This window comes from Halichoerus grypus, chromosome X (assembly GCF_964656455.1).
Source record: "Halichoerus grypus chromosome X, mHalGry1.hap1.1, whole genome shotgun sequence".
NCBI classification, from domain to species: Eukaryota; Metazoa; Chordata; class Mammalia; order Carnivora; family Phocidae; genus Halichoerus; species Halichoerus grypus.
The window spans coordinates 17,284,609-17,349,973 of NC_135727.1; the positions used below are offsets into that span (position 1 = coordinate 17,284,609).

At 45.4% G+C, this 65,365-nt stretch overlaps 1 protein-coding gene across 1 annotated transcript; it reads left to right on the forward strand.

The window, feature by feature from the left end:
- The first annotated feature begins 19,020 nt into the window (after nucleotides 1–19,020).
- Nucleotides 19,021–60,379, forward strand: PLAC1 (placenta enriched 1). The gene is made up of 2 exons (XM_078064248.1): nucleotides 19,021–19,097; nucleotides 59,597–60,379. Exon 2 carries the CDS (start codon nucleotides 59,655–59,657, stop codon nucleotides 60,291–60,293), a length of 639 nt encoding a protein of 212 aa, XP_077920374.1. The 5' UTR covers nucleotides 19,021–19,097; nucleotides 59,597–59,654; the 3' UTR covers nucleotides 60,294–60,379.
- The last annotated feature ends 4,986 nt before the right edge of the window (nucleotides 60,380–65,365 follow it).

Consider the following 65,365-nt stretch of genomic DNA (forward strand, 5'->3'; position numbering starts at 1 on the left):
TCTGTCCTCCCCCAGCAGCTTCCAGCGCTCATCGTTCTATGTTATCATTAGCCGTCTGCTTGTCTCTCTTCCCTATTAGACTGTAAATTCCTTGAGGGCAAGGACCGTGTCTAGTTCATAATTGTACCTCTAAGGGCTGAACAGAGTACTTGGCATCCCCAGTGGGAATTCAAATGGAAATTTTATTGGAGGTAACAACCCAGGAGCTGGCAGGCAGATCTAACAAAGGGGCTCCCACTAGTCTGTTGCCTGAGGTTTGGGGTCTTAAAAAAAAGAAGAAAAGAAAAACAATGATCTTTGGAAGAATTTCTTTCCTTGATTTTTAAAAGAATCAAACCCCTTCAAATGTGTAATTCCAATGGTCGTCCCTTGGGGGAGGAGTCCTTCCCCACTCCCCTTTCAGCCCTGCACTCCAGCAAGGATCTAGAAGGTTTGACTCCAGAAGGAGCCCAGGCCGACAGTTAGCCATAAAGGAGCTGAGACTAACTGGAGTTAAAAGGTCTATAGATTGCCCCGAGGACGTTTCCATTTAAAAGCAGCTTTCCTACACAGGGGTGCTTTCCTTTTCTACAGTGGGGGTGGGGGAGCCTCATCCCATACTTCTGCTTCTCTGGCTTCCAATCTAATCTGAGACACCTTCCCTCTCTATTCATCTTCCCCCTCAATCCCCCCTACTTTTACTCACCATTGACCCCAGGAGTTTTTTATTACTTGTGTCCAGGAGGTGTTTCAAGAATATGAACTGAAGTTGTAGTTTGTGAAATTGGCAACATCTATGCGTCGCGGCCCTACGTTTTCTTCTGGAAACTTCTGTGGTTAGCAATCAGGTCCAAGGAAAGCAAAACACAGGCCGAACTGAAAGAGAAGTATACCAAAATCATGGAACACCACGAGCATTAGGGCCGGCTCCTGTCCACTTCCCAGCGCCTACCTCCACCCTATCGGCCATGGTCTGATAGAAGACTCTTTCTAGAGACAAAAATCAAACTGGTGACAGAGAACATTTCTGTTCACCGTGCATTTACTCCCTGGGAAAGATGGTCTCACTTCCTCATACAGTCTAGGTTCCTCTTTGAAGAAGGGATCATGAGACTAAAACTATAAAAACACTTTCAAAAGAGAACTCATCCTGAAATTGAAGGGAGGTCAGAGGAAGCAGGATCCCAAGAAGGCCCATGCTGTGACACCTGCCTAAGACAGAACTAAGGAAAGGGAGATGGCCCACCCAGAACCGTGTGGGCCCCAGGGCTGCTGGGACGGGGCAACAGGCTAAAGGGTGGCCTACTTCAGACCTTTCTGAGGTTGCTTTGCAGATGACAGATGTGTTTCAGGCACTGCGCCAAGCTCTGGGGATATAACAAAGAATGGGACACGGTTATTGCCCTCAAGGAGCTTAGAGTGTGGGGTCTGTGTGGGACATGATGTCCACATTTGGAACTCTCCTGGCTCCTCTGATATCTGGCACCTTGACTTGAACGTGCATCATCTCCTCAGCATTTGCAATGTCCTCAAAGACAGGAACTGCCTCTCGTTCATCTTTGGACCCCCAGTAACTAGCACCCTACTTAAAATATGGTAAGCACTCAATGAATATGTGTTACATGAATGAAGGAAGGAAAGAAGAGGAGAGGGAAGGATGGTAGGAAAGAGAATTAGACGTGACCACTACTGCCAATACCCCAGAATCCTGAGGCAGCCCCCAGAGTCATGGGACAAAAACCCAGGGATACCTAGGTCAGCGTCATGGAAGCTGGTGGCTTTACATCGGTCACTTTTGGTATTGTGTTTACTAATCCTTGAAGGCATTAAAATAATAGGGTAGGAAAAACAGTTGGTGGCTCTTCAAAAAGTTAAACATAGAATTACCCTGTGATTCCACAATTCTACTCCGAGGTATGTACCCCAAAAGAACTGAAAACAAGTACATGTACACATACGTTCATAGCAGCCCTACTCACAATAGCTAAAGGGTGGAAACAGCCCAAAGTCCATCCATGGATGAGTGAACTTAAAAAGTGTGATATATCCACACAATGGGATGTTATTCAGCCATAAAAAGGAACAAAGGACTGATACATGCTACGACTTGGATGAACCTTGAAAACATCATGCTCGGTGAAAGAAGCCAGGCACAAAGGCCACATATTCTATGATTCCATTTATTGGATACATCCAGAATAGGTAAATCTATAGAGACAGGACATAGATTGGTAGTTGCCGGGAGCTGGACAAAAGGAGGAAATTGGGAGAATCTGCTAAATCGTAAGGGGTTTTACTCTGGAGTGAGGGAAATGTTTTGGAACTAGATAGACATGGTGGTTGTACAACCTGTGAATGTACTAAATGCCACTGAATTGTTCAATGTAAAAATGGTTGGTTTTATGTGAATTTCACTTGCATAAATTATTTTTTCAGTAACAATATTAGAGTAGCCGTAGGAAGAGCCAGGCTAGAGAAGCCCCAGTTCTGATTCGGGGCAGACTGGGTTGTTGTGGGAAGTGGTGGGCTAGGTGGGTACAGAGTGGGAGCTATAATCTTCCCCATCCCCTACTCCACCACGTTCCAGTGCTTGTTCCTTTCCTACTCAGTGAGGTCAACTGTTTATTCCTATCTCCATTCCTGTCCATATCCAAGGATTGTCCAGAATTATTTTTAAGAATATTCCACTTCTCTAAGGACTGTTCATCATGAAAAAGCAGTTATTTGTTAGGAGCTCTTCCAAGAAATCCCAGATATCAAAGATGTTAGGAATACAGAAAGCGGGCATGAAATCTTCTTAAAGGTCACTTTAAGAAGATGGCCTTTTGAAGAAAGTGTTCAGAAAATGTTGATGTAGCCAAGGTGATGGGTGAGCACAAAGTGTTGGGTACCTGGGGGATGTTAGGAGATGCTTGTTAAATGACTGATTCCTTGATTGAATAAAGACATTTACATGAAGGATCCCACTTCAGTGGTGACCCTATCTTGTTTATGGTCTTCGGGCCACGTTTTATGTAAGAGCTTTCATTCATCCATTCCTTCTTTCATTCAGCAAATATTTATTGAGCATCTCCTATGTTCTAGGAAGTACAGTGCTAGGTATTTATCATCATAGACATGGATAAAAGAAATTCACATACATGAATTAGTCCCAGGGATGAAAGGCACAACATAGGGAATATAGTCAATGATACTGTAACAGGGCTGTATGGGGACAGATGGTGGCTACGCTTGTGGGGAGCACAGCATAAGGTATGGACTTATCCAATCACTATGTCGTACACCTGAAACTAATGTAACATTGTGTGTCAACTAGACTTCAATTTTTTAGAAAAGGAAATTCACATCCAGTTGCAAAAATAGTTTTATTATTTATTTATTTTTTTTTTAAAGATTTTATTTATTTATTTGCCAGAGAGAGAGAGCATAGGCGAGAGAGAGTGAGCGAGAGTACAAGCAGGGGGAGCTGCAGGCAGAGGGAGAAGCAGGCTCCCTGCTGAGCAAGGAGCCCGATGCGGGACTTGATCCCAGGAGCCTGGGATCATGACCTGAGCTGAAGGCAGCCGCTTAACTGACTGAGCCACCCAGGCGTCCCGCAAAAAATATCTTTAGACATGAATTCAACCTTTTACCATCTCCAAAGCTTGAGCTTGACTAAACCGATGGGCAAAACAGGGCAAGTTCTGGAGATGATGTTTCCATAAACTAGAATATGTGGTCCGATAAGTATGGTTCAGGGGCAACAGAGCAGAATACTTGAAAAGAAGGCCATCTAAGGGAATGGCCCTGGCACCAGGGAGGTGGAACAGCTTGGGAGAAAACCTAAGCAATGCCTTCTTCCCATCTCTCCTGTCCTCTCTGTCCCTTCACCCCAAGCACGGACCACCAGGAGACGATGGATTGGAGCAGCGTTCCCCTAGACCGCTGGGTCTCCACACACTCTGCGTGCAGCAGATGCTTTCTCCCACCCCCAGCACAGCTCATGAGGGGCTCGGTGTGAGCGCTGGGTTGCCTGAAATTGGGGGGAGGCAATCTGGTCAGAACTAAGGAGGGTCTGCTTCTTGCCGTCTATGCTACAGTTAATCCATTGCCATCTGTCTTTATTTTGCTGACTCACTGCTTTCATTTGGGTTGGCAGTTCTTTTGCTGTTGGCTGCAGTCTTTAACTGTTTACAGAGGGCTGAGATGGATGGAGAATTAGGGGCTTTGCATTCATTCCCTGGATGAAATCCTACCCAGGTACTGTGGGCCTCTTGTTGAGGGGCTGGGGCCAAGGCCCCTGGATTTTGATGGATGGTGGAGATTAAGTGTAGGGTAACACATCATTTAGTCTGATTGCAAGGCCAGATTTCTCCCAAGTGCTGCCAAATGAGCTGGGAGGTCATGTGAATTGTCTGCCCAAGCACAAGGGAGTATGGTGCCTTTTAATTAGAACAAGGATGAGGGATATTCGGGACCTTGGTCTGTCAAGGAACTTGGAGTGCCCAAATCCTGTACTTCATTCAAGGTTCTCTTTAGACCTCACCTCATCCATGGAAGCCTTCCCTGAATAAACTTCCATCCAAACCTTCCTGCAAAGTATACTTTCCTACGCTTTGAATCTCATCAGCATTTGGTTTCTATTGTATATGACCCTGGCTCTGTCATTTGGGAGCCAACCTTCGGCAAGTTTGAGAGATCCTTTCTTTATTCCAGTGAGATATAAATTAATTAAGATGTGAAAGTCTGTAGCCTTCAAGCTCTAAGTGGGATGCATTACATCTTTGCAGCTTAAAGTTGAGGAGACCATACAGTTTATCAAACTGGGACACTTTTGAGAGTGAAGGGCAGTGCTATTAATAATAATGCTGGAATATCAGCGTTAAACTGGGACCATCCTGGGCCAACCAATACATACATTTACCCTACCTAAAGCACTTAGGTTCCTTTTTGACTTCTTTTGTTCCTACCCTGATTCCCAGGCAGGACTGGTGGACACAAGACTGAGTAGGCGGATATACCTGAAACCTCTCTACCTCAGAAATGATCTAATGCTGACAGAAAGTACCTTAAAAGGGCTAAAACTGACATGGGTTCCACTACAAACCCACAACATCTTATTATAAGCCATTCTGCCGGATCGCATGGAAGTATTTCCACTGAATTCTTGTAGATTTCAAAGGCCAGTGGTGGCTTCCCTCAAGTCACCTTCTCCTAGGATCTAACCGCCATATAACAAAATGAAGGGGACTTGTTTATAAAAATTATCCCCTTGAAAAGTTAACATTTCAGGGTCCAAACTATCTCAGGGAGATGGCATCTCCAAGCCATCAACCCTGGAAAATATTCCCTACCAATGGGACACGATTAAAATGTAACCTCCAGAAATTGGAGCCCTCATATACTGCTGGGGGGACTATAAAATGGTACAGCCACTTTGCAAAACAGTCTGAAATTTCTCAATTAAACACAGTTACCATATGACTCGGCAACTCTACTCCTAAGTGTATACCCAAAAGAATCGAAAACAAATGTCCACACGAAATCTTGTACATGAATGTTCAATAGCTTTATTCATAATGGGTAAAACAGAAACCCCTCAATGTCCATCAACGGATGAATGGATAAACAAAATGTGGTATATCTATGCAATGAAATGTTATTCAGCCATAAAAGAAATGAAGGACTGATCCATGCTACAACATGGATGAACCTTAAAAACTTTATGCTGAGTGCAGGGCGCCTGGGTGGCTCAGTCAGTTAAGCGTCTGCCTTCAGCTCAGGTCGTGATCCCAGGGTCCTGGGATTGAACCCCGCATCTGGCTCCCTGCTCAGCGGGGAGTCTGCTTATCCCTCTTCCTCTGCCTCTCCCCCTGCTCATGCTCTCTCTCTCTCAAATAAATAAATAAAATCTTTAAAAAAGCCCCCCCAAAACACACCCCATTATGCTGCGTGAAAGAAGCCAGTCACAAAAGACAACATCATATGATTCCATTTCTACAAAATGTCTACAAGAGGCAATTCCATAGAAACAGAAATATTAGTGGCTGCCTAGCACTGCACAGCGCGAGGAGTTTGGGAGCAGGGGCATGACAGCTAAAGGGTACAGGGTTTCTTTTGGGGTGATGGGAACGTTCTCAAATTGATAGTGATGATGGAGGCACAATTCTGAGAATATACTAAAACCCACTGAATTATACATTTTAAATGGGTGAATTGTAGGGTATATGAATCGTATCTCAACAAAGCTATTAAAAAAGTAGCCTCCAGGCCTAAGCAAGACTCAAAACCAGCTATCTAGGCTAGACTTGCATTCCTTTAATGACATGGGCACTCTCTTCCAGGGCATTCTTCTCAGGCTTCAGGATAACCAAGCACCGGCTTGGGCAAAGGCCTCCTAAGGGCAGACCAGAGGGGAGAAGCCTTGTCGGTATTGACAAGGCTTTGGCATTTGCTTGATTAACCTTTACAGAAACACCCAACACAAAGTGACAGGGTCCAACAATATTTGACAGGAAAGGGAGGGCCTGAGAGCATATGCACTCTCATGCTCCCTGTAGAGATGCTCAGAAAGAAAAAGGGACTTGCCCAAGTCACACATTGAGTCAGTGGCAGGGCAGGGACCAACCCCCAATGCTCCTCTCCCCCTAGTGCTCTTTCTCCTGCCCTGACTTCTCCACTGCGTCCCCTTTCCCTCCCCCACCCAAAGCAGCCCCCTTGGCCCTTCCTGCTGAAGTCCAGGAGAAGGCAAGTCTGAGCATCCAAGCTCAAAATCAGGGTGAATTTACAATTTTGGAAATATGGTACAACTATGGGAATATGGTTGACTAAATAGCAGGTCAGGAAATCAGCATTATAGGTCTCCCAACATCAGGATGTGGACAGAGTACAGGATTTGACCCCTGGTACAACTAAATCTGTGGAATAATCACATGCTTCTCTTTATACTGTATTTGGCAATATTAGAAGAGAAAAATAATATTCATCTTAGGAAAACCTTGGTAACTGCAAATTTGCTGGCAACCTTATTTCCTCTCGCTTTCTTGGAAGAAACCAAACGAAAAAGCAGCTGTACAAATTAGCCCTGACCAACAGGCTCAGGACCAAAACAAAACAAAACAAAACAAAACAAAGCCAAAAACAAATCAGGCTAAATATTTAAATCAGAATGGAAAATATATCCAACTATACGCCTACTGGAGCTCTTGAAACTGCTAATCTCCGCTTGATTATTGACAGCATCCTCTTTCCAAGAGGTCAGGACAAATCTAGGGACAGTGTGACCGAAACTTATCAGCAGTTTTCCAAGCCCCTTCATCTGCACTCACAGATTTTTCTGATAGCCCTAATAGAAGCAAAACTATTTTTCCTGCTTGCGAGAGGCAGATTAGTCCCACAGTGAAAAGAAACTGTACTTCGTAGGTCATCAGTCAACAGATGCCAGGTGCCAGGCACTGCGTTGGTGCTGGAGGAAGACATAAGAGGAGAGCAGGAGGACGTGATGCCTGGCCAACAGCTCCAAAATAAGACAGGTCATGGCCAAGGGCAAGGACAAAGGGCAGTAGTAGCAAAGCCGAGGAGGTAGGAGAGTTTATATACGTTGAATAACAGTCAGGGGACCAGTCTTTCTGGAATAGAGTTTTCTTTGAAGGGGGTTAGGGGATATTTGGTTGAAAAAGAAGGTTGGAGACAGATTGTGGTGGCAACGTAGGGTTGGAGATGAGTGGCCAGATGAAAATGACATCAGGGGAGTCTTCTCTTAACTCTCTCCTCAGCTCTAGGTTAGGGGCTCTCCTCTGGCCTCCCATAGTCCCCGGGCCCTGGCCTAGCACTTTTCATACTTTCCTGTCATTCCCTGCCTCCTTGTCCCTCTTCCCCTTGAACTGTTTTTCTTGTGGAAAGAGCTTGTGTCTCATTGACATGCGTATCCCTGGTGCCTAACAAAGGGCTTACCCTATGGTCAGCACTCGGGAAATATTTACTAATGAGATGAGGCGGGATGGGATGGGATGGGATATAAGGTTACATCTCTGGAAGAGCCATCTGGAAGAGTGAGCAGGGAGAGGAGACCAGTTAGAAAGATGGTGCCCTAGTGCAGACATGAGGAAATATGGCCCTGACTCCAAGCAGTAGCAATGGTGACAGAGAAGAAGGGAGGATGTCAGATGCATTTTGAGGGCCGAATGGACAGGACTTGGGAACCGTTATTGAACACCAACCTGAGGAAATGAAACAAAATGGCTGCCGACCTGGAGTAGGTTGCCCACGAAGTAGTGTGGTAGGGCCTGGACACCCCGTAGGATTAACCAGCCCCTGCTTCCACTTGGTGAGCAACAGGTCACAGACCCAGCTGTCTACGGGGACCCTGGCCCTTCTGTTCTCTTCACATGTGCGGGGTCCCCTGGGAGCTTGCGCTGACCAGTAGGATGAGGCGCCAGAGTGATGAACCAGCGTTTGGCCGCCTTAATCCTATGGTCTCAGCTCAGCTCCCGCCACCTGGAGGTGTCACACAAAGCAGTGCCAAACGAAGACGTGAGAGCCTCCCTCTCCTAGCCGTGCCTGTTTCGTCCCACCTCGGTCTCTCTGCCGCTCAGGAAGGGGAGGGGCGAGAGCAGACCACGGAACTTTTCAAAATCCCGTTTTCCAAAAGCTCAATCAGATCCGTTCTCTGCACAGACTGCATGAGTCTGGGTAATGTAAACACTGTGAGGCCACAGCCGCCTGCCGGCTGCGATGCTGAAGCCCATTTCGGGGGGCATGAAAAAAACCTGTGTGTAACGGTCACAGACGAGAAGTGTTAGCTAATGAATGGTCCCTGCTGAGCCCAGAGCCCAGCTGAGTTATTTCAGTCTTGGGCCTTAGCGGAGATTTTTATTGGGTAACAAATCTCAAATGCTTCAGTCACCCTCTAGACCCCAGATGGGAGCCGGTCCCTCAATCCCCCCCAAAACTAATTCACTCCAGGGACATTCCTGGTTGCAGCTCAAGAATCTGAGCCTTTGGAGTGTTGGGTGATTGCTCAAGGAGGGTATGGCGGGGGCTTAATAATCCCGTGAGCCGTTCTGAGGCTCCCTGAGGCAGCGTGGACAGTGGTGTTTTCCAAGAGCAGGGCTGTCAGTGGCCTCCACCAGGGCCAGTCAGCTCTGAGTGGCCTGACTGAAGAACCGTTGGCTTGGAGTCGGACACGACTGTTCCTGCTGGGCCTCGGCCTCTCCTCTGGTTCTTGCTGGCGCCCTTCCTACTGTTCTTACTCCTCCAGCGTGGGCTCAGGTCAGGGGTAAGGCCACAGGGCCAACGTAACCCCAGCTCGAAGGAGATGAGGGCTAGGGCCCAGCCATTCTGTGGGCTGTTGGCCTAGAGTGTGAGCACCTCATAGCTGTACCCTGTAGCCTGTCTGGGGTAGAAGCAGGCACGTGATTATCAGCCCCGTACGTGCGCACCGTCTCAGAGCTCTCTGTGAAGTAGAGCCACACAAAAGAGAAGAAAATGCTAAACCCGAGCCAATGAATTTTGGGGCCTTAATGTGGTAAAATACGAATAGCACAAAACTTACCATTGTAACCATTTTAAAGTGCACATTTCGGTGGCATTTTGTGTATTCACAATGTTGTACAGTCATCACTTCTGTCTAGTTCTGGAACATTTCCATCACCCCCAAAGGAGACCCCACAGCCGTTAAGAAGTCATTCACCGTCTCCCTCACCCCCTAGCTCCTGGCACCCACCAATCTGCTTTGTGCCTCTATGGATTTAACTGTTCTGGATATTTTATTTAAATGGACTCACACGGGGTGCCTGGGTGGCTCAGTCTGTTGAGCATCCGACACTTGACTTTGGCTTGGGTCATGATCTCAGGGTCGTGGGATCGAGCCCTGTGTCCGGCTCCGCGCTCAGCGGGGAGTCTGCTTGGGATTCTTTCTCTCCCTCTGCCCTTCCCCCCCGCCGCCCGTCTCTCAAATAAATAAAACAATCTCAAGTGGACTCATACAATATGTGGTCTTTTGTGTCAAGCCAGCGTTGTTTTGAGTACCTACAGCGTGCTAGTCACACTTAGCTCACCCAAGACACATGCTGGGTGATTTTTTTGCACCATCCTGCTGAAGCCACACAACATCTCTCGGAAGTAGGTAAGAGTAATGTCTCCATTTTAAAGGCAAATAGTCTGAGGCTCTGAGAAATTGAGTAACTTGGCCAAGGATGAACTAGTAGTTAAGATCCCAGCTTAAGTCCTTCTGTTATTTATCATGTATTTAGCCCGACTCAGAGCCCATCTGCTTACTTAGAGCCAACATATTGCCTTCGTGGTATGTGCTGCCTGCCCTGTCTTGCCCGCCCTTAAATCCCCACTGTGACAGACCCCGTCGGCAGGGGAATAATCTCATGAGGCCCTTGTTAAAATACCCACGTGCTGCCAGGGATGGGAGCCCAGTATGAGCGCCCGTGGTGTTCACATGCTCTTGGGCACACCCAGAGTTCTCCTTCGTTCCCAGAGCACTGAATAGAACCCCACCCCTTTCTCTCCCACTCCTGAGAGCATATGGGAATGTTAGTGAGAGTTATTTATAGAGAAATCCTGGAATCTGCTTGCGTTTATTTGTTTAAGTAAATCATACCCAAGCTTTGGTATTTGATTATCAAAAACAAATAGCAACTGATTGTCAGACACCAGTGTCCTGACATCAAAGATGAGAGCCTCTGGTCCAGAGACATCCTCCTTCATGACCCACCCAGAGGCCCCAGAGAGAGCTAACTCAGCTCAGCGGGTTCACGTTTGCAGGTGAATTCCCGGAGCAGTCATGTTCCCCCGGGAACTCGCTCATTTCAAACAAAGGTCTGGAATGGCCTCCTGAGGCAGCCTCAAAGTCTGTGCACCTGATTCCTGGACTTTTGAATGGTGATTCTGGCCGCGTTTGACAGGGACACTCATGTCCCAACCACGTGGGCAAGCAACAGCCAGGGCCTGACCCGAGGTCTGCAGCAAAAGTCGGAGAAACTGAAAAAGAAAATGGGAGCTGTTCCACTGTTTTACCGACTCCAGGATGTATGTTTAAAAGATCCACACAACTGGGAGTGGCACCCCGGAAAGTTCAATGGAACTGAAAGAGACAAATATTGATACTCAACAGTCAGCTTCTACAATAATAATGGCACTGCCTAAATTCAAATAAGCGGAACAGATGTTCCTCATGTGTTATGATTTGAAAATCATTCCTTCATGTGGGATCAGTTAAAATCAAGCTTGAGACTTAGTGTATGTTTAATATAAAAACTCTCAATAAAGAGACGTTGGAGGCAAACCCAAAAGCGAGGGCATGCTCCAATCATCTGTGCAAATAATCAACTAGTCAGCATTTGCCTGGAAGACATCCAGGATGGAAATGTGTGATGATGGCCATCACCGGGAATGGAGGTGGTAATGAGAGAAATGTTCTTCCCCATCAAATCTGACCAGAGCTCAGCATGTATGGTTTTTCTCAGCGTAAGTGGGGCTTGGAGCTTGGCGCTAAGGTGAGCCCTGGAGAAAAAAAAAAAAAAAAGGAAATAACAATTCTTCTGACATTTCATATACATCAGAAAAATGTTCAAGAGCTGGGCTCTTAGAAATAGATGAAACTGTCCCACAGAATAGCTAATTTCAACTTGAACCAGCCCCGCCCAGACACTGGGGTGGGGGTGATGAGAGAACGTTGCCATAGTCTCTCTGCCTTCAGGACCCACAGAAGAACCGAACATCAGAGCTGGAAGACACAACACTCTCATTTCACTGATGAGACAGATGCAGGAATCTCTTCGATGTGCCCTTGGGGTCACACAGCGAATCCGGCCACAGGCAAAACTGAGATGGGGGCCTTGCCTTTCGTGACTCCACTCTGGGAGCCCACTCAATGAAATAGGCAGAAATCAAAACAGAACGTAAAAATATCATTCCCCTTTCACAATAATGGCATAAAATGAGGATCTTACAAGGAAAAAAACCCAAAAAACAAAAACCAGAACTGGCATGCCCTTTCATTCCACAGCATGGGCTAACAGCCCTTTTTGTTTTAAAGAATTAGTGGAGTAAAATCGTCACCTGATCCCAAAGAAAAGAAACACAAGAACAGGCAGCCACAAAGAAACTCTTAATGAAGCCAGGAAAGGACTGAAGACATTGGGGTGCTACCCTACAAGGCCAGGCAGGAAAGATTAGAGCAAAATAGTGGGGGAAGATGAAGACACAGAAGGGATGTCGTATGATTAAAGTCTGTAGAGAAACTCCTGGAGGCCATGGATCCAAGGGACTTAGACATGCCCTCTAGATTTGGGGGTATGAGAGAGGGGAAACCTTTGCAGCACGTAGCAGGGAAAATAGACAGAAGGTGGCCTCACTGTATGAAGTGGGTACTAGATGTCCAGGAAGCATGAAGGAAACGTGTAGACCTTCTTCTTTCACACGGTGTTATGAAGTTACAAAGCATTTCTCAAAGAATTTCAAATAAACCAATTTCTGGTTTAATAATAAAAATAACAATAGTAATAATAAGTCCCATTTATTGAGCCCTTACTATGTGCCCGCCACCATGCTGAACTCTTTTCATGGTTTCCTCATTTCATTCTCACAACCACCCTATGACCATTTTTCAGATGGAGAAACTGAGGCTCAGAGGGTTTAAGTCAAACAGCTGGTCAGGGGTGGAACCCACCCTCCAGTCAGATCTCCCAGAACATGGAAACACGCCTTCCGTCCTTGTGATGGCCCAGATGCTTGAGACTCTGCCTCTGGCAGTAAGGAGATCTGGAAAAAGTGATGTTTTTGAACGTTCATTCCACTTGACGGGAAAGACGAACTGGAAAGAGAGACTTTGGGACCAGGGGACCAGTTAGGGGTCTGAACCAGTGAGAGGAAATGAAAGGGCAGGATTTTGTGAAATTGCTGGAAGAACTGACAGGCTCTGAAGACATACGGGATCCAATTGTGTCAGACTTCGCTTTTTTCATTTAGGACATCATGGAGATCGTTCCATGACAGGACATACAGACCCATCTTACTGGTTTTTGTGACTGCTTAGGGTTCCGTTCTGCCGGAGCACCGCAATTATAAATGCTATTTCGGGGAACACTCTGGAGGTCCATACATCTTTGCATCCTGATATATATATACACAGGATCTAGTCGAAGCAGTGGGACTTCCAGGCTGAAAGAAACATATTTTAAATATTGATCGACTTTTTGGGGAAGATTTTCAGAGTTGAGATGATTCATATTTTAAAATAGGGATGGGGGAAAACCTTCCTTGGTGGTGTTAGGGAATGATAGAGCAGAAAGACATGGGTTGGTTGCCACTCAAAAGTGTAATCAGAAAGCCCGGGGCCTTCCATACCTTTCTAGACCCGACAAACATCAATGTTGTTGCAGCTAACGACAGGAGGAAAGGGAGCAGAAGGCATGGGAACCCGATGGAAACCCTTTTTGAATGTTGGCGATCTGGTAACTCATTCTTTCCTTACTTAAAGGAAGGGGCACTGAGCAGCTGGGTGACTGTGGCTGTCCTTGACAACTGAATGGAAGGCCATTTTCAGACATAACAGCAACATGACTTCATTTGTAGTTTTGAGAAGGCTGGCTACTGTTTTTATTTTTTTTTATAATGTAAGAGACTTTTTTTTTTTTAAAGATTTTGTTCATTTATTTGACACAGAGAGAGAGACACAGCTAGAGAGGGAACACAAGCAGGGGGAGTGGGAGAGGGAGAAGCAGACTCCCCGCCGAGCAGGGAGCCCGATGTGGGGCTTGATCCCAGGACCCTGAGATCACGACCTGAGCTGAAGGCAGACGCTTAATGACTGAGACACCCAGGCGCCCCTGGCTACTGTTTTTAGACAGGGAATCTAAATAACTTCTTAAAAATAGCTCCCAAAGGGAAGAGAAGGTAAACTCAAGTATTATTATTAAATATAATAGTCTGCTCCCCCCAATGACATTTCAATCTGCTGCTGGTAGAGTCAGTTCTGAGTGGCAAAGTCTCAGCCCTCACTGCCTCTGGCCAAAAAGCTGCCTGGGCCTGGTGCCCAGATCCTGGGCATCGTGAAGCAAGTAAGAAGTAGGAAGTGGACAGGGGAAGGATGTGGCTGAGGGCTAGCTCTCTCTCCCAGATAGACAAGTGGCAACAAATGCGGGAAGTTTTTAGGGAGAGACCTATGTGTGGAGACAATAAGCCTACTTTTTGAATTTTCACAGACTGGCCTAGTAACCAGCATGCCACCAGTTTGTTCATTCGCTCAACAGATATTTGTTGAGCATCTACTATGTGCCAGGCACTATGAGAGGCGTCCGGAGTACAGTGTTGAACAAAAGTGGCCCCTGACTCCATGGAGCTTTACCGTATCACAGGAGAGATGAGTCATAGGCAGACACACAGATAAATACAAATGGTAATGAGGGCTTAAAGCAGAAAAAAAAAAATAGGTTGAGTGAGAGAGAAAAATCAGGTAGGGCCCAGGCTAAGGAGTCAGTTTGGCCTCACCAAGGTAGCCGGACATTTAAAGTGAGTCCAGCATGAAGAGAGGGGGCCAGTTGCTTAAAAAGCCCGGAGGAGAGCCTTTAAGGCTGAGGGAAAGGTGTGTGAAAGAACTTTGGGGACTCAGACTCTTAGGGCTCCTGGTCGGGCAGGAGGCTCCCTGGGAGGTGCTCCGCTTTTGCTTCCCAGTGGGCAAACCAGAGTACTCTAGGCCTTGTGGTTGTCCAGAGGCCCAGAGACCCAGGTGGGTTCCAAAGACCAACCTGGACAAGTTGCCTCATGAGGGTCCATGGTAACAGCCTGCGTGTTAAGTTCAGCTAGTTCGATAAGGTGAGCTTTTCAAGTATTCCCAGACCCCAGCGCCTCAGAGAATCATGTCCCAGTGATTTCCATTTCTGCTCATGGCTTTCCACCAGCAGGGCATGCCCGCCTGCTGAAGACCTGGGCCTCACCTCGGTTAGGGTTAATGACTGAGGCAGCTCTGGCCTTCAGGAAAAGAACAAGCAGCAACAAAGAGTGAGAGCAGTAACCAGAGCCAAGGAAACAGCCCCTGCCAACAACTTCCGTTCCTTCTCTTTCCGGCAGCATGGCCGCCCAAGGAGCCCCTGGTGACTGTTTATGGTGATCTGTTTGTTTCGCAATTGACAAAGAAGGAGGGAGCCCTTTCTGACATTTTTGCCCAGAGGCCCCGGATTTTTCAGTATGAAACTGCCAAATACGCAACTTTGGGTGGATATTTGGCTGAATCACTTTGAAGGGCCTGTCAGTGCCTAAAATGGAAATTGTTAGAAAGCAGAGGCGGTTGGTTGCCAACAACCATGAAATGGTAATGACCAAATCATTTATTTTTGCAACGAAATGTCATCCCCTAACACTACAAAGGCAGGGTTTTTTTTTTCTCGTTTGCAAGTCCTGACTACCTAAGGAAAAAAACCTTCCAGAGTGGTTCTGTGGGCCACGCACGTGTGCACGCATGCCCTGTCGCTCTCCCACCCTCTGCCTTCCCGCCCAGCCAAGCCTCCTCCATGTTCCTGGAGGCCAGCTGCAAGCTGGGATGAATTAAGAGGTTGGCTGATTGTGAAAGGTAATCAGGCTTTAGCCACCCTATAAAATGAGGGGGAGTTCATTCGGTTATTTATAAGATGGTGTGTGGCCGACTTTACCACATGGCAAAGCCAAGTAGGCAGTAATAGACTCTACCCAACAACACAATGCGGGTCTTTTAACAGCCTGTTCGAGTCTAGCTAGAGGAGACATGACACTTCATAAGGTTTCTATCTGCAAGAGCTCTAATTCTGTACCTTTTATTTTTAAACTCCGGTACTTTCTTCTGAGTTTAGGAGGAAGAGGCTGGAAAATACATTGTGGGCTCACACTGGGGAATGAAAGAGGATCTGCTATTTCTTTGAAAACAGCCATTAAGACACTGTTCCCTAGGGCCAATTCCTGGCGGCTTTAACCACAGACAAAGCTCCAGGTCCTTCTTTACGTTTTTCCATATTGACTCTTGTGTTAGGATCCATGAAAACTTATACTACCATAAGATTTATTTTAAAAGAAGACTTTACACGCCTTTTGGCTTGAAAATATTTCAATAATGTCCGCACATTCAAAACTGAGAAGTAAGGTGGTTCCACTTGGCTTTCAGTAGAGTCAGCTTTGAGAGGGATCTTTGGATCACAGTCATTAGTCCACAAGTTTTTGACCAGCTTCTCTTTCAACAGAAGTGGTTTTCCCCGAAGCCCTTTGTGATTGTTGGTGTGAGATCCACTTTGTCAGTAGGTCTGGTGTGAAGTTATGGGGACATTACCATTTAGCCGTGGCCCTTGGTCATCTGAATGTGGCGGTCCCTTCGTATCTCACTGCGTTAGAAGCCCACACTTATGGAATCCCTGTTATGCGAGGGGTTATGGCTCTGGTATGTGGGTGAATCCCTCCTTCCAGTTCCCTCATAGGGTGGGCTCAAGGGAATTATAAAGTAGGTCAACTCTGTCATTTCTGTCCCTTTCCCAAACTTTTAAGAGCCAGCTATCCCTCAGTCCACAGGCATCTGATCCCACTCTCTCAACTTCAGTCTCTTCATCTGTAACAGGAAGGACTTTGACGATGCTCTAAGTTCTCCCCAAACTCTGACATTTGACAAGTCTAATGGATTTGCCAGCTCAGAGGAATGGGGTCATTTTCCAACACTTTCTTTAGTTTGGGGAAACCCATCTTATAGAATGATCTTTCCCTATGTTGCCCTCGTAAGAGGAAAACATGACTCATTTCTGGTGTCGTAGAGTCAACACTTGGCAGCTCTGCAGGAGGAAGCCTTTTTTCCCTGTAGAAGGGGACACAGAGCGCCATGGAAACCAGGCCAGGCACTTACACCTGACCAGGGATGCAGGCACATGAGGCAGGTGGGGCAGGCAGTCCCTACAGGGGCCAGAATCATCCATACCATCTCGGTCCTCCCATGAAGCTGGCCCCTCTCAGAAGCATGATGGTTCAGAGCTGAGCCCTGGGTCAGAAGAACAGCTCCCCTGCTTACTAGCGGTTTAACCTTGAGCAAGTTAATAAACCTCTGATGTACCTCAGTTTCCTAATCTGTAAAATATGAAAAAGAATTGTACTGTTGTGAGGATTAAATCAGATCAAACAAGCGTGTAAATTGCTTAGAACAATGTCCAGCACATACAGAATAAATGTTCAGTAAATGGTAACCATCTTCATCATTGGGTGCACATGTCCAGATGTGGATCCAGGAGTGGAGAGGGTCACATTGTATGAGGCTTTTCTCTCTCGTGTGCCTGAGACTCTCTGTGCTCTAGGGCAACTTCTGTGAGGTGTCTGATCTGGAATAAGTGACTTCCTCCTTTCTGCAGAGCTAACTGTCCAATGGATAGTCAGTCTATCCCAACCTTAGTCCCCCTAGGGTCACAAGTCAGTGATAACAACCAGATCTGAGGAGAGGGAAGTGTGGTCACTGAAACCTAAGCAATGGCCTCCCTTGCCTGCAGAGGATTTACCAGAACTCAGACCTGAAGGCTCTTGGAGTTGACCAAGGATCTTCTAGAAAAGAATGTTCCCTGGGGGTTCTCCATGTCTGCAGAGGGCCAAACAAGAGAAATCAGACTGTGGTTAGACCCAGGGAAGACACTTGGATGTGGACATTTATCCCCAGATGGATAAAATGCCAGGCTCCCAAAACAGGTCATGTAGTGTCTTCTCTGGGTAATTTCGGAAAAGAATGGCTGGTCATCTGTCCTAGGTTGTCTCATAGACCGTCAGAGCAGGGAGAAACCTTACAGGTCTCTTATCCAAGCCTTGATTTTAAGCCTGAGAATGCTAAGAGCCAGAGAGAGGGGACAGTCGCCCTGTCATCACATATAGCCAATTATTGGCAGGACCAGGACTTTAAGTCATAGGCCAACATATCATGCCACTGCACCGTACTGGTCTCTTTAGGTACTCAGACTGTTGTCCCTGCTAGTTCTGGAATGCTCTGTAGTACCAACATACTAAAAAGTAATTGAGGCCCACCCAGGAGGACTCGAAGGTCCTGAGCAGCGCCTAACTTGCAGCTCCTCCAATGTATCCAACCCGATTTCAGAGCTATGGCTGTCAGAGCATTTCGGCCAAGCCTCCTCACTCAACGAACTGGTCCTCTAAGCTTACCATTTGAAAGCAGCTGTGGTTAAAGCAGAGCTTGCTGACTCAGCCCATGGAGTAAGGATGACTAAACACAAGAATTTCCTGTTGGGGGGGGGGGATGGAAAATATCTTTCAAATGCATTTGTTTCAGGGAACCATTCTGATCAGTCAGGACCTGGCCCACCGTGGGCCCATGAGGAAAAGCAGCAGGCTATCCCTGCTCAGCACCAACGCAGGATTTGCAGATGTTTCCTTTCTTTTTGCTAAACAACACTGTGGCTGTCTCGGCACCATTTTGGTCTGGCCTGCATTCACACGGAGCTTTATCTGCCAACTGGTACAGCCCAAAGCCAAGGGGAGCGGATGTCTCCCCTGACCGGAGGGGCCTTTCACATTCCCCTGCTCGGAGGCCTTCCCCCCAGGGGTGAATGGGGCTGATCTGCTTTATCTCAAGACAGCTTCAATTCTGAGCCCACCTTGAACTCGAAAGAGAGGTTCATTTATGCTGACTGATCAGAAAACAGTGTGGGCTGGCTTCCATCTCCAGGGTGCACTCTGGGGAGTTTGCAATCTGGAGTAAAGTCATCATTTTCAGGTCTAAATACCACACAGACATTGGACAACTTTAGGAAACGAACATTGACCTTCAGTTGGATTGCTCACCAGCTTAAGGCATTAATTCAGTGAAGCTAAAATTTGGATAAATATTTCAAGGCTCTTGGCTGGGAAGGAGTCTGCCTTGCTCAATTAGAAAGTTGGAGACACCTGGTGCATTTGGGGGGCGACACATTTTTACAACTTGCAAATTAGAAAGGGGGGCGGGGAAAGAGGGAGAGTGAAGTCGTCGGCCATCTTCTCCAACAGTTCTGACATAGAGGGGTTGAGTCCGAGGGGCTGCTTCATCCTCTCTCTCTCCTCTCTACATCCCCAGCCGCACATTCACAAGGAGGAAACAGAAGCGACTGCCTTGGAGGTCTCAAGGAGGGTCAAGCATATATTTTTCATAAGTGAGTAACAATTTCTTATTCCAATGGGGGAATGTTCTGGGACAGGGCAACGTGGAGTAATAATGGAAAGCCATCTGGTCTTGGGGGAGGGGGAAAGGAGGAGCAAGAGAGAGAGTGCCCCAGTTCCTTGCCACCTGGCACTATGGGCTTGGAAGCCTTATTTTCCTTTTTCCAAGCCTGTTTCAGATCCTGTGTGCACTTAAGGTACATAAAGTGCCTGGGAATAATATGGCCTCGATAAATGTTTTCTAAATTTCTGAATTGCTAATGGTTATGAATTCTTCTGTTTGTCGAGCACTTTACAGTGAATACAATATTTCTGTACTCACTCTCTTATTCGAATCTGGCAAGACGCATGTGACGTAAGCAGGGTAAGGATTGTTACCTGTCTGAGAGAGGGAAGTGAGGCTCAGGGAGGTGAGAAGCTATACACGCAGGAACGAGGGCTCCAGGTCCACCGTTCCTTCGAACATACTACGCAACATCTCGTTTTCAAGTGCAAAGGTTTTTAAAAGGATAAAGTGCTGTAGGATCCATGTATCAGATCTATGCCTTGCAACTAAGCACCGTTTGTATGAGGGTTCAAACACTCGCGGGGGCCTCAGACGAAGCGGTATTGGGCTGTGACTAACAATAGTATTAAAGATTACAGTAAGACCTTGTCTACTCAAAACACAAGAGGCCAGGGGGAAGTGGCCTTGGAATGACTTGGGTTGGGATTATCTACTATTTTTGTAAAAGAACAATAAGACCTCTGGTTGGCAGGGAACGAACACTTGCTATTTGGAATAACACGGGCCAGAGTTAAGGAGGTTGATTGTAGACTCAGGTGAGGGAGCCAATATAGACTTATTCCACCCCCATTGGGTACCTGGCCTCTCGTGGAGCCATCAGCTGCTTAACAGGAGTGGACTTGCGGTCTGAATGTTCTTCGGGTTTCCATAGGTCTTAGAACCCTTGACTCATGGTGCTGAGTGGGGCCGTTATAGGTCATATAGTCCAATCGCCATGTAGCGAGGCCGGCCACTCCTGTCTGCTGAGTGGCTACCCACCCTCCGGTGACCAAAAAAAAAAACCAAAAAACTTCCTACCAGCTCTATGTGTCATTTCTAGCTCAATGCCCTGGCCAGTCCTGAGGATGGTCATCCGCACCATCGTCATCTCTGACTGCATGGCGCTCCAGGGGAGCACAGAGATGCTTATTGCAAATGCATCTCACAGAGGCAACTAGGCATGCTCCTGAAAGTTACATGAAAACACAATTTCCATAAAGCAAACCCTGGCTTGTGTGACCTAGGTTGTTGCCTAATTTATCACTTTTTAAAACATAGAATTAGGTTGGCTTAAAGCAGGGACTTTTTAACGTAGGGTCTGTAGTTCTTGGATGAAATACAGGAAGCTCCATGAATTTTTCTGAAACTACACAAAATCGTGTGTTTGCATTTATATACAGTTTTCTAAGAAGAGAGCCTATAGCTTTCCTCAGATTCTCAAAGGGGTCTACCCCCAAAAAGGTTAAGAACTTTTGGCCAGGAGGAAGGTGGAACTGTGATCGTGTTCATGAATGTCACAATTTGCAGCCCCAACCGCAGGTTCGTGGGGCGGTAGCTTTGTCTTTGTTCTCGTCCCTCCCGCTGCCTCGGGAGGATGGGTACCCACAGGGCACGCTGCCAAGCTCTGGTCATCCCCCTGCCCGATTTGTAAGGTGATGGCCACACTAAGAGGATTTGAGTGGGGATTGTTTGCCGTACGGCTTGAACTTTAGAGGCAGACAGCTCTGTGATTTGGGGCAAGTCACTTCATCTCCCTGATCCAGTTTCCTCGTCTAATAGATAGGGGGAAATAACAGGGATGTCATGGGGATTCTAAGCGAGGTGATGGCTATAATGTCCTTGATGCATACTAAATGCTCAGTAAATAAAAACATCAACAGTGTCTGTACCAGGTGGGCAAGTCCTTAAGAAGACCTGAAGCTTTTTTCTGGCTACATGGCGAGCTCTTTCTGGGGCCACCTTGCTGCCCAGGGCCATGCTCAGTGGCCCATTGGTGGGCACGGGAACAAAACTGATTGGACCTTTGCTATTTTGTCAAAACACAGGCTTTGGCCTGTTTAACACTTGTCCTCTGCTAAAAGCTGTGGAGGGGCCCTGAAACCGTGTTTGGCTATTGAAAAATTCTAGGTAGGGGTTCAGGCTGTGTCTATAGGAGACTAGAACGACTGGTGTGGTCAGATGAACATAGCACGGAGCTAGGCCCACGGGAAAGGCTTCTATGGTCAGGTCGGGGAGTGGAGAATTCCAACAGTCCAAGAAGTCACCGCACCCGATGGTCTGGTACCGTTAGGGGCTGTGAGGCTACAGAGAAGAGAGACTTAAGTCAGTGGCTGGACACTCGAAAGGCTTCTGAAAGGCGGGCCTTGGGTTTTGGGAGATGGAGGGAAGAGGGAAAGTGTGGTGGGCAGAACAGCGAGAGCAGAGAGGCTGGAAGGAGTGCATGCTGGGGGCTGGAGGTGCTTCCACGGTGACTACCCAGGGGGCTGCTTCGGAAAGTAGCGGAAATTTTGGCTGAAGAGGTTACCGAAGTCCTCAAGTGCCCAAACCAAAAGGGAAAGGGTGTGGACTTGATGTGGTAGGCAGTGAGGAGCAGCTTAAGTGTGGCAGCAGAGGGGCAAGAAAAGGGGACGGAGTCAGAGAGTCCGGCTGGGAGCCGCAAATAAAAATCCAGACTGAAATGGGCAGAACGGTTGGGGCTAGCATGAGGCCGTGGGAATGATGAGTGAGAGCTTGCTGGTCTCTGGAGCCTTCGCCTCCAGTAAAACCAAGAGTTTTCTCTCTGCAAGGAGCAAATTGATTTTGCATCTTTATTTTTGTGTCTTTTTAGTTTAATTCCAGTATAGTGAACATACAGTGTAATATGAGTTTCAGGTGTACAATATAGTGATTCAACACTTCCATACATCACCTGGTGCTCATCACAAGTGTGCTCCTTAATCCCCCCCACACACACACACACCCACCTCCCCTCTGGTAACCATCAGTTCTCTATAGTTAAGAGTCTGTTTCTTGCTTTGTCTCTCTGTTTTTTTCCCTTTGCTCGTTTGTTTTGTTTCTTAAATTCCACATATGAGCGCAATCCTATGCTATTTGTCTTTCTCTGACTGATTTATTTCGCTTAGCATAATACTCTCTAGCTCCATCCATGTTGTTACAAATGGCAAGATTTCATTCTTTTTGATGGCTGAATAATATTCCGTTGTATGTATAGATATCACCTCTTCTTTATCCAGTCATCAGCTAATGGACACTTGGGCTGCTTCCATAGTTTGGCTATTGTAAATAATGCTGCCAGAAACATAGGGGTGCACGGATCCCTTTGAATGAGTGTTTTCGTATTCTTTGGGTAAACACCCACTAGCACAAGCAATGCATCTTTCATACAGGAGCACATGACCTGCTTCAAGCCAACCAGGCAAAATCACTTGCAAAGGAGAAAAACCAAGAGGTGACCCTCCATGTTACCAAATGGGTCTTTACCAAAGGATGCACAGAAGGTTCTTTGACTTAAAAGCTCCCCTAAGTTTAGAATGCTTTCAGATTAGAACAGTAGGCTTTTTTTGAATTTAAGAACAGTCAAAAATTATATGGGAAAGATTTGTTTAAATAGCTAAAAAGGAGGGGGGGAGACCAGTCACATGTTTCCAGTTGTCCTTTCTTGTGATACATGGGAATTATATAAAACTTACAATTTCTGAAAATAATACTAAGCTGTAGTAATTTTAAAAATAATTTATAGGGGCACCTGGGTGGGTCAGTCGGTTAAGCATCTGCCTTTGGCTCAGGTCATGATCCTGGGATTCCTGAGATCAAGCCCCATGGACTCCCTGCTTAGCAGGGAGTCAGCTGGTCCCTCTCCTGCTTCTCCCCCTGCTCATGCTCTCTCTCTCTCTCTGTCTCAAATAAAATCTTTTTAAAATTAAAAATAATTTGGGACACTTGGGTGGCCCAGTCATTAAGCATCTGCCTTCGGCTCAGGTCATGGTCCCAGGGTCCTGGGATTGAGCCCCACATCGGGCTCCCTGCTCAGCGGGAAGCCTGCTTTTCCCTCTCCCACTCCCCCTGCTTGTGCTCTCTCTCTCTCTCTGTGTCTCTCTCTGTCAAATAAATAAAATCTTTTTAAAAAATTGTTAAAAAAATAAAAAATAAAAATAATTTATATATGAGGATTAACCAGTAGTAATAATAATAGTCAGCATGTATCAAGGACTTGCATATTACTAAACAATTTAAAGACATTACCCTGTTTAATCTTCACAACAGTCTCTTGAGATATATTTTGCTATTTCTCCCCATTTCACAGATGAGGAAAATGATGCTTTCAGAGTAGTTAACTAATGTGCACAATATCCCTAAAAAAAAAACCAAGAAAGAAAGAAACCCCCCTAAGTTATGTGCAGGTTAGTGCCCTGCCTCCCAGGGAGGCTTTGGGGGTGCGGTGTGACAAAACGCCTCCACAGTCCCCCTCCTCAGCCTCTGCCCGGGGCTCTACTTGATGCAACAGGTCTTGAGAAGCTTTTCAGGTGGAAAAACACCTCTCTCGGCCTTCACAGACTGGTCATGGACCTGGTCCAGCGGTGAACTGATGTTGTTGACATTTCAGCATAAAATGTACAGAGAGAGAGGTCTGCAAAGGAGGGGGGCGGAGCTCAGGAGTCAGTTCCCTGGGTTGTCCTGAGAATTTCTTTCCTAGATTTGAACACTTTCCTTTGGGCGAGAAAACCCAGTGCTGTGAAGTAGTTCTTCACTCCCGGGGCGGTGAGCGTGGAGATGCCTCTGAGCGATCACGTTAGCCGGGACTCTCTGAAGCACCATTTATTTCTACCTATTATGTGTCTGAGTGGCCCAGGCCTGGTTCAATCTCCTCATACCCCAGGCTGGGTCTCCCTCCTCTATGGGAAGGGGCCATGCACTCGATCGAGGTTGCCGACAGAGGCTGGATTCAGCACCGGCTCAGCTGAGTGAAGGTTGCATACGTTCGCACTTGCTAGAAGAAGATCTTGTTTTCACATTTAAGGGAATATAAAAATGACTTTGTTGTGTTTAAATTGCCTTTGCTGGATGAATAGAGCCCTGTGGCTTCAGGGCTTAGAAAGGATTGTGTCGCGATCACGTATTTCCTTATATACGTTTCCATATGGCTCTATTTGCTAATATACGTATGTCTCAGGACTGCTCCCTGGTTCTCACTGAGACTGGTTGTTTCCTGTATGTGACTTCTTTCTGTCCATCTAGGTGGTAAGTCCATAGCTTATATCTGAGCCTGTGCACTCTGAGGAGTCCTGTGCGGTTGTGTTTGGGGTTCCCAGGGTAAAACTAAGATCCCGATATTATTGAAGCTCTCTTGGACAAAAGCTAGAGGTGGGGAAATCTGTTTAGTTGCTGTAAGCAGTCCGTAGCGTACAGGAGATGGAACTTCTGTTATCTGTTTAGGAAAAACTACAGTTAACTCTTGAACATGTTCACACCCCTGCACAGTCAAAAATTCGCGTGTACCTTTTGATTCCCCCAAAACTTAACTACTAATAGCCTGCTGTTGACCTTACTGATGACAAAAACAGTCTATTAACAGACATTTTGTATGTTATAGGTATTACATACTGTATTCTTATAATAAGGTATGCTCCGAGAAAAGAAAATGTTATTAAGGAAATCATAAGGAAAATACATTTACAATACTGTACTGTATTTATAAAAAAAAAAAAATCTGCATATAGGTGGACCCGTGCAGTTCAAACCCATGTTGTTCAAGGCTCCACTATGTTCCTGTTTTAAGGAAGACAGCAGCTCCTGCACATTGAGAGCTTCCTGTGTGCTTGGAACCGTGCTAAACCCTTTATGTACCTAATCCCACGTAAGCTTCACAAATCCCTAAAAGCCAGGTGCCAGTGTTAGCCCCCAGACAACGGAAGAGGAAAGTGATGGAAAGAGAGGTTAGGAGACTTGACCAACGCAAGGCAGCTAGCAAGTGGAGAGCTGGGATCTGAGCCCATAATGTTCATGACCATGAAAACCTTTCCCCCGGAAACTGCTCAAGATACATCTCCCTGCACATTTCAAGCAAGGACTCTCACAAAACTAATGTGTGGTTCAAGACGCGAAAGTGGGGGCACCTGGGTGGCTCAGTCGGTTAAGCGTCTGCCTTCGGCTCAGGTCATGATCCCAGGGTCCTGGGATCGAGCCCCTCGTCAGGCTCCGCGCTCAGCGGGGAGTCTGCTTCTCCCTCCACTTCTCCCTCTGCTCCTCCCCCCCTTCATGCTCTCTCTCGCTCTCTCTCAAATAAATAAAGTCTTTAAGAAGTGAAAGTGGCCTTGTGAGGAGGACGATCTATAAAGTTGTGTACGTGGGAGGCAGGGGATCGGGTCTGCAGACTAGTTTGCTGTGGGAGCAATTGTATCTCAACTGGGGAGAGAACAAGGAAGCTGAGGGGATGGCATAGAGTCCGACAGGCAGTCCCTTCAGCTGGGCTTGAGCCCCGACGGGAGAGGGCCGAAGCCAGAGCCTTGCTTGTAGGCCTGGGAATCCGTAGTACCAGTGAGATGGCTGCTAAGCTCGGCTTAGCTGGGCGCAGGGGACACTCCGCTCTTCGCACTAAACCTATGCTGCTCTTGTGACTGGTGTTTTTGTTCATATTTTCTGCTTCTTGCTGGCATCTAAGAAAGTTTTTGATTTCTGTGTGTTCGCTGTGTATCTAACTACCGTACTGAAATCTTGTTAATTCTGATGTAAAATTATAATCCACTCACATCTCTTGGGCTGTGTAGCTATGCAAGCGTATCATTAATGTGTATCTACACACATACACACACACACACATACCTTCTCCATTTTACAGATTAAAGAAACTGAGGTTCAGAGAGGTTTAGTAACTCCCTCTAGGTCACACAGCTAATAAGTGACAGTGCACAGATTAAACAATAGACCTGCCTTCAGATCCTGAGCCCTAAATTACTATACAATAATATCTCTCTTATACCTAGAACTTTTTTGTAAAGATGGGATGATGCTGTACACGTTCTTTGTAATCTCCTTCTTTCACTTAATAATACATCATAACAACTTACCTATATGCCTAAATATTCAATACCATTTTAATGGAGGCATAAATACCTTTATGATAAGGATAATAATGAACATTTATTGAGTGCTTACAATGTGTCAGGCACCTTAACATGGACTATTATAAATCATTGTGTTTATATGACACTGGGATGACTGGTTGCTGCGATCACATCGGTTCAGAAGCTCCAGCCTGCTGCTCTCCTTCCTGGTGGCACCCACCCTAACCTGTCACCGGCAACCAGCTTTGGGGCTGTGGGGTCTGCATGGACCGCTATGCCGTGTAATGCAAAATGCCCGTGTCTTACTGGGTAAAAAGCAAGCAGCAAGCATCGGGTCTGGGCAGAGGGCAGGGCAAGGGTGGAAAGAGTGACCCTTGATGTTGGCAGAGCTCCCTGGGGTGGGGGGGGCCCTAATGTTACTAGTATAAATAAGGGAGCGAGAGAAACTGCTCCCCTCTAGATTCTTGGGAGCTTGGAGATGATACTACAACCCAAGGAAAGCCGTGTCAGAGAAGAGATTTTAGGGGCTGCAGGAGCCAAAGATGAGCAGGCCCCATTGGTGGGTCGGAGGGAGAAGATACAGTGAAGACATCAACATCTGTATCTTGAGCACAAATATGATCCTTTCCATTGACGGCCTGTGACTACTTCATGCATCCTGGCTGCTAGGGACTAAATTATGTCCCCTTCCCAAATTCCCGTGTTGAAGCCCAAACCCCCCGATGTGATGGTCCTTGGAGGTGGGGCCTTCGGGAGGTCATTAGGTTGAGATGAGGTCATGCAGGTGGGGCCCTCATGATGAGATTAGTGCCCTCATAAGAAGAGACACCAGAGAGCTCGCTCTCCCTCTCTCCCCACTGGCCTTATACTTCAACTGATTCCCTACATTCTGGAAATGTTAGAGAAAAATGGCTCATGCTTCTCAGATGCTCTCAGAAGAGTGTTCGAAAAATACGTTTTATTCATTCTTTTAAAGAACCCCACGAATAATTATCGAGTGCCTCTTACATGCTAGGAACACCTCTCGACAGTGACCAAGGCAGTCGCTCCCCATTCTTCCTTCCCCCCAGCCCGATGTATAACTAATCTACTTTCTGTCTCTGTGGATTTGCATATTCTGGATAGTTCATGTAGCGGGGATCATATCACATGTGTCCTTTTGTGTCTGGCTTCTTTCACTTAGCCCCGTGTTTTCGAGCTTCATCTCCGTTCTAGCATGGGTCACTACTTCATTCCTTTTATGGATGAATCATATTCCATGGTATGAATAGACCACGTTTCACTTATCCATTCATCAGTTGATGACATTTGGGTCGTTTCCACCTTTTGGCTATTGTGAATGGTGCTGCTGTGAACATTGATGGACAAGTTTTTGTCTGGACATAGATTTCCATTCCCTGGGATATATATCCAGGAGTAGAGTTATGGGTCATATGGCAATGCTGTGCTTAACTTATTGAGGAATCAGAGACTGGCACCACTTTTATTCCTGAAGAGAAAAACCCAACAACCAAAATAATCATTGGAGGCTATGTTTTTAAGCATTATGGGTAGTCTGACCAGATTCGTGACAAAACGGATCCTTCTCTTAAGGAGGAGAATCCCAGTGAGTCATTCAGGACACACCCATCTCTACAGTTAGAAAAACCACACCAACACCATTTTCTATTGGCCCACTGAAGGATGAGCATGAACCTCCTCGGGTCTGAAGCGAGACTGTTTGTCATAGCCCCCAGTCCCCACGGAGACTGGTGACACCCTCGTCCATCTGTGAACACCTTGAGGACAAAGGCTGATCTGAGTCATCTGTATTATCCCAGCGCCTGGCACAGTCAACACTTGTTGGTGGAAGGAAGACAGGAATGCCACCCAGCCCCCTGGAGAGGTGATCTGGGGCACAGTCTCTTTTTGCCGGGTCTCTGCAGGGTAAATAAGGCACACCTACTCTCACACCGGCCTCCTTCCCATTAGCCACCACTTTGGGTGGCCCCCACCGCTGTCAGTCACTCCATGAGCAAGCCACGTTTAGAGCATTTTTCACATCAACAAAGTGGCCAATCTCAGAAACGGATGTTTGTCAGACCTAGGTATTCTGATTCTTGTTTGGAACAATACGATCATCATTTCCTTGGGCAATCTCCTAGCGTCCGGTCGTTTGCCTTTCTCCACTGTCAACCGGGGATCCTGGTACTGGTTTCCAGTCCCCTCACGGCGTGGTGGGGAGACTCAAAGCAGACATGGAAGCTGGCTGTCTGAACATCCCTGGGCTCGTGGAGTTCTCCCCAAGTGGGCAGTGATGGGGCATGATCCCCTTTGGAGCCTGTCATTGCTGTTGACATTGAGAATGCTGGTGTGGAAACAAATGCTGTCTTTGTCACAAGCTCGGCTACAGGGGCCTCTCCTTCCCGAAGCTGGCAGCTGAGGCTAAGCACTTGAAATCCCTGGGCCAGCTGTTGTGAAGTAAATGCCAGGCAGTAGGTAAGGCAGGATTCAGAGCTGGGCAGACAGCCAGGCTGGAGTGGGAGCACAGATGGGGGGGCACAAAAGTTGGCAAACAAGTGTTTTCCAAGGGGGGGTTAAAAATACAATTTTACTTCTTAAATAGACAAAGCGCCAATGGGAGGGTGCCTAAAAATTTCTGTTTTAACTCACTATCAGCTGAAGAAGATCCTAGTACCAGAAAGGCGCTGTGAGCAGTGTTTCCCTGAGGAGGCTTCCCCGGGAGCACAGAAAGATAGCCACACCCTTTGAAGTTTGCTGGGAGCTTACAAAGGGCAGTGTTGTTTCCACTGAGGAAGAATGATAGCCCCGCATAATGGTGTCCTTATTCTCTAAACCTCAGACCTTATGTGATGAGGGGCAAGTGAGCCTGCAGGCCCAGGCAAAGGGGGAGGGGGGAGTGCTCGGCAAATCACACATGCTCTTAGCTTCCTTGCTAGTCAACATGGAAGGTCTTCCTAGGAAGATGGTGCCATCAAAGTCAGGGGTCTGTTTCAACCCTCTTCCCATGGGGAAGGCTAAACCATCCCAAGATACCTTGTTTGTTTGATGATGCCTGATAAAAATTTCCAACTGAACATACCTTCCATCGTCCTTGATGGATTTCAGTGAAACATGGCCTGAGCTTAAAGCTCATGGAGATAAAAGACTGATGGGAAAAAAATGGTCAAACCATTGTTTTCAATCCGACTGAGAATGGTGGTATTTCTGAGTGCTGGGATTCCTACCACACAAAACGGCGAGTCAGTAGGCTGGCAGTCGCTGTCAAAGGCAGCTTGTCTGCCAGTTATTAGGAAATGGAGCCCCCAAATTGGGCTTGAGCGTAGCCATGACCAACTTCGGGATTTCTATGGTATTGCACCATGCATGCTTATGTCGGGACCACTTCCAAAATTCTGACTCATTTCCCAGGCCAGTGAAACCATGTCAGGCATCTGAGTTTCACTCCTGGTGTCATCCCAGGGAGCAGCTGCATGTGCCATGGCAAGAGCCATGCGGAGCCCGAAGCCCCAGCCCTAGCTCCGTTGTCAATTAACTGTCATTTCCAAGGGAGTCTTTGAACCAATCTGTGTCTTAGTTAGAAAGAGACTGTTTAATGAGACAATTTCATCCCTTCTGGCTTTAAACATAAAAATGTCTGTCTCTCAGGGTTGGATTTGACAAAGACTCGTCGTGGATATGCAAAGCATCTAATTTGATACATTTTTTTTTTTTTTTAGGTCTGTAAGGGGTCTCAAAGATCATCAAGTCCAACAACCCCGTTGTCATACAGATGTAGAAACTGAGAGCCAGAGAGAAGGGAGTTGCTCAATTAGTGCAGAATCAGGGTTTAGAGATCAGGTTTCTCGATTCCCAGTCCAGTGCATTTTCCACTACATTTATTTTTAAATCAGAGCAATGCATGAGCATGGTTCAAAAATACCAAATAATACAGGAGAGCTTGGAACAAAACACAACAGTGCTCGGCCCCACCCCTACTCCCACTCCTCAGAGGCAACCGTTTTCACAGATTCTGTTTTCAATTCAGCTGGTGGTTACTCTGGTATCACTAAATAATATGCCTCCACTCCTATTTCTTGGTTTATCCATTTGGGACCGTATCTATTGACTCCCTGCTATTAAAAAAAATGAGCTCCCTTAACATGACTCCAACCTCCCCTCTGTCTCCCACCTCCCCACGTTTAATAGTGTTATCTTTGTGAGATTTTTTTCATTCACTTTTTTTGTAAAGATTTTATTTATTTATTTGAGAGAGAGAGAGAGAGAGCAAGCATGAGCACGGGGTGGAGGGGCAGAGGAAGAGGGAGAAGCAGACTCCCCTCTGAGTGGGGAGTACGATGGGCTCCATCCCAGGAGCCTGGGATCATGACCTGAGTTGAAGACAGATGCTTAACTGACTGAGCCACCCAGGCACCCACATTCACTTTTTAATATAGCACACAGGGGCGCCTGGGTGGCTCAGTCGGTTAAACATCTGACTCCTGGTTTCGGCTCAGGTCATGATCTCAGGGTCGTGAGAGTGAGCCCCGCGTTGGGCTCTGGGCTCAGCAGGGAGTCTGCTCGAGATTCTCTCTCCCTCTCCGTCTGCCCCCTCGCCTCTAATAAATAAATAAATCTTTTAAAAAAATAATATAGCATACAGAAAAATTCACTATTTTTGGTGTACAGTTCTATGAGTTAAGACAAATATATAAAGTCATGTAACTACCACCACAATCAAGATATAGAACAGTTCATTACCTCCCCAAATTTTCTCATGCTGCCTTTTATAATCAACCCATCCCTCTACCCCCAACCCCAGATAACTACTGCTCTGTTTTGTGTTGCTATAATTTTGCTTTTTCCAGAATGTTACAGAAATGGAACAATAGAATATGTAATCTTTTGAGACTGCATCTTTCACTCAGGATAATTATTTTGAGATTCGTGTATCAATAGTTTATTCTTTGGTATTACTGAGTAGTATTCCATTGCATGGATGTGCCACAGTTTATGCATTCACCAGTTGAAGGACATGTAGGTTGTTTCCAGTTTGGTGGTATTACTTTTAGTGATTCCATTGGTTCCCTTTTAAATTGCAATCATATTCTTAAACCTCTATTTCTTGAGCCATCATCCCCTGTCTCTTAAGTAGATCTTCTTCAGCATAGTAAATGCTTTTGATTGGATTTTAGACATGATACTTTCCTTCATTTAGTCAAAAACGAACACATTTAGTTTTAAATCAATTTCATTTGAGGGTGTAACTTTCCATGGGGGTGGGAGGGGTTGTTTAAATGCTCTTCAGCAGCCCTATTCAGGGCTACCGCTATTCTAAATGATCCCTGTAGCGTAGAGGGCCTCCTCTAGGACCAGACGTGGCTGTTGCTGGGAAGATACACATGTACTTTCTTTTCTGACCGTTGCTAACTCGGGCAGCAATTTTTGGGAAAAAGACCTTTCTTCATGTGGATTTCAGCTTTTGTCTGTCATGCTTTTTCTGTCCCAGCTGCCTTCACTAGCGAGCACAAAGCCACATTTCAAAGGAGACTGACAAATTATCCCCAGCTGCCAGAAGGAGGTTAGCTTTCTGTGTGTTCTGTGTCCCCCTTCTCTGATAACCAACAGGTTAACTTTCTAAAAGGACCTGACAAAAGCAGAAATTGTCTTTTTTACCCAATTGGGGGTTGTTGTTTTTTTTTCTCTTTTAAAAGATGTGGATTTGTAATATTCCTCTCCATTCATACCCAAATGTATGCCAGGAAATACAGCATAAATGATCACAACTGAACCTTTAGTATTTGCAAGATTCATACTGATGCATTTTTAAAGTGTTTACCAGAGCTAAATTATTTCTTTAACTTGGCTAGTGCGGTGTCTTTCCTCCAACAGTAGCCATTTAAAGACTGAATGATATCAGCCTTGGCCGTAGAGATGTGTATGTTGTTATATTTCACTTGTGTTTTTAACCATCTTTGTGTATGTTATCTACCTAGCACTTACACTGCATGACAGGAGTGAGCCCAATGGCTGCACAGTACCCAACACATACTAGGTGCTCAGCAAATGCTGTTCGAATTAAAATGGTCCCAAATAGGGCCAGGTGTACATGAGGGTGAAGTATTCTGGATTAACGCAATGAGGCAGGCATTCCAAACACTACTGGGAATGCCAACTGGAGCAACTCTCCCACTGGGCACTTTGACACGTGCCAAACCCTGAACAGTGTTCTTCTTCTTTCACCCAGTAATTCTCTTTCTAAGGACTTATCCTAAAAAAAACAGTAGAGATGCCCGAAAAAATATAAATATGAGGAAATTCATTGTAACATGTTTTAAAATGGAGAAAAAGTGGAAACAACTTAAAAGTTGTCCTTCTTATGAAATCCTATGCAGTAACATTTATACTATGGAATGCTATGTAGTTATTTAAAATCATGTTTAGGAGATTATATAATGACATGAGGAAATGCTCACAACCTAAATTAAGTGGGGGAAGGGAGATACAGGACGATCCCGTGTGTGTGTGTGTGTGTGTGTGTGTGTGTAGAAAAAAGAAGACTGGAAAGAAAGAAAGAAATAGAAATATTAATACTTGGGGTGCCACGTCAGTTAAGCAACCAGCTCTTCATGATCTCAGGGTCCTGGGATCGAGCACCATGTTGGGCTCCACACTGGGTGTGGAGCCTGCTTAAGAGTTTCTCTCTCTCCCACTCTCCCTCCCCCACTCCGTTCATGCTCTCTCAAAAAGAAAAAAAGAAATATTAATACTGGTTACCTCTAGGTTGTAGGATTATGAGTGATTTTCATTTTCTAATTTCTGTGATTTCTAAATTCCTTACAATGTGCTTATATTGCTTTACAATCTGAAAAATATCTTTTTCATCTGAAAGCAATAAATACTATTTCTGATAGATGGAGGATGGATTTATAAAATCCTAGTAATAAGATATGGAACCATTTCTCAAACCAAAGTCAACTCTTCAGATGCCATGTGAAAAGCCACAGCACTGTTTAGTTTTCAGAAAGACAAGACGAAGCCTAGAAGTCTCATGTTTAAGCCTTATGAGCCCCAGTCTGATAGCAAAAGGCAAATGTTGTTCATCCTTTTCTCTAGGCCTAGTTAGGTTTCATCCTCTTCTCATCCCCACCCATTTTTAAACTGTACAGATCTGTGGAACAAATGTTGAGCAAACTGGAAATAAATAAAATCCAATGGCCTTAAGATACCACAAAGCCCTCCCTTCCTGTGTACTAATGGCTACCCGCCCATTGTACTCCCCAGAGTGGAGGGCTGGAGTCAGCCAAAATGGAGGCCTTGCTGATTCAAGCGTGAACACTGCAAATGCTCAAAAGAGAGAAAAACTTCTGTCTGTAAAGATTGAGACACAACATGTACAACATTCTCTCTCCCCTACATTCTTACCTTCACATAATATAAACTGGAGAGCTCTGCTGGGGAAAAAAAACTACTAAGTAAAAAATCATAGAAGGCATTACAGTAAGGACTGTTCAAAGAAATCTTAGAATCCTAGAACCTTAGAGCTGGAAGGAAAACATTCCAACAAGTATGTGGCTCCTTCCAAATACCAGATACTATGCCAGGTGCTGATCAAATGTTATCTCATAAAAACCATCTAGCAGGGTGCTTGGGTGGCATAGTCAGTTAAGCATCTGACTCTTGGTTTTTGGCTCAGGTCATGATCTGGGGGTCCTGAGATCAAGCCCTGTGTCGGGCTCGTGCTCTGTATGGAGTCTGCTTGGGTTTCTCTCTCCCTCTGCTCCTTCCCCCAACACTTGCTCTCTCTCTCTCAAATAAATAAATCTTTAAAAAAAAAAACCATCTAGTGATGCACCCCATTTTACAGATGAGGAAATCAAAGCCCAGGGAGGCATTGTGAATTGCCTTAAATCACAGTTTGTTGGCTGCAAAGTTGGGGCTAGGTCCTACATCTTCTGGAGACTCAGATGAAAAGGTGGGTTTTTCTAGTATAATCTTCCCCTCAGCTCTGCATAGTCCAAATATTTACTGTGCAGTTGTGCTTGGATGTTATGTTAACAGCTCAAGCTAATTAGGTCCAGAATCAAACTCATAGCCTTCCCCTTGTTTCCCAGTCACTGAGCATCTGAAGTTGCATTGGCTTCTTACTCTCTTTCGCCCCCACCCCATAAACAAGTCCTGTCAGTTTTTCCTTCAAAAAATACCTCCAGATCCTACTCAGCCTATAAGACAACCCAACCCTTACCTCCTTAAGAAATCTCTTCTTGACTACTCCAGCCCATGCTGCTTCCCCTCATCCGGGGGCAATTAGCATTTGGCCAGCAGCATTCCTTCATGCGACAAACATGTACTGAGTGTCTACTATATGTCAGGTCCTAAGATGAAAAATTCATTTTTTTATCTCCCCGACTAGACATTAACAACCCTGAGAGTCTAGGGGATGAATTTTTCCATAGCCTTTTAAACGTCCATCACAGCTCTGGGCACATATTTGAAGACTTGTTTGTTCAAGAGCAGAACAGATTTAAGGAATCTGTCACCAGCTCGGCAGCTGGAAAACTCTGAGGATGCCCTAATCTATGGTTCTTCCTCAACATCTCACAAGCTACATGAGTATGAACCACTCACTCAATGAAGACAGCATATTAAAATGTAACTTTTAAACACCATACCTTAACAAATAAGTGATGAGGTTTAACTAATATGAGATGTGGGATCCTAAAAGTCAACTGGGGGCTTCTGCGTCCAAGAAGACAGAATAGATCTACTCTTCTCCATTCCTCTCATTAAGTACAACTAAAAACCCTGGACATTATATATAAAACAAATGTAAGAAGACCAATAAAGATAGAGAGAAGAAGGCAGACTGGCTAAGGACCTCAGTAACCAAAGAATGACATGGTAGTGAGTTTCCTGAATTTTCTCTTTGCCTCACATATCCCAGACTGGCTGCTAGAGAAGCCAGCAATTCAGAAAACAGCAATGAGAGCAGACAAATATAAAGGCCTGCTCTCCCTAGCCAAAGGACCAGGAAATGGGCAACCTAGCAAGATAGAAAACTATCAGGAAAAACTGTGACGCCCCCACCTCACCCCTGCCAGCAAAGGCCAAGTGGGGAGCCTGACCCTCTACTCCAATCTGGCAGTAACCAGGCAGTATCCCCTCCTTTCCTCTCCCAGAGCAGCATCAGGAAAAAAAAAAAAAAAACAGCTAAAACAGGAGGTTTGAATAAGATCCAGAGTTTCATTACATGATACCCAAAATGAACAGTATTCAATTGGAAATCAGCCCTCATACCAAGAACCAGGAAGGTCTCAAACAGAATGAAAAAACACAATCGATGGGTGCCAAAACCAAGATGACAGGGATGTTGGAATGATCTAACAAAGATTTTGAAACAGCAGTCATAAAAATGCTTCAATCAGCAACTACAAACATGTTTGAAACAAATAAAAGAATAGAAAGTCTCAGCAAAGAAATATGAAGTCTCAGCAAACAAATAAGAACATATAGAGAACAAAATGGAAATTTTAGAACTGAAAAATTCAGTGGATAGGCATAAAAGAGCAGAGGGGACAAATGAAAGAATCAGAGAATTTGAAGATATAACAACAGAAATCACACAGAGAGAAAATAGACTGGAAAACAAATGAACAGTGCTTCAGGAACCTGTGGGGCCTTAACAAAAGATATAGCACTTATATCATTGGAGTCTTAAAGAGGAGAAAGAGAATGGGGCTGAAAAGCATTTGAAGAAATAATGGCTGAAAATTTCCAAACTGGAGAAAAGATATAAACCTACACATTCAAAAAGTTGAGAGGACCCCAAACAGGATGAATCCAATGCACACTCAGACATATCATAGTCAAATTTCTGAAAACTAAAGACAAAGAAAAACAATCTTGAAAGCAGACAGGGGAGAAAAGATATTACTTACAGGAAAACAATGTTTCAAATAAAGAATTGGCACATTTTTTTCAAGTGCTAAACGTGCCAACCCAGAATCCTATATCATGCGAAAATATCCTTCAGAAATGAAAGGAAAATGAAGACATTCTCAGATGAAGACAATCTAAGAGAATCTGTCACCCTCGTACCTACCCTAAAGAAGTATCTAAAGGTTGTTCTCTAAACAGAAAAGAAATGATAAAAAAAAAAAAAAGAAAAGAAATCTTGGAACATTGGGAAGAAAGAACACAATAAAAACATGAATAAATTAAATAGACTTCCCTTCCCCTCTTGAGTCTTCAAAATTATGTTTGGTGGTTGAAGCAAAAATTATAACACCGTCTGATATAGTTTTAAATGTATATAGAGGAAATATTTAAGACAATTATATTATAAACTGGGGAGGGCAAAGGGACATAAATGGAGGTAAGGTTTCCACACTTCCCTGAACTGATAAAATACCACCACCATTAGACTGTGACAAGTTATGTATCTACAGTGTAATACCTAGAGGAGCCACTAAAATCTATACAAAGATATACACTCAAAGCCATGACAGATAAATCCAAATGATATTCCAAAAAATATTCAATAACCCACAGGAATGCAGGAAAAAGAAAACAGAGAAATGAAAAACAGAAACAAAAAATAAAATGGCAAACATTGACCCTAATATATCAACATTAACATTAAATGTAAATTGTCTAAATACACCAGTTAGAAGACAGAGATTGGCAAAGTGGATGTGTATGTGCCACACAACTGAGCTGTTTTTGAAGCAAAATATGTGAAGCAAAAACTGATAGAACTGAAAGGAGAAATAGATAAATCCACAGTTGTAGTTAGAGATTTCAACACTCCTCTCTCCACAATTGATAGAACAACTAGACAGAAAATCAACAAAGATATAAAAGAACTAAGCAACACCATCAACCAACAGGATCTAATTAACAGTTATAGAACACACTACCCAAAACCAGCAAAATACACATTCTTTTCAAGTACCCATGGAACTTGATAGACCACATCCTGAGCTATAAAACAAATTTCAACATATTTAGAAGAATGAAAACCACATACAGTGTGTTCTCTGACCATTATGGATTCAAATTAGGAATCAATCACAGAAAGATAACAGGAAAATATCCAAACACTTGGAAACTAAACATACTTCTAAATAACCCATAGGTCAAAGAGGAAGTCTCAAGAGAAATAAAAAAAAATACATTGAACTAAATTGAAAATAAAAATACAACATTTCAAAATGTGTGGGATACAGTAAAAGCCATGCCGAGAGGGAAATTTATAGCACCAAATACATACGTTAGAAAAGAGGAAAGGTCTTAAATCACAGTCTAAGCTCCCACCTCTAGAACCTAGGAAAAGAAGAGCAAAATAAACACAAAGGAAACAGAAGGGAGGAAATCATAAAGAGCAGAAATCAATGACATTGAAAAGAGGAAAACAATAAAGAAAATCAATGAAACAAAAAGCCAGTCCTTTGTAAGAAATCAATAAAACTGGCAGATTTCTAGCAAGACTGACAAAGATAAAAGAGAGAAGAAACAAATGACCAATATCAGGCCAAAACAGGAGATATTACTACAGACCCTGCAGACATCAAAAGGATAATAAAGGAATACTATGAACAATTCTACACACATAAGTTTAACAACTTTGATGAAATGGACCCATTCCCTGAAAAACAGAAGCTACCACAACTCACCAAAAATATAGTTAGTAGCCCTATAACTATTAAGGAAATTAAATCCATAATTTTCGAACTCCCTGAAAAGAAATCTCCAGGCCCAGATGGCTTCACCAAAGAATTCTACCAAACATTTGAAGAAAAAGTAATGCCAATTATACATAATCTCTTCCAGAAAATAGAAGTACCGGGAACATTTCCCAATTCATTTCATGAAGCTAGTATTACTCTGATACCAAAACCAAAGATAGTACAAGAAAACTACAGACCAATATCCCTCATAAATATAGATGCAAAAAATCCTTAACAAAATGTGAACAAATAGAATGTATTCAGCAATATAAAGGAATTATACACCATGACCAAGTGGGGTTTATTCCAAGTATGCAAGTCTCGTTCAGTATTCAAAAATTAATCAGTGTAAACCACCATATTAACAGGCTAAAGAAAAAAAAAGGACATGTTCACATCAATTGATGCAGAAAAGGCACTTGACAAAATTTAACATCCATTTGTGATACAAATCTCTCAGCAAATGAGGAATAGAGGGGAACTTCCTCAACTTGAAAGAGGGTATCTACAAAAATACCCACAGCTAACATTATGTTTAATGATGAAAAACTGAATGCTTTCACCCTAAGATCAGGAAGAAGGCAAGCATGTCCACTTTCACCACTCTTACTCAACATAATTCTGGAAGTTCTAGCCAGTACAATAAGGTCAGAAACAAAAATAGAATGCATACAGATTAGAAAGGAAGAAATGAAACTTTTCCTATTTGGTGATGACATGATGATCTACATAGATAATTCCAAGGAATCTATTTTTAAAACTTCCAGAACTAATAAGTGAGTTCAGCAAGGCCACAGGATAAAAGATAAACATACAAAAATCTATTACAGGAGTGCCTGAGTGGCTCAGCCAATTAAGCGTCTGCCTTCAGCTCAGGTCATGATCCCCAGGATCAGCGGGGAGTCTGCTTCTCCCTCTACCCTTCCCCCCTGCTCGTGATCGCTCTCTCTCTCTCTCACTCTCTCAAATAAATAGATAAAACCTTTTTTTAAAAAATCTATTGTATTTTTATACACAAACAATGAAAACATGGACACCAGGATCAAAAATACAATGCCATTTATAATTGCCAAAAAAGACTTGGATGTATATCTAACAAAATATGCATAAGACTTATATGCTGAAAACCACAAAATGCTAATGAAAGAAATAAAAGAAGATCTAAAAAAAATGGAGAGACATACCATGTTCATGGATTTTGAAGGCTCAGCATAGTAAAAATATCAGTCTCCCCAAATTGATATACAGGTTTAACATAATTCCTACTCAAAATCCCAACAAGAATTTTGTAGGATTTTATCTAAAATTTATACAGAAAGTCAAAGGAACTAGAATAGCTAAATTTAAAAAAAGATTAAAGTGGGAGGCATCAGTTGGCCCAAACCTACAGTCTGTGTGGTATTGGCAGAGGAATAAACACATAGACCAATAGAACAGAATAGAATCCAGAAATAGACCTACATAAATATGCCCAAATGATTTTTTTTTAAAGTACAAATGCAGTTCAATGAAGGAAAGATAACCTTTTCAACAAAAGGTACTGGAGAAATTGGACATCCATAGGCTAAAAGAAAAAAAAATAACCTTGTATTAGTAAGGGTTCTCTAGAGATACAGAACCGAGAGACAGAGAGAGAGAGAGAGAGAGAATGTGTGTATAGAGAAAGAAAGAGAGATTTATTTTAAGAAACTGGCTCGTGTGATTGTGGAAGCTGGCAATTCCAAATCTTCAGGATAGGCCAGGAGGCTGTAGACCCTGGGAAGAGCTGACATTGAAGCTCAAATCCAAAGGCAGTCTGCTGGAGAATTCCCTCTTCCTTGGGAGAGGTCAGTCTTTTTCTTAAGGTCTTGACCTAAATGGATGAGGCCCACCTATATTAAGGAGGGAAATCTGCCTTATTAAAAGTCTACTGAATTAAATGTTAATCTTTTCTTTTAAAAAAAAGACCTTCACAGCAACATCCAGGTTTTTCACCAAATATCTGGGAACCATAGCCTAGCCAAGTGGACACATAATTAACTTCCACAAACCTCGTCCTAAGGCTCATACCTTATACAAAAATTAACTCAAACTAAGTCAATGTAAAACTATAAAACTTTAAAAAATAAACATAGGAGGAAATCTTTAGGACCTAGGGCTAGGCAAAAGGTGTTAGACTTCATACCAAAAGCAAAATATATAAAAGGAAAAATCAATAAATTGGACTTGATCAAAATTAAAAACTCTTGCTCTGTGAAAACCCTGTTTAGGGGATGAAAAGACAAGCTACGAAGTGGGCAAAAATATTTGCAAACCACACATCTGACCAATGACTCATATCTCAAATATATGAAGAACTTTAAAAAACTCAACAGTAAACAAAACAAAACAAAACAAAACAAATCCAATCAAAAAATGGGCAAAGGACATGAAAAGACATTTCAGCAGAGGAAATGTAGATGGTAAATAGATGAAAGCACAGTCACCATCATTAACCATTAGGGAAATGCAAATTTAGGCCACAACGAGGTGTTAGTACACACCCATTAGAACAGCTATGACCAAAAGTAGTGACGATACCAGATGCTGGCGAGAATGTAGGGAAACCAGATCTCTCAGACGCTGCTGGTGGGAATGCGAAATGCTTCAGCCACTCTGGAAAAGAGTTTGGCAGTTTATTCTTATAAAACTAAACATGCAATTACCATAGGACCCAGCAATCACACTCCTGGGCATTCATCCCAGAGAAATGAAACTTACGTCCACACAAAATCTTGTACATGAATGTTTATAGCAGCTTATTTGTAATAGCCAAAGACTGGAAACAACCAAAATGTCCTTCAATAGGTGAATAGTTAAACAAACCGTGGTATGATGAAAAGGAATGGACACCAAGTTGGGTGGATCTCAAGGGTGTTATCCTGAGTGGCAAAATGGCTTGCACAAAGGTCCCCACCCCTCACTCCTCACCCCGCTAATCATTCTAGATTCAGTTCCCTAGGATTTAAAAGACAAATTGGCCAAAAGAAGCACCCCAGGTGATTTCAGTTTTGTGGCAGTGGATGAGGAATGGCCATCTCTAAGGCAATGTTTCTTATATATTTGTCGTTATCGTCCCACATCTACAAGACACACAACACACACACACACATCCAAGATGTCAGGATTTTCATGCTATGGGATCCTGCTTCTATTGACTCATTTTCAAAGATGAAAGATAGATTGGGGCACCTGGCTGGCTCAGTCAGAAGAGCGTGCAACTGTCGATCTCGGGGTCGTGAGTTCGAGCTCCACTTTGGGTGTAGAGATTACTAAAAACAAACAAGCAGGGTGCCTGGGTGGCTCAGTTGGTTGAGCAACTGCCTTCAGCTCAGGTCATGATCCTGGAGTCCTGGGATCGAGTCCCACATCAGGCTCCCTGCTCAGCAGGGAGTCTGCTTCTCCCTCTGACCCTCCCCCCTCTCATGTGCTCTCTCTCTCCTCTCATCCTCTCTCTCAAATAAATAAATAAAATCTTTAAAAATAAATAAATAAATAAATAAATAAAAACAAACAAGCAAATAAATAAATAACAATCAAACCTAAAAAAAAAGATGAAAGATAGAGACCCACCTGAGTTGCGCTCAGATGAGGGGAGCAAATGGTGGCTGGTAGCAGCATAGGGAAAAGAGTAGCTGGCAAGAAGGGAACATAAAACCAACAGAGTTGTAGGGACAGGATGTGCCGACCTGGGCTCCAGCTCTGTAGCTTTGGTCTTAACCAGGCCATTGACACGTGCTCCCTATCTTCCCCATCTGCAGCCCCAGTTCTGAGCCTTCAAACTGATGTGGAAATGTCTTTTTTTCAGGGAGGCCTGGCCAGACACCAAGACTAGGTCAGCTCCCTGTGTTATACACTCTCATAACACTTGAAGCTAGCCTTGGTATCATTTTACCACAGTTGTAATGACATGTGTTGAGATTAACCGTTCAATGTTGAATAATGATGGGTGGGTTTTTCTATTGAAGGTGTCTCTGATTTGGGACTGTAAGCTCTTATTAGCGTAAGGACCCTGTCTTAGTTCACTTTTGTATATTCCAGCACCTAAAACGGTGCTGGTCTGAAAAAGGTGCTCAGTACATATTTGTTGGATGAATAAAGGGAGGGTAGCAAGACCCTAACTGAATGAAGCATAGTTACTTACAATCATGTTAAGGAATATAGACTTTGATGTGTATTTATTTTCTCTCTTACAAAATAGGAAAAACATTACTTACCCCACTCATCACATCAGAGGAGACTGAACAGATACGGAGATGCTTTGGAGTAAAAAGCACTGTTCAACTACCCGGGCTAATGCTAATGAAGCCATGGCTTCCTAGCCTTTGAGCTTCGGAGGCCCAGTGTACATCCTCTGAGGCAGGGAATCCAAGCCCCGAATGTGCTTTGTAGGACAGCGTGGGCATCACCGCTCATGTGGCCATCACTGGGGGCTTTCTTTCCACCCACCAGGGATCCCTCCGAATCCTCCAGTAGAGCCCAGGGGTCGGTGGGAACATCTGCTAGGTCAGAGTGCCCGCCCATGCTAAATAAGGATGGCTAGGTATCAAAAATTACGGTTTCTATGACCTCTATGTATTTCCCCCAAGGGAAGAATGAGTTGCAAGAGCACAAAAGATTTGAGAGGCGACTCTCCTTTAGACTTTGACCTTAGGGCCCAAATGCTGTCCGTCACGCTTCTGCGGATTTCCCATTACCTGTCACTCACATGGGAGCCCTCCCCACCAGCCAGTAAGGAGGGCTGGGGCAGCGGGGGGTGGGGGGTGCCGATGTTACACGTCAGTACATTTCAGGGACAAGTCCAACCTGTTTAGCCTTTAACACAGAAGCTTGCCTTTTCTTCTCAATATCCCATGATTCAGCCCCAGGCCACCTAGGTTCCCCCCATGCCCTAGTCCCTCAGGAGAAACCCGGTCCCTGCTGGCTGAGCTCCACAGTCAGTCCCCAAGTCACGGCGAGTGCTGTCCTCCCCACAGCCACCTGACACCAGAGCTGTTGCTCAACGCTCCCTTGTTCCCACGCCTGGCCTGCCCTGCTTGAAGTTGCTTTTCTCCCTGTCCTCCCCCTTCCCCCCCGCACTAAGTCAACTTCTTCCCAAGCTGCTCTTCTGCTTTCTGCTGTTCTTGATTGAATTCATCCCAAGTTTCTCCTCACTTCCTCCAGCCTGAGCTTTCTCTGTCCTTGAGGATATTCCTCCGGCCCCCTCTTCCCTCGCGGACCAGATGAGAGGGGTTTGCGGCAAAATAGCTGTGGTGCTGGGAGGGGCTCATCGAATCCCACTCAAGGCCAATCTCTGCGAGGGGGTTGGACCCCACTTTCCTGTGTGCATACTTTTGGTGCATGAACCTTATTCAAAGTGCCCTGGGGAAAAAAAAATACAAGCACCAGGATCCTTATACCTTGGGCTTTTCTAGGCTCAATGACATTTTTTTAGGCAAGGGAAAAACCGTATCAGTTCTTAAAAACAAAAAGTATGTTGGCAGGTGCTTTATCCTGCCTGAAACTTGCCCTTTTCTCCTAGCTTGGAGGTTAAGAAGGGAGAAGGGGAGAACAGCCACGCTGATTGGAATGCCCGTGGCCTCCCCACCCTGCCTGCCACATGAAAGCCTGGCGGGCCTCTAGATAACCTGATGGGCCCAGAAGCCTTGACAGAGGCCTTCAGAAGTAGCACGTGAGTGAAGTGAGAGACAGAGATCATTGGGAAGCATCTGGCCGGCACTGCCCCTCACCCTTGGCCTCTTTCCGCCCTGTGCCTGGGCCCCCTCTTCATGAAATTGTCTGGGAGAACGGACGGGTTTATCGGATCGGGACCCACATAGGCGAGGCTTCAGGAGTCATCTCGCCAGGCCTCAGCCCTGCTCACTTGCCAGGACGTGCCCCACCGGCGCAAGTCCCGTAAACTAACCCAGGCCTCGGTCTCTTCCTCTCTAACACGGGTGCTTGGCATGCTCTAAGTGCTCCATAAACGTGAGCGTGGAGGAGTGGGGGGCGGGGGGCGGGGGGGGAGACAGAAGGAGGAGGAGAAGGAGAAAGTGACAAGATGACCTTGGAGTCTGCCAGAACAGTAGGGCCTGGCCGTGGGAGTCGGTCTCCTTCCCCTGCCCCGCTCCCATTTGTGGCTCAGCTCGAGACGCCCTTCGTTTAACAGCTGAGACTTTGTTCCCAAACCCACAGGTGTGCTGTCCTGCGCACCTGGGTGGAATGTTGCTCTCGCCTTCCTGCAATTACCAAATCGCTTTAAGGGGAATGTTGTGCATGTTTTCGAACGAAGCCTGCGCTTGTGTTTGCTCACGGTGAATTTTAAAATTTAGAAGATGATGAGCTTGTTTACTAAATAAATATGTGTGTTTGGATCTGTTTGTCATGTCCTCGCTCGCGGATGCCTTTGCGCCCTCCCGTTGCTGTGGGCTCTAGAAGCAGGGGCGGGGGGCAGGGGGGTATGAAAATACCAGAAGCAGGGGGCCGCGGGGCATGAAAATGCCAGTTGTTGGTCTTCTTGGACCCAAAAATTATTTACAGAGCACAGGATTTACAGTCAGGAAGGTTTTTTGTTTTTGTTTTTGTTTTTGTTTTTACAGGAATGGGCAAATCCTAGATACTCTCTGTATACAAACCTCCTTTCCAACAGTTATGAAAGGACCTTTTAACTTTAAACGAGAGCCCTGTTGGCGGTACATTGTCACTGCTAAGTTCCATCAAAACATTGCATTGAGGGGAAGGTCACATGGGAATTGCCACCTTTGGGCCCTGAAATCTCCCCAGTAATGCTGTGACTCCGGAAGGAGGCCAAGGTCCTTCTTTGCGCCCCTGACTCACTCCCCCACCCCTTGGGCATCTAATGTCAAAGCGTAAGCCAGTAACATATACCGAGGGCTAGAATTCAACCCCGGGTCAGGTCAACTTGAACAGCTCTTTCAATTCTACCCTCCATGGACGCTGTCCCCTCCTGCAGCTGTTCCCCACCAACTGCCATTAGGCCCCAGTTTACCCCCACCTCGGGGTCCCCTGCACACACTCCCTGGGGCTCATCCACCGACCCAAGAGCTGGAACTGCCTGCATGGGAAGTCAGCCCTGGTTTTCTCCAGTATTTTCTATTTTCACAATAAAAGGGCAACTTATAGAGACTGCTCGCTCTCAGCACGTGGGGAATGGGATAAAAGCTTGCTGAGTCAGACCCCCCAGAACCAGATCGAGCCAGAGATGGTGAGTGTGGAACCAATCAGAAAGCTACATGTGTTCGAAAGGGCTGGCTTAAGGGGTCATTTTAAAATACTTTCTTTACTTTTAATCACATCGTGTAGGGCAGAATTCTCACACTCTTTTTCCAATTCCTTGTGGATTTTTTTTTTTTTTTTTGGAGATGTTTTGCCTGCTTTTACGTGCCATTGGTAGAATTTGTGGGTAACTGGAGGTTTGGTGGGAAAACCAGGCTGGGGGCTCACAGAGAACAAGAGGTAAAGAAATTGAGGATTCAGGATCCAAATCACTGCTGCTTCTGTATTGAGAGGTTATGACACAGGCAATTAAGTGTATATTAATTTCCCAGCAATGTGGTTGGAAAATCAGCACATCAAATAAAATATTTAACACCCAGGAAAAGCCAAATGCATATTCTGCGTGTGTGTCCTTAAGTGGTATTTTTATGGAAGGAAACCTTATTTGAAACAAATGTCAGAACAGAAATTGAGCTCATGAAAGGCGCTGAGAAACCACAGCACATAAGGTTTTAAACGTTGCCCATAAAAAGCATCATCCTCAGCCTCAGTCCCTTCCGCGGTCAGCACGCGGGTCCGATGCTTGTGTCGATCTACCTGTGCGTACAGTTGTCCTCACTCATTTGCACATGATTCACGGCCAGACCTGGGAGTCAGGCTGCTTCCACGTGTGAAGGAAGAACGGAAGTGGACCAGTGGGTCTGTCCCCTGGCACGTGGTCTCGGGACAAGGAAGGAACCTCCTCATGGTGGAAGGGGTGATACCTGGAGATCCCTTGAGGAGCTCGCTGAGACCCGCCTTAGAATGAAGCTATTTTCTGCCCGAAGCAGAGAGCCCTGGGGGCTCTAGACCCAAAGTGGGGAGCCCTGATCCACCCTTGAGCTTCTGTCTGGGGATCTTGAAGGGGTTGAAGGCTACTGCACGCAGCGTGTGCAAAAGGAAGGAAGGATATGGGGGTGGCCACGGCCCATGGCCAGGGGAGGCCCCCGAGATAGAGATGTTGTGCTGGCCGAGTCGGGGAGAGTTTGCCATGACTCTCATTTCTTCCTGTCCGTTCCCGGATGCCTGCCTGCCACCTTGCTTTTTCATTCATTTGTACATACATTCCTCAAGTATTTACCGAACACCTATTTCAGGCAAATGCCTGGGCTCGCCAGGGCCGGAGTATACAGGAGACGTTTGTTTTCTTCTCTCGCTCTCAATGGTTCTTCTCTCCTTCTCTCTCCCCATAATTCAGTGGTAACAGGGGTGGACTAACGAGGGGGTGGTGGGGAGGAAACCTGCAGCCAGGCTGTCTGCCCAAGCCTATTCTATAGTTGCCATTTACGGGGCACTTGCTCTCTGCCAGGCCCTGTACGTGAAGCTCCTCATACCTCACTCAATCCTCCAGTCCTGTGAGGTGGTTATTTCAACCGGCCCTGCTTTCGACGAGGAAATGGAGACCCGGAGGGGCAAGTGACTTGCCCAAGGTCACACAGCTAGGACGGGACAGAACCCCAGTTCAAGCTCAGATCTGTATATCTCCAACTCCCAGGCCTTTGAAAAACTCAGTGTTTTTTAGACGTCAGCACAAAAAATAGATTAGGAGCTGTGACAGTGTTTCAGGGCAGTTTACTTGAGTTTCTACATTCAACGATAATAATTTTAATAGTAGCTCCCATTTATCAAGGGCTCGGGTGTCAGGAACCCTACGAAATAGTTTTACCCTCACGGTCTTCTGTAATCATCACACAAAACTGTGAAGTATTAAGGCTGCTATTTTTACTCTCCTCATTTTACAAATGAGGAAGACAACGCTGGGAAAGTAACATGCCCTTGGGGCGCCTGGGTGGCGCAGTCAGTTAGGCATCCAATTCTTGATTTCAGCTCAGGCCATGATGTCAGGGTCGTCAGATAGAGCCCCATGTGGGGCTCTGTGCTGGACGTGGAGCCTTCTTGAGATTCTCTCTCTCCCCCTCTCCCTCTGCCCCTCCCCCCTCCACTCGTGTGCACGCTCTCTCTCTCTTAAAAAAAAGAAAGAAAGAAAGAAAGTAACATGCCCAAGTTTTCACAGCTAGTAAAACCAGAGCACAGTTTCATTCGGGTCTCTGTGACACATCAAAGCCCCTTAGCTACTAGACTGTCCTGCCGTAAACCCTCCAGGACTTTATTACTTTCAAATAATGACTTCTTACTCACCCCTTTTCTGTCCACATAACAGCCTCACCCCTTTGTGCCCTATAAGGTGAATTAAGTCATTGTCTCCTCCATAACCTCCTCACCAAGACCACTTATTAGCCCCAATATCCAATTAGCCAAACCTGGAAGTCCCAAGGATGTGTCCATACAGGGGCAATAAGAACCAGAACATCCGAGTGTCAGATTTCCAGTCACCCTTACAGGTTCATGGAATCTTAAGACGAAGGCAAAATAAAGCCAGAAATTCTTATGTTTAGAAGTAATAAACGCTACCTAAAACTTGATTAAAAAAAAAAATACCCCCCACCCAGGTCTACAATCTCCCACAAGCAGAATCTCAAAAAGGGAGGCAAAAGAGAAGCCCTCCTCTATGAAAATCGGTTTATTTTACAAATAATGATAAGGTGGCCCTTTTGAAAGTATTGCTTATTTAGACGCTCAGAATCTACACGTACCTCACCTTACTGAATGACCATATCCCCTGACAGAGAGAATCCTTCATACTTCTTTAATCCTTCATACTCTTTCACCCCTCATTCTGTGGCACAACAGAAGGGCCAAGGCAGCTGCCATTTTGTACCAAGAGTTTCTCTTTCCATTTTCCAAGGAAGCAAAGAACAAGGAACGTCTCCCTTATCTCCCCGTTCCCTGTCTGGGGGTCATGCCCTCGAGGACTTATTCTATTTCAGCTTCCACCTCTAGGCAGCCAGAAAAATGACTCTGAAACACCCACAGAATGAGCACCTGCTTCGGTTATTGTCCCAATGTGAACATGCTAATCCCTGGGCTTAGGAGGGGTTCGCCTTCCACGCAAAATGGTCAGGCCCTTCTAATGGGTCAGCACTGCTGATCTTAATACCCCAGTCTTGATGTGGAACAGGTGGGCGCCACAGTTGTTCAGCTCTTATTATGAGCCAGAGCATGGCTCGAACAATATAAGATTCTTCATACAGAGTCTGAGAGAACGCCAGATGGTATTATTGGAGGGAAATAAATTCAATTCCTTTCTGTAACATCTCCAGCTAATGGCTTCGACCAGAAATAAAGAGCACCCAGCCCTACCGCTTTCTTTATGCTCACTAAGTAGGCTTTTTTTTTTTTTAAGTGAACACCAAAATGTTTGCAAAAAGCCAACCCAGCCTTAGCTGCGTAGAACACGGTTCTGATGTAAAATTACCCGCTGAATCTACATTTGGCTGTCTGTTCCCCCGCCCCGCACTCTCATCCGAGCCCTGTCTGGAGCTTCCCAAACATCCAGGCTTAGTAAATAAAGCCCAGCCTTCTTTGTAAAGACATGATGAAATCAAAAAAGACACAATCTCTGTCCTTGGGGTGGAATTGGGAATATGCGATCCCCCGTGTCCGTAACAAATGTGAGAGTTGGGGAATGTGTGGTACCCTTTTTCTATTCAGAAAGATTTATTGGGTGAGCCTGCAGGCCATTCTTCATAGCTTGGGGTTGCCATATTTGGTCGCTTTGTACAGAAGCCATACACGTTTCCCTTGTCAAACTAGATAGGGAAGGCCTGAATATACAGTGTGTCCTAAGGTTCATTATGTTCTGGGTACGCATACAGCTCCTGGAACAAATGTGTTACATGGAAATCAGAAATGACTGCTTGTTCTCAAGGAGTCTAAAATATAAGGAGTGATAAAATGTGATAAAATATAAACAGTGATCTAGACCGATCTTCTCCCAGTGCCTTGGAATTTCTGTCTCTCATTTATGGCCTTTCTTCCCCACTCCGTTTCCTCTGCTTGAAAAGCTATTAATTTCCCCCACCTCCCCATCACCCTAGACTCTGATCCCCATAAACAATCTATGCTTTTGTGTGCCCTCTTTTTTAAATACTTTCCCAGTGTTTACTGTCTCAGTGGTGGAATATACTAGAAAGAAAACTATGGAGGCTCCGTGAGCATGGCAGATGCTTCCAGTCCTGTCTTTGCCATTTACAAGCTCTGTGACTTTAGTGAGTTTCCTAACTTCAATCAGTGTTCATTTCCTTCCTTCCTTCTTCAAAGGAATTTTAGTCTCTACGGTCAGGCAGCTGCCTCTGATGAATGGCCCCGGCTAATGGGTGGCCTCGGGTTCTGTCTTTGTTCCATAACTCAGGAATGAAAAGAAAACTTGACCAAGCACAAACTCCCTGCTCAGCTGGGGTCTCACGGGGTCTGCCCTCTCCCGTCTGTGAATACTCCGTCCTTCCTCTTGTCTTTTGCACACCTTGGCCGGTTCTAGAAAGCTTGGTCCTTGCCCCTCACTGCCATTTGCCATCTTAGAGCTTCACTCACCTTTTCCCCAGCTGTGGGAAGTTGCTCCCAGAGGCCCTCTGTGCTTTGGTTTGCTTAGCGACCTCAGCTGAGTGGGAGTTGGTTGTGGCTCCGTGTCCTGAATCACTGGGCCACCATCAGACGCTGGAGCAGAACTCTGCCATGGATCTTGGCACAGGTCAGACCACTGCAGGACTTTCCCTTTCTTTCCACATTGATCAACTCAGAACAACTCACAACATTCTATACGGTATAAAAGGGGGGGAGAGAAGCCAGGCAGGCGGGTGGGAGGCCCCGAGGCCCAGAGGCATATCTCCAATCTTGATGTTGGCCAAGGCTCTCTGCCCTTCTGGGTTCCCATTTCCACAGTTTTAACATGCAATGCCTGTCTTTGGGGAACCTTACGGGAGAGCTGTAAGGATCTAGGGAGATAACAGGAGAGAGCACACGCTATTGTGGGGGGGGGTCTCTGCAAAGAAAAGACACCCAAATACAAGGAAATGTTTGAGACCTATTGCCATAGGTGACCCGTCTATGTTCAAGCAAACTTAAAAATCTTTGGGTTCTTCCATTGCTTAAAACATCGCGAAGAAGCATAAGCATAGAAAAGAAGTCACGACGACTCCTCCTTTCTGGGTTAAACAGAAACTATTTATACTTTGGAGCGCTCATCCTATAGCTGTGCTAGGGCCTCCATAGATGTAGTTCCAAGGAGCAGAGCCCCAGCCTTTTCAATCCAGTGCCAGAAGTTTGGGAAGAGCACCCCTGGTGAGGGGCTTTCAGAGATCGCGGACAACTTTTAGAATAGGAAAGTCTTCCTGACATTACGCTAACCCCACCGCCATCCCCACTCCGCTTCCCCTGTAGACGAGGATCACCAGCACTAGCGTCCCTTGGGCTGGCTCCTCTCATCCTCGCTTCCTGTCTCCGTTCCCTGTAGTCTCACCAGCTTTGTGATTCTGAATGGAATTTAAGGTTGTAGCAAGACATGGAGTCAGAACATTCATAGTTAGTTGCAAGCCCTTATCTCAGGAAGGACACGTGTGTGTGTCTGTTCAGATGGTTGGGAAAATATATTTATTGGTTTGTAAGGGACGCTGTACAAAATACCACAAACTAGGTGGCTTAAAACAACAGAAATCTTGGGGCACCAGGGTGGTGCAGTCGGTTAAACATCTGCCTTCAGCTCAGGTCATGCTCTCCGGGTCCTGGGGTCGAGCCCCAGATCGGGCTCCCTGCTCAGCGGGGAGTCTGCTTGTCCCTCTCCCTCTGCCCCTTCCCCCTTGTACTCTCTCTCTGTAAAATAAATAAATAAAATATTTAAAAATAAATAAATAAAATGACAGAAATTTACACTCTCATAGTCCTGGAAGCTGGAAGTCCAAGATCAAGTGTCAGAAGGGCCGTGTTCTCTCTGACAGCTCTAGGAGAGGATCCTTCTTTGCCTCTTCTAGTTTCTGGTGTTTGCTGACAATTCTTGGCATACTTGAGCTTGCGAATGCTTCATTCACGCCTGTCCCGTGGCTGTCGTCCCCCATGTGCCTTCACATTATCTTCCCTCTGTGTAGCTCTCTGTGTCCAAACGTCCCCTTCTTATAAGAACATCAGTCATAATGGATTAGGGACCACCCCAATGACCTCATTTTAACTTGATTCTTTCTGTAAAAACCCTATTTCCAAATAAGATCACATTCTGAGGTACTGGGAGTTAGGACTTCAAATATGAATTTGGGGAGACACAATTCAACCCATAAATATATATGTAATATATATTATAATTTATATTAAATAGACAGATATAGAAGGAAGGAAGACAGTGACCAGGAGTGTTATATATTATATAATGAATATATTTGCATGTATAATATCCATATACACATGTATTTGCCTATATTATATACATATATTTCAAGTCCTCGCCCTTGAGAAAAATTTCATAAGAGTTCTTTATTCTCTGTTAAGGGAATGATGGCTTGTCAGGGCAAAGGAGACCTCTTTTTGTTGTTAAAATATATTTTAATAGTATTATATATCACATATGTATATATTATCAGAGATAATAATATAATAGATCAGCATTTTATATTTTAACATTATCTATATTTACATATTTATTTTTACTTATTTATATGTTATCATATACAGATGATGAACACAAGTTCAACCCATTAGGTATATATGTTTTTTGCAACGTGTTTGCAACTCGAACTCGTGACCCTGAGATCAAGACCTGAGCTGAGATCAAGAGTCGGACGCTTAACCGACTGAGCCCCCCAGGCGCCCCTGCAATGTGTTGTTTTAACTGAAGTGTAGCTGACTCACAATGTCACATAGTATGTATATATTTGAACCAAATGCTAATTGCGTGAAGAAGGTACTAAGCCAACTCTCTGCCCTGAGTCTTTTGGTATTGCGAGGATAAGGAGCTTTCACACCCAGGATCAGACCTTTGTCATATAAAAGGTACAGATAAGAGGAAGGGAGAGTGATACCGGTGCAATATGATAGCCTATGTGAAGATGGGGTCAACTTCAAAGCATTTTGGGGAGCCCTCCAGCTGGGGGACGTTGAAACAAAACCTGGCGTTGGCCCGGATCTCTCTCTTGCCCCGGATCGGCAGAGCCGAGAGGCCAGCCCAGAGGGAGCCCAGGGGCAGCTTGCGGTCGGGGAGCCTTCACCCCTTCTGCGTCCGATCGTCCGTGCTGGGAGCGGGCAGTGGGCGCGCAGCTGTGCTCCCAGCGGGCACCCGATATGCGGCCCGGGGCTTGAGCTTTCTCCTCCTGGCCAAGGCAGTCCATCCACGGGCCCCCGTCGGCCCAGGGACCCCTGCAAGCCCCTGCCGGGCACCCCCTCGCTCGGCAGAGCCCGTGGGCCCCAGGCTTCCGGCTCTGACCACACCGTGGCTCTCGGTTGCCTGGACTTGGTCTGGCTGGGGCTTGAGAATTTCTTCTTTCCTCCCCGGGGAAAGCCAGATCAGAGGACAGTTGCACCTTGTCTTCTCTAGAGGTGGACCGAGTTTACTTGCCCGAGACCAGCAGAGTGGGGATAGCCCGCGAATCTGTGGCTGACCCCAGGCGGGCTGACACTGGTTTGGGTGCTCGACCGCAGGAAGGAGGACAGCGACCTGGGTGGGGGGTCAGAGAAGAAGTCCTGGCTCTAGCTGGTACGGCTGGTCAAGAGCTCACTGAGGGCGGGGAGTACCGTTGTGCTGAGCAGATGCAAAGCCCTTGGCATCAGTGAGTGGGGACCTTGACCCTTGACCCTTGACAGGGGCCCTGCCCTCTCTACCAAGAAATACTCTGCTGCTCCTCCGGCCCTTCAGCCGAGAGTTTGGGGGAAGCAGGGTGTAGGGGGGTAGCCAGTAACCAGATTCAGGCTCTCAGGGACCGGACGAGGAAGCGAGGGGCAGGTGGCTGGTGGTCATTCACTGATTCCTTCTTTCTTTCATGCAATAAATATTTGCTGAGCACCAAGTAGCCACGTTCTGGGTGGGACACCCATCAGGAGGCTCTGGATTTGGGAAAGGAGCATATTGGTCAGGTCAGTTAAAAATCCCCCAAACAGCCTATAAAGTCAACCGTGCTTTGATTTGGACTTAAGCCACCTTTCCACTAGGGCCGTACATGTGCACCTCGCTTTAAGAAAACCTGTACCCAAACATCCCAGCTTTGAAAGGGAGAGAGGAATGCGCCTGGCCGTTTCTGGAAGCCATCTAGAGCCCTCATTTATTGACACACGTGTATCCAAGAGGGCGGTGAAGCCCTTGAAGGAGCATCTGATTCGATCCCTGCCTTCAGTCGGGAACATCGGGAAATCATCTCAGGCAAACAGGCCTTTATCTGGTCCGGGCAGACGCCCCAGAGACGGCTAGGGGGTTAAAAATGCAGCCGCGTTGCCGTGGGGCTGGGCGTTCTGTGCAGACACAAACTCACCTTGTCTTTTAAAACGAGAGGGGACTCTGGGGCTTGGTGGCAAAGGGTTTAGTTTTCTGAAAAAAAATCAAACTCAAATAAATGATTAAATTAAAACATACACTGAATTAGGAGCATGCCTTGGGGATTTTCCTTACATTTTAGGGAGATTATGAAATCCATCCCTCCGTTCAGCTTTAAAAATCACACTAACTCAGCTTCTCTGCACGACAGGGAAGGAGTTCCCATGACCTGATATTTGCGACTTCCACTAAAATATGGCTTTCTGTATTTATTTGGAAATACTTATGTTCCGTCAGGGTATGGTTTACCCTTGTTGCGTAGCCTCGAGATGGTTTCACTTCACATCGGACCACGCACCTTTTAGTAACGAAAGTTGTGACCCAACGAAAACTTCTCTTACAAGGAGCTTGGGCTCTTACTGATTTCGCAACCTTTATTTGTGCATGAGATGAACCATGACATTTAAACTATGCTTGATAGCTTAACAGATTATAAGAACAAAACCAGATGGCCCAAACAAAAATAATGCTTTGATTGCTTTCAAATTCAATGTCAAAAATTAAAAACAGCTTTCAAAAAGCCTTGGCTTTTTTTTTTCCAGAAATGACTTTGGATTTTATATATATACATATATAATGTTATAGATAATATATATAAAATATATTTGTTATGTATAAAAATATATATTATATATTTATATACGTATATATTCATATATGTATAAAATATATATTTTATATATTTTACTTATATATTTTACATATATACATATTTTATACATATATATATGTATCCCCGAAAATCCAGAAATATATAAACCAAAAATTTAACAGTGGTTACTTTAAAGATTAAGAAGTGTTTTCTTCTGTTTCCTTTTCTGCATCCGTCCACTTTTCTGCAGGTACTCTTAGAATCAGAAAACCTTTTTTTAATGACTACCTTTTCATTTAATTTTAATGAAGACTTTTCTAGGGTTGAGGCAAGGTGTTTTCCTCTGTTGAGAAAGTGGACATTGTTAAGCATTAGCAGTTCATAATTCTTCTGCGCACGATGATGAATAACGTGTGGTTACTTTAACACTGTGCTTTGCGAGGCTGGCAAATTGAACCGGACCCAGATTCTCTCGAATTCACGTAAATTCCACCAAAAGCAGTTATTTAATTTTCGAACTCACTTTAATGTGCCTTCGACATCATTAATATAATCGCAGTCCTCACTTTCTTTGAGAGCAGTGAACCAACGAATTCTTTAAAACTGGGCTTTATCAAAAGAACTTCCACTTTAAAAGCCTCCCGAACCTGGAGGAGGCTGGCAGGACACAGTCAGAAGGTGACGATTTGAATTTCTGAACTACAGAGTTCACAGAGTGTTAGGAGCCTTTTTTCTGTTTCTTGTTTTGTGAAAGAATCTTTGCTCCAGCTCAGATTCATTTTTCTTCGCATCAGCTGCAAGAGAGCGAACCAACTTTGCTGCAAATCAAAACCCTGACAGTTCTATTTCCCCGAGATAATTGCATACTGCTTTGGAGTTTCCTTTTCCCCTCTGTTTCCTTTTGTTTTGACAACAAGATACTGGGAAAACAATATACAATTGATAACTATGCTGTCATGAGTATACTGAATTTTAAAAATAAATAACTGTCGACCCCAAAAGCTTCCAGGAGCCTATGGAGTGAGTTCTTTTTCCAAACCGTTCCAAAACCAGATGTGGAAATGTTTAGCTAATTCCCCTCCCCAATCCCCATGCAAAGGGTTCATATGTGTCTCTAATGACATCAGAGGAGATGGGAAGGCAAAAAAAAACCAAAAAACAAAAACAAAAAAAACACCCCGTCTGCTCTCACCAAGCACAAACAGCACAAAACTAATTTGGTCTGCAGCTTTTGTCTCTTTCAAAAAGGGTCTTTTCTTCCTGAGATTAGAAATGCTCTGTGTTTATGCCAATATCCAATCTCTTTCTTGTAAGACATGAAGAAATAGAGTTCATGTTCCCAAAGTGAAACATTTCATGATTTTTTTGAAATGTAAAAGATGAATGAATGAATGAATGAATGAAAAAGATTTATTAAGAATTGGGCTTATTAGGGAGTTCTTGAAAAAAAAGAAAGGCAAGGAGGAAAACTCTGTCAAAAGAACTAATGGAAAATATATATGCATGGACCACATGGAGAGAAACAGAAAGCCACTGTGCTCTGTCGCTGCCGGGAAAGCAAACATTTTGCATCCAGGTGCCATTAGCAGCTTTGGGTCTGTGGGCCTCTACAGCCCAGCTCAGGAAGGCTTGGACCCACAGCGGAGCCCTGCTCGCTGCACGAGTGCACCGAAACTCACTGCTTCTGGAATGTCGCGGGCTAATTTGCAATCAAGTCAAAATGGGGCTATGGTAATGCAAACCCTGAGACTTGCTTTCTAAATGCCCAACCTCCTCCTCTTCCTCCTCTTCCCCTTCCTCCTCCTCCTCAAGAAGCTGGACAGTGGTCCCAAGGTGAGCACTCCCTTCTCTGCATTTATTTCTTCCTTGTCCTCAGCTCCCCTTAGCGCTGAAGATTTCTGGAGACTTTAAATAGGATTCTGTCCACAGCTCCAGGGATGCTACGAATACCTTCCATTTGGCACCCCCCCACACACACACACAAAACCTGCTCTTCTGGCACCCCTTCCCATCGGTAGCCCCTCGGCCTTCTTCTTCCTCTTCCGCCACTGAGCAGAGCCCACCCTGTCCCTCGCCTGTCTGGTCCCATTCTGCCAGCACGCATCAGCTAGAAGTTAGAAAAGCCAGCTGATGTGATGATTTCGCACTGTGTTGGGAATGGCTTGTCACCATCCACCACACACACACACACACACACACACACACACACACACACACACCCTCTACCCTGGCCTGGGAATGTTGGGCAGCAGGAAAGGGGGGGGCTGCCCAGCGCTGATGACCTGTCCTCAGCAAAACAGAACGACTCCCGAAGTGCGGCACCAAGCTGGGGTTAGCGAGCTCATTAGCAAGTGCATTCTGCTCTCCTCCTGGTCCCCCCACTCCTCCGTCTCGAACGTGGCTCCCCCTGACTTCATTTTTAAGTTTTCTCTGAGCTCGAAGGTGTGCTGTCACACCCAGAGGCATCTTCAGGGACTGCTTCCCCTTGTGTGGCCATCTGCTCCTGCCTGTGAAAAACCGGACAACAGAGAGACGGTCCTGAGTTTGGAGATTTGTGCTAAATGCACCCCCAAACTCCGTGGCGTTACTAAGCCCCTTTCTTCGAGACTGATTCAGTGCAGAGGATGAGGCTTGCGGGATGGCTGTCTTGTTTCTCAGAGGCTCCGGGCTTTTTATAACCCTGTTTGGATTATTCATGAGCGGGGGGAGGGGGAGAGGGAAGATGCTGGAGAAACGGAAGGCTGAACTCCCCCCCAACCCCGCCCCGGCACCGGAACCCAGCCTTAAACTTGGGGTCTCAGTTTAGGGTTGGGACAACCAAAATGGAAGAGAAGGATTGTTTCTTTGGCCTAGTCCAGGAACTCCTTCAAGGGGGAGGTTTTTGTTCAGGGCAAATAGGTCCTGGTTATGAGATGACGGTAAGGGCAGGGAGAAGGCGAGAGAGGGAGAGAAAGCCACTCGGAAAAGCCGCTCAGGGCAGGGTGGGCTCCGTGAGACCCGGACAGAGTGGATGACGCACTGGCGACGGAGCGATGACCTCAGCAAGCATCGGGCGTCATTCCAGAGCCAGCGGTTGGTTTACGTAACCGTTGAGTCATTCTCCAAGACCAACTGGCATCAGGGTTGACTTGCGGTTTGTTGTGGTTGTTGCTCTTTTATTTTGTGTGTTTTGTTTTTTTGGAGGGGCAAGGGGGTCGTCCGTTTCTCTGTTTTGTTGCTGCTACTTCTGTTTCTGCTTGCGCAAGACAAAAAGGCAGTCCCAGGAGAGACACCAGAACAAACCAAGAGGGAAGGAAGGAGCCCGGCAGACCCCTTAGACTTCTCTACAGCCAGCGCCCCCGAGAGAGAATGAGGAGTCATCCAGGAGAGAGAGACGGAGGCACGATCCGCACCCATCGCAGCAGGGGCCTGACTTAGAAACAAAGCCTTTCATGCAGGCCTTTGCGCTCTTCTAGGGGGCCCCTTATACCAGGGGGCCCCTTATACCATGGTTTCCATCAAAGAATGCAGCAAGTTCATCAGTATCAAAGGAAGGGAAAGAGCCCCGTTTTTGCGACTGGGGAAGGGGGAAGATAGAAATGTCTGGGATGCCGTGCGCATAGTAGGCGCTCAATAATAAGAGTCAAAGAATGGATTCGTATAGGCACGGGTGACTTAACTCATCAGGGAACAAAAGTAAAACCCCACACTTACGCATATCCATTTCCTTCGAAAGTTTGGGCGCGTTTCTATTTGGTTTATGTCATTTTCACTTTTTAAAAATGAAAGTGGGGGCGCCTGGGTGGCTCAGTTGGTGAAGCGACTGCCTTCGGCTCAGGTCATGATCCTGGAGTCCCTGGATCGAGTCCCGCGTCGGGCTCCCTGCTCAGCAGGGTGTCTGCTTCTCCCTCTGACCCTCCCCCCTCTCATGTGCTCTCTCTCTCTCTCTCATTCTCGCTCTCTCAAATAAATAAATAAATAAATCTTTAAAAAAATAAAATAAAATAAAAATGAAAGTGGACTCGGACAATATTTGATGATATTCCTCTTCCCTCCTTCTTGTGCCGTTTGTCACCTCCTTCTGATACTGGGTTTTAGATGCATGTCCTTGCTTAGCCTGGCTCGTTTTTCTCCCCATTTTGCTCTCCCCGCCACTCTTTAGGAGGTGAAAGGCAGTAGGACTAGGAAGTGGCCGCAGAGCTTCCCATTGAAAAAGAAGAGACATTAAAAAAAAAAAAAAAAACCTAGCGAAAACAAAAGAAAACTATAAAGCAAAGCATTAGGACTCAGTGAGGTGCAAACCGTGGCCACAAAGAAGATGTTAGGAGCTACCTCGCCAACCAGTGTGTGAGGTACAACCCCACGACTCGCTTTCTTCGATCTGGTGCTCTTGAATTGTTTTCATGTATAATATGAATGGGAAAATGTAAAATTAAAAAGTGGTATTTTTTGTTTCTGCAGTTTCACCATTTTACAAGGTGCCCTGATTGACGTATCGGGGAATCTCTGGGTCTCTTACGATGTTACTATGACAGTTTATGGAGTATCCATTTGCTTGGGGAGATTTCTTGGTCTCTTGGGGAGATTTCAATATGTGGTTGTCAGGAATAAACCGCATTTTCTTCTCCGGCTTTTACTTAATTATGTTTGTTGCTCACCAACACGAGGCAATAGGGAGGGGTGCCACCAGCTTGAATTAAACTGGATCTCCTGTCACCTTAGTTAATGTTTGGCATGAAAACAGTTTCATTTTCTTGGTTGGGGTTGCACACAAAGGGATGCCTTTGCTGACCAGGGTAGACTCTCATTTGGTATATGAAGGATATGCGTTTTATACTGAAACAGCACAGTAAGGCCACTTAGAGAAGACGCTGTGGTCATCTATCACCACGCGAGTTCCAACAGAATTGAAATTCTGTTCTCTCTCACAAGAATGTTTCCCTTTCCTCTGTTTTCTTTGTTTTCAGTTTTATCGAGGTATAATTGACAAATACAACTATAGGATATTGAGGGATGCCTGGGTGGCTCAGTGGGTTAAGCGTCTGCCTTCGGCTCAGGTCATGATCTCAGGGTCCTGGGATCGAGTCCCGCATCGGGCTCCCTGCTCAGCGGGGAGCCTGCGTCTCCCTCTCCCTCTGCCCTTCCCCACTGCTTGTGCCCTCTCTCTGACAAATAAATAAATAAAATCTTTTTAAAAAAATTATAGGATATTGAAAGTGTACAACGTGATGGTTTGACATATGAATAGATCGTGAAAGAATTCGCCCAATCAAGTTAACACATCCATCGCCTCACCTTTGTTCAGAGGACATTTTAAGTCCTACTCTCTTGACCTTTTGGAAATACTTCTTTTTTTTTTTTTTAATGATTGTGTTTGAACTTAAAATAGGAAATAAGATGATGTGCCTTTTGTGTCTCTGTGTGTTCTAGAAATCCTCACCAGCCAGCTTCCTGTTTCCTGAGCGTCATTGCCTGATCGGCCACAGGGATGAAAGTGTTCGAGTTGATAGGAGGGATGGTCATCCTCACCTCTGTGTTTTTGGCCTGTGCCGCACAAAGTCCAATGACTGTGCTGTGCTCCATAGACTGGTTCATGGTCACCGTGCACCCCTTTATGTTGAATAACGATGTATACGTGCACTTCCATGAGTTACACTTGGGCCTGGGCTGCCCTGCCAACCACGTTCAGCCACACGCCTACCAGTTCACCTACCGCGTTACGGAATGTGGCATCCGGGCCAAGGTTGTCTCTCTGGACATGGTCATGTACAGCACAGAGCTGCACTACGCTTCGAAGGTGACCTCTTCGAAGTACATGATCCCAGTGTCCTGCACTGCTCCCCAACAGTCCCCATGGCTTACTCCGCCCTGCTCCGTGAGAGTAGCTGGTGGGACAGGCACCACCACCCAGCACGGTGGGGCAAGCTACGACGTGTTCACCTTGTCGCAGTCCAGCCAAAGGCCTGACTGCGACTGTCCGCCTTGTGTCTTCGGCGAAGAAGAGTGTATCCAGGCCCCCCGGCACCAAGGGGAGGCTCAGGAGGGCCTGCTGGTGCCGCCGTCTGCCTTTGTGGATATTTCTGAAGACTGGTCTCTTCGCTCGGATGATCTCATTGAGTCCATGTGATCCCCAGCTTTGGGGTCTCCTGTAGATGCTTTTTCTAACATAAGTATGTAATATTTTCTCATCTCAGACAAGTAAGTGTTTTTGGTAGCCCCTTTATGAGTGCTTTTGAGAGAGGGCAGTTCGTGGTATTTTCATGAATAAAGCTTTTCTGTATTTTTATATCTTTTTTTAAAAATAAAATTTTGATGGCATAAAACTATCAGTTCAGCATTTTTATTTAATAAACACACATATATATATATATAACTTTTGCTGGGGGCCAAACACTGTTCTAAGGGCTTTATAAACATTAGTGCCTGGTCTCTTCTGTCTAGGATGATTGAGCTCCCCTTGAAGGGAAGGCCCCCAACTGAATCCCTCCCTCCATGTCCCCATTTCACTTACACTCTGTACCTCCCACCCTAGCACTGAGCCTCACGCCGCCTTCTTAGTCTGATCGACGGCTGTACCACTTTTCATTTGTGGGACGTATAGATTCCACTAGTGATTCAGAAACCACCAATGGTTCTAAGAATTACTCAGGTCACATCCCACCAACTAGGTGGTAAGCTCCTGAGGCCAAGGGCTGGATCTTCTATTTAGTCCCAGACCGATAGCACTTTGGAAGGAGTTTGGGTCCCTGACTGTTGTGATCAGAAATTTTTCACCCAGGGTGGGCTAACCACTAGCTTTCTCAAACCTTGGAAGGGTAAAAGTGGGCAAATAATATTCAATAAATATTCACTGAGTGCTACTACATTTCAGGTACCATTCTAGGCGCTGAGATATGACAGTGAATAGAAACTGAGCCTCAGGGGCGCCTGGGTGGCGCAGTCGTTAAGCGTCTGCCTTCGGCTCAGGTCATGATCCCAGGGTCCTGGGATCGAGCCCCGCATCGGGCTCCCTGCTCGGCGGAGAGTCTGCTTCTCCCTCTCCCACTCCCCCTGCTTGTGTTCCCTCTCTCACTGTGTCTCTCTCTGTCAAATAAAATCTTTAAAAAAAAAAGAAACTGAGCCTCAGAGAAATTGAGGTCACACAGTTAATAAACAAATAAGTAAACAACAATATGTTCAGGTAACAATGAATGCCATGAAAAAACCTGAAACCAGGTAATACGAGAGAAACTGGAGAAGGGGTCAGAGGGGTCAGGGACTCTGACGACTTGTCATTTGAACTGAGACTTGATGTGAAGAAGGAGCCAGTCCTGGAATGATCTGCGAGAACATTCCAAATAGTAAAAGCATCTCATGTAATCTTCACTACAACCTTGATCCATTGTACAAATAAGGAGCCTGAGGCACAGAATGATTAAGAAACTTGCCCAAGGCTGCACACCTATTAAGAAGCAACAGTGTTAGCACAATGTACACGATACCACTGTGCACAATGTGCATGATATGATACTCCTTCAGTAGATGAGTAGAAATTCAGTCGCTGTCTTAGTCTGTTCAGGCCGCTCTAACAAAGTACCATAGACTGGGGGGCTTATAAACAACAAGCATTTATTTCTCATGGTTCTGGAGGCTAGAAATTCGAGATCAGGGTGCCGGTATGGTCAAATTCTGGTGACACACTCTTCCGGGTTGCAAGCTGCTGTCTTCTGGTTGTGTCCTTACATGGCGGAAAGACAGCAAGACAGTTCTCTGGGGTCCTTTTTTATAAGGCACTAAGCCCATGCACAAGGGCCCCACTCTCACGACCTGATCACCTCCCAAGGGCCCCACCTCTTAATGCCAGCACATTGTTAGGATTTCAACATATGAATTTGGGGGACACCCAAACATTCAGTCCATTGCATTCATGGTAGTTGAAGGAACAGCTCATTTAAAAATCTCCTGCCCCCTTGGGGCGCCTGGGTGGCTCAGTCGGTTAAGTGTCCGACTCTTGATTTAGGCTCAGGTCATGACCTCAGGGTGGTGGGATCCAGCCCCAGGTCAGGCTCTGTGCTCAGCACAGAGTCTGCTTGTCCCTCTCCCTCTGCTCCTCTCTCTCTCTCTCTCTCACTTTCTCAAATAAATAAATAATCTTAAAAAAAAAAAAGCTCCTGCCCCTTCCTGAGGAAAACCCAGAACGGAGACCCCCGAAAACAGTCTATTCATTCAACAAACATTTCTTGAGCTTGCCCTATGTCCCAGGCATTATCTTAGACACCGAGCATGCACTGGTGAACAAAACCAACAGTCTAATCAGGAGGAGGCAAGTAAGGAAGCCTGGGGAACTGAGGCTATTCCAGCCCAGAGAAAGCCTGTGTAGATGATACGAGCTATGGCCATCAGAAGGACCGCAAGTAGTTTAGTCCAATACGATGGCTGGGGGAGGGGGGGCGGGGGGCGGGCAGTCGATGGTAGCAAGCGATGAGGTTAGAGAAGTAGCAGTGGGGCGCCTGCGTGGCTCAGTCGTTAAGCGTCAGCCTTTGGCTCAGGTCATGCTCCCGGGGTCCTGGGATCGAGCCGCGCATTGGGCTCCTTGCTCAGTCTGCTTCTCCCTCTGCCTCTCTCTCTGTCTCTCATGAATAAATAAATGAAATCCTTAAAAAAAAAAGAAAAAGAAGTAGCAGTGGACAAGACCGTGCGCCAAGAGAACCAGCACTTCCCTCCCTCATCCTCTCATCAGAAGCTTACAGATTATAAAACACCAAAACACATAGGAAGAACTGAGCAAGCATCCAATGCTAGACACATTAGACCCGGGGTTCTGTGTACAGGTGTGTGCCTCACGAAGGCAAGGAGCACTTTTCACTGAGACACCCCTTGGGGTTATGTCGTGTGTCAGCCTCACAGGACACTCAAGGCCTATGTGGTAATAATAGTTGTTACCACGTGCCAGACACCTTACAGGCATCATCTTACTTAATCCTCACAATAGTTCTGCAAGAGGAACATTATTTTCTCTTGTTTTATAGATGAGGAAATGGGCTCAGACAAATCGAGGTGGTGCAGTGAGTGAGCGACATCATTCAAATTCAAACCCAGCGTCGTCTGGCTCCAAAGTCCACTTCCCCCATTCTATTCAACACTCTCTCCCAGAGAAGAGACGCTTCTGGTTGGGTTGGAAGATCCGGGAAGATTTCCTGGTAGAGGTGGGCAATGACCTCACTCTTGGAAAATGAGGAGGATTTGGCCAATCAGACAAGAGGAAGAAGAGCCTTCTTTGTGAGCATAAGCACTGACACAGGGGGAGGAAGCAGACTGTGTTGGAGCGCGGACATTGGGGGGCTGTTACGCTAACCGCTCAAGGCGAGAAGAGATGAGTAGAGCTGGTGGGGGGAGGAGTTGACGTGTAGGAAGAGACAAAAATGAGAGCCATTTCAAGTGAAGAACAGCAAGACTTCAGTCCTTTTAGCCTACAAAACAGTTACATGTCTATATAAGCCCCACTCATGATTAAGAGATCAATCGAATAGTGCCGGCAAATTTGGAGTCTGGAAGACTCCAGAGTGGAGAGAGCCGGCTTCATGGAGGGCATAAGACTTGAGCTAAATCCTAACCTGTCTGACTGTGAAAAAGAAGGATTGAATCAAAGAAGGTGTCACCATTTAGAGCCCTAAGAAGCTCAGAAGACACAGTAAGCTCTGGATTTAAGTAAGGAAATTGGAGTGAGGGTAGAGGCCAGGGGTGAAGATGAGTCCAGGTTGGACATGTTGAGTTTGGCAGATGATAATAACATCCCAGTGGACGGACCAGGAATCAGCTCAAGAAATTGGAAGGGGTCATCACTGGGAGATACGGGCTTGGAGAGGTCACGTGCACACAGGCAGGTAGGACCACTGCGGCGCAATTCCCTAACACTCACATTCAAGGCACAGTTAGGAAAAGAAGCAGATACGTCAAAGGACACAGAACGGAAGTGATCAAGAGGTGGAAGGAGAAGTGTGACTCGTGGAACTCCAGGGAGAAGAGATGGGTGGGCTCTGTCTTCCAGTGCAACAGAGGAGTCAAGGTGGGGGCAAACCTGGTCATCATGGAACTGGGAGCCTTTGACCTGGCCTTAAATCAGAGCATTTCATTAGGTGAAGTTGGGCTGGAAGGGCATCTGAGGCAAAGGAAACCGCAAGAACACACATGCAAAGCAACATTGTGGTCAAGAATCATCTTTTGCCTGGGTAAACGTCTCAGTATAATTAGGCATACCTCTCAAATTCCAGGCGTACCCTACATGTGTTCCCTTGGAGATGCCATTCCATAGTCGGCGTGCTCCGTACCCATTTCGACTGCATGTTTGGTCTTCTCCCCTTGACCGCATGCTGCTGGAGCATGGGGGGCCCTCTCCTATTTGTTTGTTTCTTCGTTTGGCCTTTTTCTTATGTAGCATTTGATAGGGGCTCAATCCAGTTGACTGACTGGTACTGAAGATCATAAGCATAGGAGTCATTTCAAAGATGGGAAGATAAAACTGCTGTAACCGCCCCCCCAAAAAGTACATTTTGAATTGGGCGAATTTATTGACCTTTTGAAGTGCCATCTCTAAAAGAGCATTTCCCTCCTTTATAGTGGTAACGTTCACTCCATTTTTAAGGTGACATGACGTCTAAAACAAAATCTGCCACATAGTGTTAATCATATCTGTAATAATAAGAAATGTTTTATTGGGGTCAAAAGAAATGAGCATTTTCATCTTTCTTTCGATCTCTGGGAAAGCCAGAAATGTCTGAAACCATTTGTTATGGTAATCGCTTGTCAAATATTTAGAAATTAGAGCCATGGGGCGCCTGGCTGGCTCAGTCAGAAGAGCATCTGACTCTTGATCTTGGGTAAGGAGTTCAAGCCCCGCGTTGGGTGTAAGGATGACTTAAAAATAAATTAGAGCCATAATCTGTACACTTAATCAAGGGTTAAAATGGCAAATATTATATTTAACACAATTTTTTACAAAAATTTTTTAAATCACCAAAAAAAAAAAAATTAGAGCCATAATGAGATTTTTCATCCATAAAAGGAGACTCAAAGTAACATTTAAAATTTTTATTCCTATAACCTGAAAACAGCAAACCAGATTTTTTTTAAGTGTGTAAATTATATGTAAATGTTAAGGGCAAAAGTCTTTTATCCTTAATTTTAAAACAATAGCGCATTTTGGAGATGCGTGTAAGTACC

Bases quoted from the DNA above. Each gene is read 5' to 3' on its own strand.
- PLAC1 (XM_078064248.1), top strand. From the start codon at position 59,655: ATGAAAGTGTTCGAGTTGATAGGAGGGATGGTCATCCTCACCTCTGTG.